We start from the raw sequence: 60,948 nt of genomic DNA, 5'->3' as shown, positions 1-60,948 counted from the left end.
ATGAATAAATAAAATCTTTAAAAAAAATTTAAATCACCTACATGTATTCTTTTTGTTTCTATTTTTTTCTTAAACATTAAGAATTAGTACTGAGGGATGGGTCATAACTAATTTATTCTATGAGGCAAAAGAAAATTCAGGCATAAATTATGCACATTTGTTAATCAAAGTTGTTTTGTATGCAATTCATATGTAATTCTTTAAACACAACATTCTAATTGTGAAGAACTAGAAACAATAAAAATTCTCAATGAAAACAAGACTAGTAAAGGAAATCATTGCATAAAGGTGATAGCATATTCATGATAGCAGTCATGATAATGATACTTGCACCTTTAATAGCATGGAGTTTATGATGCACAGGTGAAAAGAATACCAAATTGTGTATTCTGTATGCTGCCAGTATGTTAACAATATTTATGAGATGAAAATATATCAAAATTAACAAGGGATAGGTGGTGGGCAAATGAGTTTGTAAAATTTGTGTTTTTTGAGTTTGCTCACTTTTATTATTAAAAATGGCGCTGGGCAGCACCAGGTATGTGATCTGGGAAATTGCAAATTACCTTCCTGCTTGGGAAGGGCCATTGTTACGCTAATGTTTTTTGGAAGAGGGGTTTTCATGCCAAAAAATTTTAAAAAGAAGAAGAAAAAAAGCAAGAGAAGCCAAGATGGCAGGGAAAGAAAGAAGCCAGTTTTGCAGAGTAAGAAGCCATGGTGGCAGATGGGGAGGAGAGCTACTTTTGTGAACTTCGCTGGAACTAGCGAGGCCTTTGATTCCAGGAGGAACTGGAGAAGATTCTCCTGGTTGTGGAACCGAAGAATGTGTCAAGGCTTTGTGAGCTCTGAATGAATGAAAGGGAAGTGTTTTCCCTGTGTGTTTGCTCATCGGCTGGTACAAGACTTGAATAAAAGAATGGCTCACCATTTTTTGGTTCTACTGTTTCTTTACCATCTGCCTGAATCTAATGAGAACCTGCATGTGAATGGCCACCACCGAGGCGACTACTGGCCATACAATAGCTTATCAACAGGTAGGCATTAGTGAAGCTTCCTATTATCTCTAGGGGGATTTCTATGCTCTTGAAGGGGATTGTAGAGAGAAGGGTAAATTTAAGACATCTTACTCGCAACAGGAGGGAATAACTGAGTTTAAAACAGCTGAATGGACAAGCAGCAGAACTAAAGGCAAGGGGCAAGTGATGAGGTCAAAAGAGGCCTCTGCAAAGCTTCCCAGAGTCACACAGAGCAGCTTCCAGCTCCAACCCAGAAAGCAGAGCAGGGCTTCTGCAGCCAGAAGAGACAGACTACGGGCAGCACCAGGACCAGGCGGAACCTCTGGGGCAGAGGCGGCCACTTCGAGACACGGTTCCTCCCCAGTCTCAATCTCAGCACTCAACCCCAGGGTCCTCCCCAGACATCACTGCCGACAGCGAGCAGCACTGCAGCGCAATGAGGCATCCAGGCTCTTATCCACCAGTCATTCAAAACAAACTTTTGTTCATTCTGGTTACTAGAATGTTAATTCAAAATAATTTTAAAGATAATTGGTTTTGGTAGGGAGGGGTGCAAGTTGATAACTCACTGAAGATGGTAGAAAAGAAAATTAAATTTAAGTGAACTATATCATCCCTCTCCTTTTGGTCTGAATTCCATTTATTTTTCCATCAGTTAGCTGTGGGAGAAATTTCAATACACTAGAAGATGACCCTTCTTTTAGTCATTCTATGGGATGGTTAGTGGCAGAGTGAATAAACAGCTCGTGTTCTGTAACTCAGGTTAGGCTTCAAGAAGCCTAACTGGAAATGGGAGTCCAGCAGAGAGGACCCGGGGAGAGGCGGCATCGCTCCAAAGCCACACCCTCTCTGCTGAACTGAGTCACTTTGGGGAACACTGTGTCCTCACATCCTCGCTTTCACAACAACAGCTCCTGTTCCGAAGAGGAAACAGGAGTTGTAGGACACTCCAGACATTGTCTGGGGCTCTTGAAACCTTCTTGAAGCTTCCACGTGCTCTCCCCACCACCTCACTTCTGGAAAGTGGGAGAGCTGAAGCACACGAGAGGAAGTGGCACATGCCCTAGCTAAACAGTGGCTGCAGAGGCGTTGCCAACTTTCATACACTTACTGTTAAAAAATAATGAATAGCACCTTTGGAAATTTTAGAAAAAACAAGTGAGTTTCTGTTAGTAAAAGTGGTTGACATCCAGAAGTCTATAATTCTCTTTTTTCTGAACTAAAAATCCAAATTCTCTGATTTAAACAGAGAGTGTACTAGAAAACCATGAATAACATTCGGAGCCTTATTTTAATAGAGCTCTTCCTCCACATAGCAATCACTCCCAATTGGGGATTTTCTGGTTTATAGTAGTGTTTTTTGGTAAATGTTTCCTTAAAAAAAGGGAAGTGGGTAGTAATCTGGGCCGATCTACCTCTTCCACCACCAGTTATGATTGTTTTGAGGCTTAGCGTTCTGCCTTCCCACTGTGGCCCAAATTAACAAATTTACAAGGATAGACTAGAATCAGAAAAATAGAGACAAAGCAGGAGAAACGTGTTGAGAAGGCAGACAGGCCTGTGGGGGTGCAGTGGGTGGAGCATAGACCTGGAGTGCTGCTCGGTCACCAGTTTGGGACCCTGTCTTCCCGGTCAAGGCACATATGGGAGTTGATGCTTCCTGCTCCTCCTCGCCTCTCTCTCTCTCTCTCTCTCTCTCTCTCCCCTCTCGAAAATGAATAAATAAAATCTAAAAAAAAAAAAAAGAAGGCAGACAACAAATGGAGGTGAAGAACTGGAAAGCTAACATTTATTCAGCTTCCTTGTTTGTCAAGATCTTTGGCACATGCCTTACATAAAAAAAATGAAATGTTGCGAAGTTTTCTAGTTTTCATTAATAGTACATTACAGTAGTGCAAGCTATGTCTTTTTAAAAATAATAGTCTATTAAGACTATCTGTAATTTAAGTAAATCAAAATTTGGGCATAATCTAGGAGTTTAAAATCACTTTAGAATGTATTTCGAAAGATTGGGTTTTGTTTTTTGAAGTTATATGTATAAAAAATATTGGATATTGAGATTCTTAACAATGTATAAGAAAAATCAGTTCAGTCTGAAAATGTCTTTCCCACGAGTCTGCCGTTGGGTGTTTGCTTTGGGGGCTTCCTCACAGGCGCCCTCCTGTTGTCCCCGTCTCTTGTTCTAACGCTCACAGCCAGCCCCGTACGATGGGCTGTGGAGGACAGAATTCAAGCTCACATGGCAGGCCTCCTCACACTAACAGGAGAAAGTGGGAGGGCTACCTTTCAGCCAGCCTTTGGATGGCCTTGGGGTGAAAAGCTGGGTTTCCTAATCAGATTGGGAGGCAGGACAGGAAACTAGAAAAGTTGATCCCTTCACTTCAGGCTGAATTATGAAGACAGAATTCCCAAGGCCTTAACCTTGCACATTCTGCAGAAGCTGGGGCTTTACATCCGTTCATATCCTCTACTGGGCCTCTTTCTGGCCACCAGGCATGCTGTTAGCAAAATGACAAGCAGTCCTGCGATACTCAGGCACACAGCCACAGGGATTTCTCTCCTGTTTTTGTCACTGAAGCATTCATCCGCTGTAATTGAAGTCAGAGTAACAGGTGTTACAGGCTGGCCACAATGTTGGGAATTGCCCCTGCCCGCCTGCCTCCACCTTGCAGAAGGAAACCGAGGGAGAAACGGAGCTGCTGCGCCTCCCAACTGCAGCCTCAGACATGCCTGATGGGCGCAGACCAGGAGGGAGAGGGTCAGCGCAATGACGTGGAACACGTGGTGCTGTGACAGCTTAAGGGGTGTATGGAATTATAGATACCCAGGCCTCTCACTCAAGAAATTATGGTTCAGTGGGTCGGCGATGGAGCCAGGTCATTCTGATGTAATTGAGAGGCAGATCCAACTTCGAGGAAACATTAGTTTGGTCTAAAGGTCAGGAGCAGAATTGTGTTTTGACATCAAGCTAGGGTAAGCCATTGAGCCATGGTTCCCAACTCTGAAAACAGAGACCTGCACCAAACCACATGGCCAGAGTTTCTATTCAAACTCTGTGCTTCTAAAAGGGACTGTGGGACAGCCTGGGGCTCCTGACACCAAGAAACCTTTTGCCAGAGTTTTAGGGAGGAGGAGTTGAGAAGGTGGGAGTCAGGAGCCTACTGTTTGGGATGACCATTATCTTTGACAAGACTGAGCATTTACAGTTGAGTTATTATGAGAGGGATGTTTTAGAAAGAAAAGTTCAATTTCTGGACATATGTAGAAATTCTTGTGACACTATTTTCCTTGCAGGGAAAAAGGGGTTTTCTCGGAAAGTTTCCCGGGTCGCCTCTGGCCTTCCTTCTAGGACCTTTTTCCCTCTGTGATGGTTAAAACCCAAAGCAGAACTAAGACTAACTTTCAGGAAACAGTTTGTAATCTGGGGAGAGGGACTCTAACAGAATGCGTTTCTATCTTGAATTATGGCATTCTTTTCTCTTTTCCCTCTGTAAGTGGGAAAGAATCTATCGAATTTTAGACATCACTAATACTTAGGATCTTTAAAGTGTTCTCCAAATCTACCTGAGTTTACTAGAACTCAACAGCTATAAGAGGAAAGGTTGCAGATGGTGTTTTCTGACTTTTTGATTGTGTGTATGTGTGTTTGTGTGTGTGTTTAAATGATTCCGAATATATATTTTTGTCAGACAAGGAGAGTGTTTTCTGCTGTGGGAGTGCAGCAGACGTGAGTGGGTTAAGGTGTCTGGTTTTGAGGTTGGTGTTGACTCAGAGAGAAATGATAGGAGGGTTGGCCAGGGAAATTTGGCCTTAAGAGTTTTGTGGAATTATATTGTTCTAGGAAGCTCATGTGATTCTCGTTCCTTTGACAGGTTCAGACAAAAAACAAACCTTGAAACTGGCCCTGGCTGGTTGGCTCAGTGGTAGAGCATTGGCCTGGCATGTGGAAGTCCCAGGTTTGATTCCCAGTCAGGAAACACAGGAGAAGCAACATCTGCTTCTCCACCTCTGTCCCTCTCACTTCTCTCTCTCTCTTCTCCTCCTGCACCCATTGCTCGAATGGTTTGTGCAAGTTGGCCCCAGGCACTGAGAATGGCACTATGGCCTTGCCTCAGGCACTAAAATAGCTTGGTTGCCAAGCAACGGAGTAACGGGCCCAGAGGGAAAGAGCATCAACCCCTAGTACGCTTGCCAGGTGGGTCCCCATAGGGACACATGTGGGAGTCTGTCTCTCTGCCTCCCTGCCTCTCACATAATTAAAAAACAAAACAAAAAAATTCTTGAAACTACCCATGGATCTCTAAAGTTTATGTTTGTGACATGATGAACCCTTAACTTACCATTTCCAAAGTGGTCATCTTCGAAATCAAAGGCTTGAAGTTGGACATTCATTGTTTTCAGTTGAAGGTGGGCTGACAGCTGGATGCTCTGTTCACTCACACACTTGAAGGAATGCCCAATCACAGTCTCAAACATCATCACAGCACTTTTCTTTCCTTGGTAAATTTTTTCTGAAAACACAAAGGTAAGTGTAGACATATAAGAATCTTGGCAATAGAATCAACCAATGATTGCATAAGTAAGTGGAACAACAAATCGATGTTTCTCTCTTTCTCACTCTACTTGCTCTCTAAAATCAACACATAAAAAATTACAAAAAAAAAAAAAGAATCTTGGCATATCTCTATTGAGTTTCAGCTGCTGCTTGGTGGTCCTCGTGCAGTTAAATAGCCTTTCCTGGTTTGACCTGTGGTGGCACAGTGGATAAAGCGTCAACCTAGAATGCTGAGGTCGCCAGTTCGAAACCTGCACTTGTCTGGTCAAGGCACATATGGGAGTTGATGCTTCCTGCTCCTCCTCCCTTTCTCTCTCTCTCTCTCTCCTCTCTAAAATGAATAAAAAAAATATATATAAATAGCCTTCCCTTACATGTGACTTTCTGGAGTCCTGCCTTCTCTTCATGAAATATCACCTCTTGCTTTTGGGGGACTTTTTTCTGGTGCTCTGTTTGGAGTTACTGTAGACTCTTGCTTTTTTAAATGCAAATATCTTACATGATGTACTAAATTATCTGTGTACACCACTGAATCATGTTATATCCCAGGGTAATCTACTATTATCACCCTTACTAACATTACAATGGTCATTATCGTTGTAATTACAACTAATTATTCTTACTACTACCTGCACCACCACCTGCATGAGAATTGTCATTACTGTGATGTCATACTGTGTACAGCTCCTGCTGCTGCTGCTGAGCCTTGGTTATTGGAACCTGGAGTTGTTGTATCTTCTCCATTAGCCTCTAAATTAGTTTCTGGCCTTACTTTCCATTCTTCTGCCTCTTGAGACATTATTACCTTATTCCTGGCTAAAATTTGGTCCCATGCCTAGTGATAACATTAGCTAATTTATGTTAGCATTCACAACATTCATCCCCAGCCTATATGTGTATATTTGTCTGAGTTAATGACTATGGAATTCGTTGACTATAACATCTACTTACATTTTACCAACAATCATTGACAGTGTCCTTTTGAACAGTATCAATACAATATAGCTAAATTTAACATAGAGATATCTCTACATTTTCATTTCTTGGCATGGTTTTAGATATAAGTTCCTTAATAAGTCTAAGCCAATCAAAAGATAGAATTTTGAAAAAGAAAAAACAGACATGAAAAATCTCAGTGCAGCCCTGGCCGGTTGGCTCAGTGGTAGAGCGTCGGCCTGGCGTGCGGGGGACCCGGGTTCGATTCCCGGACAGGGCACATAGGAGAAGCGCCCATTTGCTTCTCCACCCCCCCTCCTTCCTCTCTGTCTCTCTCTTCCCCTCCCGCAGCCAAGGCTCCATTGGAGCAAAGATGGCCCGGGCGCTGGGGATGGCTCCTTGGCCTCTGCCCCAGGCGCTAGAGTGGCTCTGGTCGCAAAAGAGCGACGCCCCGGAGCGGCTTAGCATCGCCCCCTGGTGGGCAGAGCGTCATCCCTGGTGGGCATGCCGGGTGGATCTGGGTCCGGCGCATGCGGGAGTCTGTCTTACTGTCTCTCCCCATTTCCAGCTTCAGAAAAATACAAAAAAAAAGAAAAAAGAAAAAAGAAAAATCTCAGTGCAGTGCCTGGCACAGAGGAAATGATTAATAATAAGTTGTTATCTAAATCTGAGCTTTTCAGTCTGACCAGGTGGTGGTGCAGTGGATAGAACATTGGCTTGGGATGCTGAGGACCCAGATTCAAAACCCCAAGGTCTCCAGCTTGAGTGAGTGTTCATCTGGCTTGAGCACGGGCTCACCAGGTTTAACATGGGTCGCCAACTTGAGCATGAGATCATAGACATGACCTCATTCATGGTCGCTGGCTTGAGCCTAAGGTCACTGGCTTGAACAAGGGGTCACTGGCTTGGGTGGATCCCCTGGTCAAGGCACAACTAAAGTGCCACAGTAAAGAACTGATGCTTCTCATCTCTCTCCCTTCCTGTCTGTCTGTCCCTATCTGTCTGTCTGTCTCTCTCTTGCTAAAAAAAAAAAAGCTGAGCTTTCCAGAGAGACATTTGAGACCTCTGGGAACCCCCCCCCCCAATTTGATTGGGAACTTTACTTTTCTAGAAGCAAACATTCTAGAAGTTCTCCAAACTTGCCCCAATATGGGCAACTGTCTATACAGCAACCAAACTGAAACTTTAGAAATAAATCTGGCCTGTTGGTGGCACAGTGGTTAGAGAGTGTCAACCAGGAATGCTGAAGTCCCAGGTTTGAAACTCCAAGGTTACTGCTTGAGCACAGGCTCACCAGCTTGAGCGTTGGATCATTGACATAATCCCATGGTTGCTATCTTGAGTCCGAGGTCGCTGGCTTGAACAAGAGGTCACTGGCTTGGCTGGAGCCTCGTTCCCCCCCACTCAAGACATGTATGAGAAGCAATTAAGGAACAACTAAAAATTGCAGGCACTGGCTAGTTGGCTCAGTGGATCGAATGTTGGCCTGGATATGGATGTCCCAGGTTCAATTCCTGGTCAGGGCACAGGAGAAAAGACTACCTGTTTCTCTCCCCCTCACTTTCCACCTCCTTTCCCCGTTCCCCTCTCACAGCCAGTAGCTTGATTGGAGCATCAGCTTCAGGCACTGAGGATAGCTCGGTTGATTTGAGCATTAGCCCCAGACAGTGGTTGCCATGTGCATCCTGGTTGGGGCACATGTGGGAGTCTGTCTCTCTATCTTCCCTCCTCTCACTTAAAAAAGAAAAGTGCTGCAACTATGAATTGATGCTTCTCATCTCTCTTTCCTTGTCTCTTTTTTAAAAAAATGCAAATCTGATTTATCAGTTTTCTACACCAAACCTTCCAATGGCATCCTTTTACACTTTAGAATAAATTCCAAAGTCTTCACCTTGCCTTGCCCAGAGGCCCTAGATGCTCTGGCCTAGCTGTCCCTCAGAACTCTTCTGCTGCTTTGCTCACTGGCCCCTGCTGGTCCCTGAACACACCAGCAAGTTCACTTATAGGGCCTGTGCATCTGTTCCTCCACCTGTCAACCCCCAGGCTCAGAAGTCCCCATATCTCTCTGCTCAAACCTCACCTCTTCAGAGAGGCCTTCCTTCCCTGCGTGCTTCCCTAAGGCCTTACCTAAAATAACTATCCAACATGCTCATGTGTTGCTCAAAGAATTTACCACGGCTTAACCGTGTGTTATAATTTAATGTGTCTGTTTATGGTCCTCTCCTTTTTCTAGACTGTAAGTTCCTAGAGAGCAGAGACTCTCTGTTTAGATAATAATGGATTTCCCAGTGTATTCCAGGGTTTGATACCTAGCAGGCACTAACTACATTTTTACAGAACGAGTGCATGACTCCAAGAATATAGAATAAACTGTACCATCAACAAGTCTGTCCAAAGTCACTACGCTCTTTACTGTTGCTGATAATGACTTCTGACGTGATGTGTCCAATCTCCTTCCTTCACGAGCAGATAAGAAACTGATATTCACAAAGATGTACTAAGTTCTGCCTCCAAATTCTATATGCTGTGGGCTACTCTCTCAGCCTGTTTTTCAAAAGCAGCATCAAAGATTCGAGAATTCAATGGAACGAGAAATGAGCTAACCAGGCACAGTGTCCTTGCTGGTAGAGCAGCCTTCTCTAGCTTCTTACCTGGATTTGAGACAGTCAAATAGGCTCCCACTTCATTGATATAATATGAATTTTCATCCTGTAAAACATCAGCGTATCAGTCTTTGGGTAATCTCTGCTTTTGTGTTTATGTTCTGGCCTACAAACTATGCTTAGTCAGGATTCCAGCTATTAAATCCTTGATATGGTATGGAGCCACAATTGTGTTTATTTTTTGTTTATTTTTTTTAATAATCAACTCCAATATATGCCTTGACCAGGCAAGCCCAGGGTTTCGAACCAGCGAAACTCAGTGTTCCAGATCGACGCTTTATCCCACTGTGCCACCACAGGTCAGGCCATAATTGTGTTTAAAAAAAAAAAAAAGTAGCCTGACCTGTGGTGGCACAGTGGATAAAGCGTCGACCTGGAAATGCTGGGGTTGCCGGTTCGAAACCCTGGGCTTGCCTGGTCAAGGCACATATGGGAGTTGATGCTTTCAGCTCCTCCCCCCTGTCTCTCTCTCTTCTCTCTCTCTCTCCCTCCCTCTCTTCTCTCTAAAATGAATAAATAAATAAAATAAATAAATACATAATAAATAAATAAAAAAAAGTAAATATACTACATGATATGTAAATAATAAGTAATAGCTTTCCCTCGGCCCCAAATTTCTCTACTACATACTTGCTGTTAGAGCCTAAAGTTAAAATTCTACCAATACAATTCAAGTGCTTTTAGTTGGGCCAAGTTTCCCCCTATAAAATGTAAATACATCCTGAAGGTGGAGGGTTGGAGGAATATACACTAAGCTTTTGTAACTAACATCTCATGGTAGGGATTCAAACGGAGACTCCTCATCTGTGAGGCTACCATGAGTGGGCTTTATGGGGTCTATAACCCCCCTGGAAAAATAGTGCATGCAAAATTTTGCCTGCATTTTCCTGGGTAGAGTATCAAATACTTTAAACAGATTAATGAGTTCATGTTTTCCAAATGTTTACATGGGACGACAGTGAGTGATTCTGGGAAGAAATGGTTTACCCTGAGATCACTGGGTGTTCTCTGCAAGAGGACCCCCATGGCTGTGCTCAGAAATATCAAGCAGTGCTCCACATTTCACCCAGAGATCGTTCTTTTGGAAAGCAAACAAACTTCAAAACAGCCCTATAACCTCTGGGGAGACTGAGGGTATAAAACATTAAAGGGAACTGAACTGAGATATGAAAAGGTAAGTTAGGTGTTAGGTGAAATAGTTTTTATTTTTTAAAGTAGTTTTTATTTTTTATGTTTATGATTCTGGTCTACAAACTATGGTTAGCCAGGATTCCAGCTATTAAATCCTTGATATGGGGGTTTGGGGTATGTTGGTAAGGCCATAATTGTGTTTATTTTTTGTTTATTTTTTTAATAATTTTTTTAAAGACTTTATTCAAGTTTTCAGAGAGGAGAGAGAGAGAGAGAGAGGGGAGAGAGAGAGAGAGAGAGAGAGAGAGGAGGAGCAGGAAGTGTTATTATTCTGAAACACTCATTAGGAAACTATCCACAAACAAGAGGTACAGAAAGTGGCAGAGCCACCAGAATCTCAAATTGAATTACTTTTAGAAGTTTCAGATCTAGGAATTAAGCAAATTTAACAATAATAATCTTGACCATATTTAGCCCATATATTATTTGTGGATAAAATAATTCCTTTTGTAGTATAAGAATTTCAGAAATACAACTGTTTTAGGAGGGTCACTGCTATTGATCTCAACATCTGTTAATTCATTGAATTCACCTACCACATGCTGACTTCTTACCTTGGGCCAGGGACTGCAGCAGGCATTTACTATGCCATGCCTTAGTTAATCCTCACAACATCTATGAGAGGAAATGAAGGTTCAGTGGCTTGCCTAAGATCATAGCCCTTATAGGTGGTAGAAAGATATGACTACAAGCTGCCTGCCTCCAACATCTCTTACATTCACTCTAGACCAGGCATTGCTCTAAATCTGGGGAGAAGAATAAGACCTGGCTCCTTCCTTCAAGGTGACAATGTCAGGTCTCAAAGGCTAGTTGGGCCTTGGCCTGTTGGCTCGGTGGATAAAGTGTCAAAGCCTGGCACGTGGACATCCCTGGTCCACATCGCCTGGTCAGGGCACACAAGAGAAGCAACTATCTGCTTTTCTTCCCTCCCACTCTCCCTTCTCTCTCTCTTCCCCTCTTGCAGCCAGTGGCTCAATTGGTTCAAGCATCAACCCCGGGCACTGAGGATAGCTCAGTTGATTTGAGTATTGGCCCCAGATGGGGAGTGCCAGGTGGATCCCGATTGGGGCGCATGTGGGAGTCTGTCTATCTCCCCTCCTCTCACTTAAAAAAAAAAGGCTAGTTGAACAATGTGCTTAGACCATCCAGTTCCTTCTTGGGTTGCACTCACATACTGTTTATTCAGATTTTTACTGGGTTCCCTTTCAGCACAAGAGACACCAGTACATACTTCAGTGCCCAAAGTCACTCTTACAAGACCCCTGATCCATCCTGACAGCAGAGGAGCCACTGAAAGGTTCCACCAGGACAGTGATGTGAGCAGGAGTTTGTTTCTGGAGATTTCTTGGGCTGCAGGATGAGAGTGGTGAGGCCAGCTCTGAGCCCCGGGAGAACCCTCCTGGGCTCTCCCCTTTCCCGGGGCACCTCCCTGATCTATCCTCACACACTGAAGGGAGGCTTTGTATTTCTAGAAAGGTTCCACAGTTTACTAAGTGTAATCTTTCACTTACATTGCCTCCTTTGATCCTTGGAACAACCCCCAAGACAAAATAAACACTGCTAGCCTGTATTACAGCTGAGAACAAAGAGGCTCAGAGATATTAAGCATCTACCTCTGGTTCCCATTGCTTATAGGTCAAAGCAAGATCTTGTCTGCAGGTTCCTGCCCTGCGTTTTCCTCCATTGGAATGTGGGTCTAGACAAAAGTTCATTGTGCGAGAACTTTCACATGCCCTGAAATGCAGCTGCCTATATACACACTACTCACAAAAATTAGGGGATATTTTTATTGCTTTCTATTCATTTAGAAATATCCCCTAATTTCTGTGAGAAGTAAACAGTACATATATACACCCTTGTATTGGAAGCAAGACCAGCTACATAATTTGTGGGGCCTACCACAGAATGAAAATGTGGACTCTCCTGTTCACAAATCATTTGAGAATGTCAAAAGGTGACAGCAGAGCACTAAAGCAAGCACAGGTCCTTCTGACCGCACAGGTCCCGTGCGCATGACGCCAGACCTGATAGGAAGGGCTGCCCCTTCGGCACTCTCGGGGCTCGGCCACAGTGAGGCCTCCTGGAGCACGTGACAGAATCTCCCACTCACTGTGCGCTCATCTTCAGGAGGCAACGGAACCGGATCTGGAGCTCGGAGCCAGGTTTCCTTTTATATTCACTGAGTCACAAGTAGCCAGACATCGACTGGGACTGAGCTGATGTCTGTTTGTATGGATGTCTGTTTGTATGGTAAAGAACAAGCATTTGTGCCTGACCTGTGGTGGCGCAGTGGATAAAGCGTCGACCTGGAAATGCTGAGGTCACTGGTTTGAAACCCTGGGCTTGCCTGGTCAAGGCACATATGGGAGTTGATGCTTCCAGCTCCTCCCCCCTGTCTCTCTCTCCTCTCTGTCTCTCTCTCCTCTCCTCTCTAAAAATGAATAAATAAATAAATAAATAAAAATTAAAAAAAATAAAATAAACTTTCCTTTAAAAAAAAAAGAACAAGCATTTGCTAGGTGAACTCGTGAACAAAAGGGGAAGAGGATGTTTAGTTTTCTTGAGATTTCATATTTTATATAAGGGTGGGGCAAAAGTCAGTTTATAGCTGTTTGTATGGAAAATAATACAATACATAATAATAAAAGGATAAACTGTGTTTCACATACTCGCAACTGTAAACCGACTTTTGCTCCACCCAGAAGTTTATGCTGAAGGTATCAAATGAGTCTTATCTAGACAGTTGTACCCGCTTTTTCTGTAGAGTTATAGTAATATTATAGGGGGCTCTTTTTTTGTGTGTGAAAGAGATAGAGAGAGGTAGAGGGACAGAGAGACAGACAAGAAGGGAGAGAGTTGAGAAGCATCAATTTTTCATTGCGGCACCTTAGCTGTTCATTGATTGCTTTCTCATATGTGCCTTGACGGGGGGGGGGGGGGGGAGGGCTACAGCAGACTGAGTGACCCCTTGCTCAAGCCAGCAACCTTGGGCTCAAGCTGCTGAGCCTTGCTCAAACCAGAGGAGCCTGCACTCAAGCTGGCGACCTTGAGGTTTCAAACCTGGGTCCTCTGCATCCCAGTCCGATGCTCTATCCACTGCACCACCGCCTGGTCAGGTTTCCAGGAGGTTCTTAAAGGATATAAAATTTTCTCTTAAGCTAGAGCAAAGCATTTTTTATACTTGGAAATTAAGAATTTGGTATAGGCCCTGGCCGGTTGGCTCAGCGGTAGAGCATCAGCCTGGTGTGCGGGGGACCCGGGTTTGATTCCCGGCCAGGGCACATAGGAGAAGCGCCCATTTGCTTTTCCACCCCCCCTCCTTCCTCTCTGTCTCTCTCTTCCCCTCCCGCAGCCAAGGCTCCATTGGAGCAAAGATGGCCCGGGCGCTGGGGATGGCTCCTTGGCCTCTGCCCCAGGCGCTAGAGTGGCTCTGGTCGTGGCAGAGCGATGCCCCGGAGGGGCAGAGCATCGCCCCCTGGTGGGCAGAGCATTGCCCCTGGTGGGCGTGCTGGGTGGATCCCGGTCAGGCGCATGCGGGAATCTGTCTGACTCTCTCTCCCCGTTTCCAGCTTCAGAAAAATACAAAAAAAAAAAAAAAGAAAAAAAAAAAAGAATTTGGTATAATCTAAGTGGTAATAGGACTGAAATTTCTTCTATAGGAGGAGCTGGCAAACTTTTTTTTCCTGTAAAGAGCCAGATAGTGAATATTTTAGGCTCTGTGGTTCTCGTAGCAACCTCTCCCCTGCCGTATAGCACTGAAGCAGCCATAGACGACACCTACACAAGCAAGGGTGGTCATGCTCCAGAAAACTCTATTTATGGACCCTTGAATTTGAATTGCATATGATTTTCATGTGTCACATAATATTCTTCTTATTTTTCCTCCAATCATTTAAAAATGTAAAAGTCATTCTTAGTTGGTAGATCATACAACTTTTAGTGGTGGGCTGGATTTGATCAGGGGGCCATAGTCTGTGGACTCCTGGTCCTCACCATCAATGAAGAACAAGGTTGCTAAACAAGTTTGTTGGTTATGACATGTAATAGAGAGAACGGCTTACCTCCTATTTGGGAGAATAAAGTATTGTAAAGAATTTTTTTAATACTGTTTCAAAAATATCTCTTTGTTCCCTTGCAGCCTAGTTTAAGTTGTCAAATCTTTGTGAACATCCTCCAAATTTAATTTCTTTACTTCTAAGTAGAAGAACAGGGATCATAATAACAGGACTTACCTCTTAGGTTGGTGTGAGGGTTAAATGAAGGGCTCCATGTAAAAAATTGCAGAGTCTGTACTCAAATTTACCCGGCATTGTTAACAGTGGTAATAATAAATTAGGTTGCCCCTTTCCAGTAAACCTCTCTCACTGAGGTCAAATGGCATTTTAAAAATCAATTTCTGCCTGACCTGTGGTGGCGCAGTGGATAAAGCGTCGACCTGGAAATGCTGAGGTCACCAGTTCGAAACCCTGGGCTTGCCTGGTCAAGGCACATATGGGAGTTGATGCTTCCTGCTCCTCCCTCCCCCTCCTCTCTCTCTGTCTCTCTCTCCTCTCTCTCCCTCTCTGTCTCTTTCTTCTCTCTAAAAATAAATAAATAAAATTTAAAAAAAATAATAAACTAAAAAAAAAAAATCAATTTCCTAGAGCTCAGATCTACCATAAGTAGAAAGAGAACAAGCAAGTGAGCACAGCTTAAATAGCTCTATTGCTTAGAGAAGTCGAAGCCTCAGCTCGGAGGATAGCAGTCAGGTAGAGTCAGAGGAAGGGTGGGGAGTTTCACGCAGGTTTAAGACTTAACCCAAAGCCAAGGGAAATTACATGCCACCTATTATTCAGTTTATACTGTCTGCTTTTTCTTTGATTCCTACAACCACAGGGTCCTTCTCTGCCAGTCGATTTTCTTTTATTTGGAGTTTGGTTTAAAATATGACAAACATCTACTGTGCCAGATTCTTGAAGACAAAATGAAAAATGCCTTGTGTACCCATCAACATTGATAAAAGGGGATCAAGAACCCCTAATAGTCAAATACATCACTTACAGCATCCCCACCTGAATAGACCATTAGCACAAGTCCCACCTCACTGTTCAACCAATGGGATGCTGACACAGTGGCTCCTCCCCACCAGTATGGAAAGGGAGCTCTGAAATATCTTAGCGAAGAGATGCAAACTCCTCAAGGAACCTAAATCTCCTCCCTAGCAAAGGACAGGGACCAGAGCAAACAGGGTCTAGAGAAGCCAGCCAATCAAGCCTGCTCAGGAAGGCAGCATGCCAACGACCACAGACCCAGGGTCTTCCCCTCTACTTCCACAAAATGTGTTGTAGGAGTTTCATAGTCACAGATGTTCAGGATGTGAATTTTGTCTTCAACATCAGCCATTTCTTTGTTGCTCAGCATTGCTGGGATTATATCGGGAAACCTTTGCTCTGGGTATAATGAAAGGAAGCCAGTGAGGCTGTTTCTCTACAGCTGCTGATCCACTTTTTGACACCTTGGCCTAGTTCTCTGTGAAATTTAGATTCTCTCCTTCAGTGATTTACTTCTTCATCAAACATTTGCTATACACTATGTACCCAGCCAGGGCTGGGCACTAGAGAGAGAAATGTGAATAAGTCATAGACCTGCCTTCAAGATGGCAGAACGTGTGACGAGGGCACCACTGGGGGTGAGGGAACAACGGATATGGCTCAGGGAACCAAGAGAAGAAAGTCTCCCAGTTTTACCTGGGATGGAGGTGGGGCAGGGAGACTTCATAGGGTGAAGCTAATTGAGCTATCTTGAAGGCTGAATGCAAAAGTGCACTGAGGGAAAGCAAAGGGAAAACAGGCCATAAAATGGCACCATATACTTGGGAATTTCTAAATAGTGCCCTCTGCAGGTGTTAACACTGAACACTGACAGCAGTTCCCAGGAGTCTGCAAGCTGAGAGGACGCCACAGGCCCTGGAAGGGCTCTAGGAAACAGGAGGTGGGTGCGCAGCAGGTTTCCAGACCTCAGCAGCCAGGTCCCTGCGCAGCCCCGTGCCCTTCCCACTGGGTGGCTGATTTCTGCACATCCTGGAGCTGCCCTGCCAACCACGTGGATGAGAACGGGACAGTGCTGAGCACAGAGAGGTGAACTTTACACAAAGTTATTGAAAGGTATTTTTAAAACAATGTGGGCAGGAAGGAAGATGGCGGGAGAAGGGTGGCGCATTTACCTTGCACCTGAAGGATCTGGACAACTCGCAGCATGTCATTTTAATCAAATGAGACACTGTCATGGGGAGGTTTTCAGCTCTTTAAAATATGAAACTGAGGGAGATGAGAAAGGAAACCCACCTCTCCTAACCCCATGATGGGGCAGAAACCACGCAGAGTACTTTCACATATGCTAGCCCCGTTTACCCTCACAGCAGCCAACAAAAGGTATTGCTTGGCCCCATTACATAAGAGAGGACACAGGCTCAGAGAGAGATCTAGCAACTTGTCCGTGGTCACATGAAAATGATATGGACAATTTAAGTTGAACAACAATATCAAGTGAGTTTAAGAAGCAGATTTTTGCCCTGGCCAGTTGGCTCAGTGGTAGAGTGTCGGCCTGGCATGCAGGAGTCCCGGGTTTGATTCCCGGCCAGGGCACACAGGAGAAGCGCCCACCTGCTTCTCCACCCCTCCCCCTCTCCTTTCTCTCTGTCTCTCTCTTCCCCTCCCGCAGCCAAGGTTCCATTGGAGCAAAGTTGGCCCAGGCGCTGAGGATGGCTCCATGGCCTCTGCCTCAGGCGCTAGAATGGCTCTGGTCACAACAGAGCAACGCTCCAGATGGGCAGAGCATCACCCCCTGGTGGGCATGCTGGGTGGATCCCGGTCGGGCGCATGTGGGAGTCTGTCTGACTGCCTCCCCGTTTCCAACTTCAGAAAAAAGAAAAAAAAAGCAGAGTTTTCTCTGTTTCTGTCACTATATTTCAATTTTAAAAATTTACAAATTATTGTCCATGACTTGGAACCTGGAACTATAGCCTATATTTCTTTTCTCTTCCCCCATAATGTCTAGCTCAATACTGAGGACTAACTAGACGCTCAGTAAATTCTTATTGTTAAATTGGTTGATACATCAGTCTTGCTAATCAGTATCCATTTATCATTCTACAATTTGATTTCCATTTATAACATCTATTACACTATAACTATTAGGTACTCCTGTTTTCCAAGGCTTTCTTTCCCTCTAGAGTGCTGGTTATCAACCAGGGGTGATTTTGCCTTTGTGAGGACACGTGCTGATGTTTGGAGACATGTCAGGTCACCTCAACTGGGGTTGGCATCTAGTAGGTGGAGGCGGGCATGCGGTTCAACATCCCACTAGGCACGGGACAGCCCCCACCACAAACACTTCTCTGACCCGAAATGGCACTACTGCATCTATTGAGAAACACTGGCATGGAACGTAGCAATATTGGAAAAGTGGCTGACTAAATTGTGGAGCCCATTTCTCTTGTGAAAGAATCGAGACCGCTTTCCTACCTATATGCACTCCACACAGCCCACCTGTTAGGGCAGAAGCCACCATGCCGGGGTCCACAGGCCAAATCTAGCCCACAGCTATGTATTCTTTGGCCAGAAGAATGTTCAAATTTTTTTTAAAAATGTGTTGTCAACACTTAAAAATCAAGTGCGTTTATTAAAAAAAAAAAGATCTGAAATTTTGCTTTGCCTTGAACAGTCAGGGCAACACTGGTCTGCCATTATCACCTGACAGAGGTGACGTGTAAAATATTTAACAACCAGCACAGTAGGGCAGTGCCCTCCATACAAGATGGTGACAAGTTTGTGGGCTAGATGCCAGCCCTACCGCTGGCACCAGCAGCCTCAGCTGTGGCTGGCTGCCCCTTGGGTCAGGATGGGCACTCTCTGGCCTTCCTGTCTCTTCACTACAGCGGCCTTATAAGTTGCCATTTAACATCTCATACTTACTCTAATCTTTTGCTTATGCAGATTTAATGGAAAAATGAAATCTTCCTTCATATTAGTCTTCATCAGAAGTGGAAGAATATTTTTACTACAAGATGTGGAAGAAGACAGAAGACCTAGGGTTCTAGGTACAAATGACGACTCCTGCAGGAAAGCTGAGAGTACTTGGCTGTGTATGTCCTTGCCACTGGTACGTATTATTCTATTTAAAAACCTTGGTTAACTGAACTAATTAAAAATATATTGTTATTTTAAAAAGTGAGACAATAAAAAAATTACCACGTGCTTCCAGGAAAAAGAAATGTTTACCATACTAACACAGTAATTAAATTCTATGCTGGCCCTGGCCGGTTGGCTCAGTGGTAGAGCGTCGGCCTTGCGTACAGGAGTCCCAGGTTCGATTCCCGGCCAGGGCACACAGGAGAAGCACCCATCTGCTTCTCCACCCCTCCCCCTCTCCTTCCTCTCTGTCTCTCTCTTCCCCTCCTGCAGCCAAGGCTCCATTGGAGCAAAAGATGGCCCGGGCACTGGGGATGGCTCCTTGGCCTCTGCCCCAGGCCCTAGAGTGGCTCTGGTCACGACAGAGCGACGCCCCGGATGGGCAGAGCATCACCCCCTGGTGGGTGTGCTGGGTGGATCCCGGTCGGGCGCATGTGGGAGTCTGTCTGACTGCTTCCCCGTTTCCAGCTTCAGAAAAAAAAAAAAAATTCTATGCTGAGCCTCTGTAATCTTTGAGTCTGTGGTCACCTTTGGGGCTTAAACAAGTTCCCTTGTTAAGTGCAGATTCTTCAGAAGGACCAGGCTGGTGTGTGGCAGAGCTGAGGCCACTGCTGCCCAGGGGGCTGGTGCTGAGAAGGAGATGAGTTTAGTCGGTAGGTCAAAGCCACTACCACAGCACTTGGCATTATGGATTGAGTGGCTAATGCTGTTCCTTTCCGAAGGCAGGTCCTTCCAGCTTCACCTGGGCTCTCGCTTCGGGCCCACACCCCTGGAGGCACAGAGGACCCCAGAAAGTCAGGAGTTCAGCATTCGTGTGGAGTCTGATCAAATAGAGACCTGCCTGAAGGGGTCGGAAATGCAGAGGGGGGCCTCAGGAGACAGGAAAGTAGCACAAAGAGAGGTGGAGGGTGCCAAGAAGACTCTTGCTGGCAGTTCTGCCTAAGCCTGGCATCAGTGGCCTTGGTGTGCCACAGACAAATGTTGGAGTGTTCGATGTCCTCCCTCCGCAGCCGCTCGTGTGAGCGGCGGTCCGGGTGGGATCTAGCCCTGAACTACAGCATTCACGCTCATGCTTGATCTTCTGCCGTCTTGCTGAAGTGACTTTTTAATAATTCCTGACACCTCTATAGTTTCAGTTGTCCAGGAATAGAGCACTTATTCTGTCCTGAATGTTCTTCTGGTAAGAGGGAGTATCTTTCCCATTTGGTGCTAAAAGGAAACCACTGACTTCTTAAGTGCATCTGAGGAGAAAGTTATGCACCAGGAGGATAAAGATTTTGAGACCAAGCTAAAAACAACAACAGCCCCACGTTATGGAACATTGTACTAGATGGTTTACACAGACTGTTTCTTTTTCTCCTTCTTTAAGTGAGAGGAGGGGAGATAGAGAGACAGACTCCCACATGTGCCCCGACCAGATCACCCAACAACCCCCATCTGGAGCTGAAGCTTGAATCAAGTGAGCTATCCTCAGCACCCGGGCCCAATGCTCAGACCAATCGAGCTACTGGCTACAAGAGCAGAGAGAGAGAGAGAGAGAGAGAGAAGAGGGAGAGAGGGGAAGACAAGCAGATGATAGCTTCTCCTGTGTGCCCTGACTGGGAATCGAACCTGGGACATCCGCATGCCGGGCCAATACTCTATCCACTGAGCAAACTGGCTAGGGCTGCATATACCATCTCTAATCCTCCCAGGGGTCCTATTAGGGAGGTGTAATTATTTCCATTTTATAGATGAGAACACAGGCCCCAGCAGCCTGAGGTCACACAGCTGGTAAGTATTATGGCTGAGAGTTAATCTTGGTTTTTCTGACCCAAAGTCTATGCTCATTCCTATACAAGCTCTGCTCATCAAGACCCCTATAACTTTGGGGCTCACGTCAGGTAAGAAGGAGGCTCACACAGAGTTCCGCTCCAAGGCCCTCTCGCACCTCCTCCCTAGCTCTTACTCGGTTTCTTTTCAAGGTACTTTGGAGCACAAGTGAGATGACCAGCACTGTCCCCCAAGACATTGCCCATTTAAGTCACTGCAATCAGAGTTCCTGGTTACTGCACATCTACTTCTCCCATATCAAGCAATGGTCTTTGTAGAGGTGATCTCTAATTCCCATCCCCCATTTTTCAAATGACAAAATAAAGCTCAGACAGGTTAAGTTGCCTGCCTGATGTCACAGGAGAACAAGGGACAGAATCAAACTTGTAGCTGAGACTCAGATCTCACGCCTAGGCCCTTTCCATTGACTCTGTTGTTTACGCCTTCCCGGGATGTGGTCTGGAAAACCCAGGGCCTGGTTAGTCCCTGACTTTTGCCTTCTGTGTTTGGAAAGACCCATTCTGTCATTTGGTTTTGGTCTTAGAATAATCTCATTTCTCTGGTGCCCACTGGAATTCCTCTGGGTCTATTCATCTCTACAACTTCCTCCTTTGGGTGGTTCGCAAAGGGCACCTATGGTCGGGTTCTACAAGGCCAAATCTCCCTTAAGAGGCATCAAAGGCCTCTGAGCTGCACAGAGGAGGCTGAAGGGGGTGAAGGCAAACATAAGGTGTCGACACTTTCCTCCACTCCATCTCTATGCCCCTCGCCCTTATCAGAGAACATGTCAAAAGGCTCTGAGACCCATTTCCCCTGAACTTGAAGTGTGGGATTGCACCACTGGGCCCCAGGGTGACGGGAAGGGAAAGCGACATTGAAGCCAGTCAGAGTGAGGGGGCTCAGTGCTCACCTTGGTGAATGTGAGATTCACAAGTCCGCCCTGGAAATTCAGGAGCAGGTTGGAAGTTCGGGGGCCACAATCCCCAGAGGCTTGGGTGGCATTGGGGTCGATGTTGAAGTATCTCTGAGGTGAAAAAACCTAAACCAAATAAAAGAGAGCAGCTTAGTGAGACACAGAAGAAAACTCTCGCTAGGGAACCAGAAGCACAGACAAGTAAGTGAGCCTGAAACTCAAGGCTAATGGGTCTTCACTTAAGAATTTCAAAGTGCCTGGATGACACCTCACATTTCCAAACCATTATGTTCAAGAGATTTTTTTTTTTTAAGACAGAGTTTTCCCACAGAGAGAAGATCCTTGATTGCTCACTCATGGCAGGGATATTCCTGATAACCTGTGTGGAACTGAATTTTTGTTGTTACACACATTGAAACGTCCTGCAGGAAAGGTTTGCTGTGTAACGTACTTCTGTTTCAAATGTGGATGTTTTATTTGAAATAGTAAGAACTGTGCAAAAAAAAGAAAATACAGTTTTTATGGTGATTCCTTTAGTAAATCAAATAGTCTCAGCCTCACCCCAGCTCCTCCAATCTCCTTGTTAATATGGATTTTCCATACTAGGGTCGCAGCTGGCTGGAACCATGGAGACCACCTAATCCAAACTTCTCATCTCACAGGAAAGTTGTGGAGGCTTGGGAGTCATCAGGTAGGGCAGGGCCAAGCTGTGATCAACACACCCCAATGCTCTGCCCGGTTTGACTAAAAGTGAGGGGCGAGTGTGTTTAAATTTGTGGTGTGTGCCTTCCTCTCTTCAAGTAGTGAATGTCGTTTCAATTTTTATACATATTCTAAAACAAATTCCACCTTTTAATAGAGCATCGTGGAGAAAGAGGTGCTCACAGCTATTTATTTCATTAAAAGACAAAGATGCAGAGGAACGCTCATCCTTGGCAAGGCAAATGCCACTCAAACTGTTTGAGGGTAAGGTGACAGTCCCACGCCCCGACTTACTGACTCCGTGTCTTGAAGTGCCAGCTCTATCCCCATCTCCGCTTTGATACAGAGCCTGCTTCCATTGAGAACTTGATAAACTCCAGTCTTGGCTGACGATGGCTGCGGTGCAAGGGTGGGCCCCGCAGCTGAGGTGGCAGGGGAGGCTGTCTGGGTGGCGTTGTGTGCAGCTGCGGTTGTTCCTGGGGCGTGGGTGGATTGAGGGGGCTCCTGACTGGTTGTGCTGATGATGTCTGATGAGATGGACAAAGTTGCTGAAAGGGTCGTCTGGGAACTGGGTTGGGTGGTCTTTCCTGTTGTGTGGCTGTCAGTCAAGGGGCTGGTTCCAGTTGTGTGGGCTGGAGGGGTGACGGTGGGTGGCAGTGAACTGGGAGCTACACTGGAGCTAATTGTAGCCTCAGTGAGTGGAGCAGCTGTGTGTGAGTTGTTGGGTGTGGCCAGGGTTGTGAGCAGAGTGTGAGTTACAAGGCTAGTAGACGGAGTGCTGTTTGTGGTTATCAGGGAGGCTGTTGTTAGAGTTTTCATGGTTGTGTGTGTGCTTGGGGTCTCAGAATTGGAGGTTGTGGCAGCTATTTGAGATGTGATGTGACCACCTGTTGATCTTGCTGCTGTAGTTTGGGGAGGTACTTGGTTAGTTGGTTGCAGGAGAGAAGGTTTTGCTATGGCCTGCGTTGTTGCTACTCTCATGGGCTGAGAAGAGTCTGTGATTTCTGGACACTCTGTTGCTCTTACTTGACTGCCGTAATGTAAAATCACTGCAAATCAGGAAACAAAAGTGTTAACACACCAGCCAACAGCTCCCAAAGCCCCTCCTCTACTCATTATAAATTAACGTGCATATTCCCAGATTTGGGAGAAATTTATAATGATACAACAACCAACTGAAGATCAGCCAAGATTTACCACAAGGCCACACTGGAATGTTTTGGTTGTGCCCATGCATTTAAAGGATTGGGATCAGACTGCATCCAGCCCCTTTGTCTAGATGGGATGTTATACGAACACGCCAAGTGATCAAGCTCCACGGGATATCTAAGTGTTCACTGCCTCTCCATTCCCCATCTTCAGATGTGAGTCCAGGCCGTTCAGGAGAAGAGGCTATTCCTAGGTTGAGTGCAGCTCTGATGGCCTGATGGAGCCGGGGCAGCATGAGTAATGGCAATAGAGAGGTACAGAGCTGTCCAGTTTGCACAAAATCATATAACCCTGGGTTCAAAGGGGTCTTACAGACCACCTAGTCCAAACCCTAATTTGATGTGTGAATTGGACCTATGAGTATTTGCCATGTGTTCATCTACTCTACACTTAATTACCTCTATTGACAGGAGACTCTCATTTTTTAAATCTCACCACTAGTTTTTCTATATATAGACCACTTCCTGTCATTTCCTTATTTAACCTCTTAAGTGGCCCATCCTTTGTCAAGTAAGAAAGAAAATAAAGCCATAATTGCTCTGATATACCTGGTGGGCTATCCTTCATGTTTTAGTTTATACACAGCTGGGCAAAATAGGTCAAATTACCAGCTACCATTACCTAAAAGATAATCATAAGTAAGGATATGAAATAACAATAAGACAAATAATACAATAATTTATAAGTAATGGCACAAGAATTGTGTCATGTACTCATAACTGTAAACCCACCTTTGCCAACCCCTGTATGTCAGCTCCGCAGAACCCTCGCTGCCTCCTTATGTAAACTAGCTCCCGTCCCATAGTTCTCCGCCACAGACATAGTTATTGTCTTCACTGCACTAATCACAACTTGTGATTATATAAGGGGACGGAATACAAATATTTAATGATAATCCTAGCCACACAGTGTGTCCCAGCAGAATATCAGCTCTGATTCAATGTTTATGAATTGATTTATTTGGTGATTGCAAATCTCTCTCACTAGACTAAAAGCAATCTTGAGGTGGAAACTGCATATATTTTTTTTTACCACCAGTGCCTGTGCATAGAAAGTTTTCACTGGCTATGGATTGGATGAACAAATAACTGAATGGGTAAATGAGGATGGTAGGATTGTAGGCCTCTAGGATTACTGTAAGGCTCAAAAGAGTTTGGTTTAAGTGAAAGGCTTCATGACCATTAAGCAGTGAGTATTATAGTTACAGGTTCTTTCTTGGGCTGCCCCTTAGGGGCAGAAGACCTCTGGCTCTTTTTCAACCAACACTTGTCTTCTTCTAGGCACTTAGTAAGCCAGAAAAGGAGACAAAGTGCAGATGATGTTCTTTGGGAGTTTATGATCAGAGAGAGAGCTCAGGAACAGTGAGAGAGAGCTCTGTCTCTTCGGGGCCGTGATTTCATTGTATTACCCACGGGATTAACACTGATCGGAGCTGTAGTTGCCCGGTGCTGGGCAGTGGCTGGGAGAGGGCAAAGGAAACCTTCCTATGATGATGTTTATAGAATCTTCAAATTCATATCTAATCAAAATTACCCCTAAATTCCCTTACTCTCTCTCTCTCTTTTATTCAGTAAGTTTCAAGTGCTTACTTTTCTCATATAATAAAAAATTCCAAGTTACGGGACACTTACTATATGGCAGGCTTCAGGTCAAGGGTCCCCTTTCAACAACTCCTCTCAAAAACCCTCCGTTTTGTACTATCTTTATCCCAATATTCCAGATGAGGAAACAAAGGTTTAGAAACTTCTGTCAACTTAATCATAATCACACAACTAGTAAATTTTGGAGCTGAGACTCAAATCCCTGTCAAAACAAAGCCTGCCTTTGGGTTTGGGGGTGGTGGAGGTGTTTGTTCCTGGGAAGAATGCTGAGAGAAGAGGCAAAGGCAGAGGAGAGCAGAACAGGAGGTTGTCCCTCCAGTGAACCCAGCACCAGACCCTCATCATGGAGGTCCTTGGTGAGGCTTTCAAAGGCTCGTGTGCTGAAATAGTGATTATTTTCCAGAAAAGTTCTAACTTTAGTCCAGTAATAACACTTGTGAATAATTTCTGCACAGCTGGCTTGCAAAATGGGAAAGACAAAAACAGTTCAAATGCCTTGAATAACCTTTCAAAAAGAGTTACTTGAGACTACTATTAAAGAGCTTTTATTGCATCTAAATGTTCATTTGGACAACTGAAATGTCTGATACTCAAAAGTTGTGGATTTTATAGGCTGTAGGAAAATTTATGCCCACATTGTGGAGTGGAGCAAGATTTTTCCTTTCAAGATTGTTATGAAGATTGACAGTTATTGAAGATTTATTTTCACAATTCATTTGGGCAAAACCTGAGTTGCTGTTTCCCCAGTCAAGAACCCAACAGGGCCCTGGCCGGTTGGCTCAGTGGGAGAGCGTCGGCCTGGCGTGCAGGAGTCCCGGTTCCATTCTGGACCAGGGCACTCAGGTAAGCGCCCATCTGCTTCTCCACTCTTCCCCCTCTCCTTCCTCTCTGTCTTTCTCTTCCCCTCCTGCAGCCAGGGCTCCATTGGAGCGGGGTTTGCCCGGGCGCTGGGGATGGCTCTGTGGCCTCTGCCTCAGGCGCTAGAATGGCTCTGATTGTGGCAGAGGGACGCCCCAAGATGGGCGGAGCGTCGCCCCTGGTGGGCATGCCGGGTGGATCCCCGTTGGGCGCATGCGGGAGTCTGTCTGCCTCCCCGTTTCCAGCTTCGGAGAAATGCAAAAAAAAAAAAAAAAAAAAGACCCCAACAGGAACCCCGTTAAGTTCATACTAGTACTATGGAGAAAGAGAATTCACTCCCAAATGTGGTTTTCAGGACTATCTTGTAGTAAAAAGCAAAGATTGCTACAGAGAACTCTGGGAGACTGAAAACCTTTCCTTGTCTTGGGGAGATCATTAGATTCTTGATAAAATCCCACGGTGTACGGCTTATGCTTATGAGCTGACATAAATCTTCTCACCTGAGTGACGTGCCCTTGACAAGGGGACCTTCCTCACCAGGCTGTTGGAACTCCTCTCTGAGTAATGATGAATGAACTCAAATGAAGGGAAATAAGCACACTGGTCACTCATGAATACACAGTATCCCCAACTAGACAAGAAGACTCTTGGTACCAGCCAAGGTGTGCTTGGTGTGTAGGCTGGCGGGAGGTGGTGGCAGTCATGATGTTGTGATGCAGTGTGTGACTTTGTGGTGAACAGAAGGCTGGGCTGGCAGATGGCTGGACTAAAGGTGCCAATAGTGTCAGAGTGTGTTACAGATTGAGCCAGTCTGGGAAATATTATTCTAATATTCTTCTCTCTGGCCACTCCCTTCCTGTCCCCATCTGTCTGGAGGAGAGTGGGGTATAAAAGTTTGGTGGATGAGTAGAAGAAAAACAGAGAGGTCAATGTGCTGTGCATGGTAATATGTATATCCCAGAAAGTTTATATGTTTGTTAGGTACTCAATGGAAATAATAGTCTCAGAAATACTCTGGTTTTTTGTTTTTTTTTGTTTTTTGTTTTTTTTTTGTATTTTTCCGAAGCTGGAAACGGGGAGGCAGTCAGACAGATTCCCACATGTGACCGACCGGTATCCACCAGGCATGCCCACCAGGGGGCGATGCTCTGCCCATCTGGGGCGTTGCTCTGTTGCAACCAGAGCCATTCTAGCACCTGAGGCAGAGGCCACGGAGCCATCTTCAGCGCCTGGGCCAACTTTGCTCCAATGGAGCCTTGGCTGTGGGAGGGGAAGAGAGAGACAGAGAGGAAGGAGAGGAGGAGGGGTGGAGAAGCAGATGGGTGCTTCTCCTGTGTGCCCTGGCTGGGAATCGAACCTGGGACTTCCACACGCCAGGCTGACGCTCTACCACTGAGCCAACTGGCCAGGGCATGAAATACTCTGTTTTATAGAAACTATATATACTGCTCACAACAATTAGGGGATATTTTATCGCTTCATATTTATTTTGAAATGTCCCCTAATTTTTGTGAGCAGTATATATGACCACATATATATGGTTAATCTTTGTCAAAACTGGGTCAGTTTTTAAATGAAACCTATGCCCCATCGAGGTCAAGTTCACTGGTCTGAGACCCACAAAGAGGTCAGTGGGCAGAATCTATCTCAACCCCAGCTCTATTCAATAAAACAAAAACAAAAAACCACAGCCCTGGAGTCCACACACTGATTTACCCAGCCCTCACCCCCAACATCTCTCCGGAACTCAGGACACCCGGCCAGCAAGCACCCCCGGCCGGGCCCACTGCTGGGAACCCACTAGTGGAGGAGCTGCAGGAAGACGCACGAGCAGGTTTTGGTTCCCCTACAACTTGTAGAAGGAACTGAGAGATGACTATGGGCCAAGCCCTGGGAAAGTCAGTGACCACACAAGGACCTCTTCTGTAGGTGTTTCCCGGGTAGTCGGGCCGTCCCACATAGCCTCTGTTTGGTTCCCCTGCCGCACCCAAGGCCACAGAAATGGAGAAGCCTTCTGTGAGCCCAGCTTCAGGCTGGGCACTGGGCAGAGGTCTTTGTTCTCAGGGGCTCAAAGTCTCATGAGACAGACACACAAAGGGACCACACTCCTCAGTGTGACAAGGTTGTTACTGAAGTAGGCCCTGGGTGCTACAGGGTGGGGTGGGGAATCCCACACAAGGGGAAAGTTTTCAGACAGACAATTAAGTAAATGGTATCCCAGGTAGGAGGAAGTGCATGTGCAAAGACAGAGAGGCTTCAGAGCCTGGTTTGTCTGGAGAACAACAGGAGGTCAGCATGATGGGACACAAGGAGGGTGTGGGGGAGAGGGTGGAGAGGTGGGAGGCAGCAGGGAGCAGGCCAGGTGGGAGGCAGCAGGGGGCAGGCCCGGTGGGAGGCAGCAGGGGGCAGGCCTGGTGGGAGGCAGCAGGGGGCAGGCCCGGTGGGAGGCAGCAGGGAGCAGGCCTGGCAGGTCGTAGAGGCGACACTGTGTCTGCAGGGCTCTAATGAACACAGTTGGGAGTATAAGAGCACTGTGGCCACAGGGAGGGACAGGAGCCAGTACTTAGCCCCAGAGCACTTTCTGCTCCCCAAGCAGAAGCTGCCCCAGCTCGGGGCAGCCGGAAGACCACTTCTGAAAGCGTGGAAGGCAGGAGTGGGCCCTTCGCACAATTGTGCTCACAATTTCAGTTTAACCATAGACCTTTCAGCAAACTATGTCAGTTTCCTGTGGGACTTTTATTTTTTTTGAGAGAGAGAATCTAGAGAGAGACAGGGAGGGAGAGAGAGTGAGAAGCGTCAACTCATAGTTCCTTTCACTTTAGGTGTGCATAGATTGCTTCTACTATGTGCCTTGACCAGGAATGAGACCTTGAGCTCAAGTGACCTTGAACGTTTCACGAAGATCTTTGGGCTCAAGCTGATGACCTCTGGGATCATGGTGATGACTGCTTGCTCAAGCCAGCAACCCCGCACTCTAGCTGATGACCTTAGGGTTTCGAACTTACAACCTCAGCATTCTGGGTTGATGCTATATGCACTACATCACCACTGGTCAGACAGTTTCCTGCGGGACTTGAGATTCAAAGAGAACCCTCAAACAGAAGGGCTCTAGTCCTGTGGCCGACACTGCTGGCTGACTACCCCAAAATCTGATCTCCCCTTTTCCTTTAGTAATAGAACCGCAAGTTTAAGCCAAGCACCTGCTGCCTGCAATAAAGAACCTTATGCCTTCCTGGCCTTGGGTGGCGCAGTGGATAGAGCATTGAACTGGACCACTGAGGTCACCAGATTAAAACCCTAGGCTTGCCTGGTCAAGGCATATATGACAAGCAATCAATGAACAACTAAAAAGTGAAGCAACTATGAGTTGATACTTCTTGTGTCCCCCCCATCTCTATAAAATCAATAAATAAAATCTTTTTTTTAAAAAAGAACTTTATGTCCAGTCTCCTTCCCAACTGGGTGGTAATGGGAGAATAAGTGAATGAATTTGAGCCAAAGCAAGAGAAGTGGTAGAATTATGTGGCTCTTCTGGGAAGGCTGCTTGAAGGGACCTCAACACCTGTGTGGCTTCTCTACTGCTGTTCTATATTCCTCTTTAAACCAACCTGTAACTTATTTGTGACGGCTGGAGCTTCAGCAGACATCTAGCACCATGAGGAGGTCTTTTGAGCAGAAGTCACACATAGGATGGTGGGTCCACAATCTTGAGCCCCTACACCAGACCTAGTCTGAATTCCTCTGGACTTGTTCTCACACAAGAGAGAAAAAAAAACATTTATCTTATTTAATTTACTATTATTTGGGGTTTGTCCCGTATGTGCAGCTGAACCTAAACTTCAACTGACACAAACGGAAATATCTGCATTTATTAGGGAGAAATTTGAGACCAGGGAAGTGGATACAATGACTGGATACAATGACACAGCTAGTTTACCTAGAAGCTATGTCCTTCCTAGCAAAATGTCTAGCAGTTTTGTGGTCTCCAATTCAACAGTATTTCTTGAACCTAAGCATGCAGGTGCAGTAATGCAGAGCATGGACTGTGATGCCAGACTTTCAGGATGCAAGGGGCAGGGCTGCTTTTGCTTGCTGAGTGACTGTGAGCCCATCCTTAACCAACCTCAGCACCGTCAGGGGGGAAATCCACTCTGTTCACCACTGAGAATTTTCAGCATTTCCTCTCAACCTGCATTTGCATTCATTGAGCACTCATTGCCTTCCTGACTCTGTCAGTCATGTCAGTCATTGAATTGGCTCTCACACACGGGTCACTGAAGGTTACTGCTAAACTGATATCTTTTGCTTTTTTATTAGCTTGCCCTGCTAAATGAAGTGATGACTTCCCCTTTTGCCTCTAAAAGAATATGAAACTAATTCTGAAAATGTGGCACAACATAAACAGCCTGGAATAGGGCAGCTGGCCTGATCCTTCACCCAACTTTCATAACAATTCATATTGCAGTCAGGTGCCACTGTGCCTCCCTCCCCCCATTTGAGCATGTCAGCCAGGCCCGTGTGGACAGAGCTCGTTCCCTCACATGCTCCATCGATTCAGTGTTACTAGAAGGAATCAACCAGCAAACCTGATAGCAGCATGCAAGAGGACTTCATGTTTTAGAGAGAAAATGCTCTTGGTGAAAGCAGGGGGTGGGGGACATAAAATAGTCATTAAAACTCAGTTTTCCCAACAGCCTCTCTGATCTGAAGTATAATGGTACCATTTAAAAACGTTTTACGCCCTGGATTACAACTTCTTGAAATGGCACAATTTGTCAGACCACGTCTCATCCATCTTCACAACTCACTGGACATATAATATAAACCTGTAGCATTTCCATTTGAGAAAACCAGGAATAGCAAGACATGAGGTGTTCTTATGAGAAATGTAGCAAGAGCTCTATTAAAAAAAATTATTGAATTTATTGGGTGACATTGGTTACTTGGTAAAATTATGCAGTATTTCAGATGCACAATTCTATAATACATCATCTGTATATTGCATTGTGTGTTTGCCACCCCAAGAGAAGTCTCGTCCATTACCATCTATCCCCCCTCCAACCTCCTCCACCTCCCCATCCACCTTTCCCTCCTGCAATCCCCACACTGTTGCCTGTGTCTGTAAGTTTATTTTCTTTGCAAAAGCCCCATTTCTAAGTTTGGGCTCAGTTCTCCCTCTCTTAAATATGTGAGCTCTACAAACCTTCCTTGAGAAGGTGTCCAGAACCCATTTGGGAACCAAGGACAATGTCACCGTCTTCTGGGGTTGACACCTACTCTGTCTGTCTAACTCACAGAAAACGAGTCCACACTGTGAGCCCTCGGAGAAGACGAAGTGCGCCCACGTGTGTATGGAAGGTAACAAGGGGAGACGGTTCCCAGCCAAATACCCTGAGTAACGGAAGCTAGGACAGCTATCTACAGTCTGTCCTGTCTTACCTTGGGCAGTGGCATCAAAATGTAACCAAGTAAGAGTAATAGGACCAGACATCGCAGGATCGCTGTGCGAAGTCATGTATGTCACTCACCGACCAGGGTCACGAAGAGCACCATCTCTGAACAGAGCTGCCAGGGCCTGACTGGGGAGCCCGGGAGGCGCGGGAGGCGCGGGAGGCGCGGACGCTTAGCGCTGGCGCTGCTGCTCTGCAGGGCCGCGCGGAGCACAGCCGGTTCTCCGACAGTCTGGAGGCAGTACCCGCGCAGGCTCCCTCCTTCCCCTGTGGCAAAGAAGGCGAAGTCATTTACATAATGAGAAGTAGCTGAAAGGTCCTCCCAGGTGGTGCGCTGCCTGGGGAGGGAAACCACAAGGGCCCTTGGAGAAAGCACTTTCATCTCTGCCTCTAGTGTTTGCGATGGCGGGTGAGAGTGGGGGATGGGAGACAGGGGAAGAGGATGCCCCTCCCACAATTCTAAGGGCATCTGAGATCATTTCTCCAGGAGAGGTGGTAGATCTGTGGCAGCGCCAGCTTTTCTCTCATAGTTCGGGTCTCCGTTTCCCTTTGAGGTCTTGAAGAGAGATCTGGGTTTCAATCTGACCCTTCCAGTTGACCAGCTCTACCCCTTGGGTAACCTCTCTGAGCCTCGGTTTCTTTGCTGTATAATTGGGAAAATAATGCTTACCCCAGGTGGTTTACAAACCAAAAGTTCCTGGAACATAAAAAATAATACCTTTGAAAGGCAACCTTTTCATGTCTTATATCCTTCCTCTATTAATTAGACAAAAACAGTGCTGGCCTATCTCTCAGGCCTGTGAGTCTGAGTGAAGAACATACATTTGCAGCCTATAGTATGAGCATTAATTGAATGAGACCAACACAGTGCAGGGGGGTAAGATTCATCCCATAACAATGGTCTGTCTTGTTAAATGTTATATGAGCACTTAAGAAAAATATATGTATTCCTTTGTAGAATTTAATGCTCTATAAATGTTAATTAGGTGTAAAGCCAGTATCCACGGCCAGGGCCACTATCACAGCAGCCCAGCCCATGCAGGTTCGCATTGGATTCGGACAGTTGGCAAAGAAACAATGGAGCCACAAACTGGTGGGCCATAGTCTTTAATCCTAGCTTGCACCCGGCGGGCAAGTAAAAATACACACTGGGCTCCAAAACCCAATCACATTCAGTGCTCACAAAGCCACTGACTTATCTGAGTTTCCTAGAATCAAAGGTTTCTAGCTCACCAGACTTATTCACCTCTGTTCCCCATCTCCTTCCTTATCCCAGATACAAACTCTACACAAACTGGCATCTCACTCAGCACTCCGCCATCTTGGCTGCTTCTCCTGGCCTCCTCCACGTGGCCTTTCTCTGCTCTCCTCTGATCTCTCTTCTAATGATAATCTCAGGAACCAAGCGCCAAGTCCCTTTCTGCCACCATTTTATAGTGTAGAAATCCAAACCCTTAATCCAATATACATAATAGGGAAGTCTCTAATACAAAGTCACTTCTCTGAGGCATGATAGGATTGTACCACCCTACATCAAAAAGGGTGGGAAAGGCTTAATCCCAAAACCAAGCCCCAGGCTACAAGGATCCCCAACACACATTAATATCACCTGGGCAACGGCCTCCTTGTGTCATCTTTAACAAAGTGAGCATAATATTTTATCTGCCCAACATTAGGTTAAGTTGTTTGATAGTTGTTATATATTCTATACTCTTACTGATTTTCTTTTGTTTTATCTGTTTGTTGGTGTAAAGCCAGTGGCCAGGGCTGCCACTATCAAAGCAGCCCGGCTCACGCAGGTTCGCATTGGATTCGGACAGTCGGTAAAGAAACAATGGAGCCAAGAACTGGTGGGCCACCATCTTTAATTCTAGCTTGCACCCGGCGGGCAAGTAAAAAACACACACTGGGCTCCAAAACCCACTCACATTCAGTGCTCACAAAGCTACTGACTTATCCGAGTTTCCTAGAATCAAAGGTTTCTAGTTCACCAGACTTATTCACCTCTGTTCCCCATTTCCTTCCTTCTCCCTGCACAAACTGCACTAACTGGCTTCTCTCTCAGCACTCTGCCATCTTGGCTGCTTCTCCTGACCACATGGCCTCTTTCTGCTCTCTCCTCTAATGATAATCTCAGGAACCAAGAGCGCAAACTCTTGTTCTGCCCCATTTTATATTGTAGCTTCACAACCTCTAATCCAATATACAAAATAGGGAAGTCTCTAATACAAAGTCACTTCTCTGAGGCATGATTGGATTGTACCGCCCCACATCAAAAAGGGTGGGGAAGGCTTAATCCCAAAACCAAGCCCCAGGCTACGACGATCCTGCCTGCCCCCCAACACACATTAATATCACCTGGGCAATGGCCTCCACGTGGGCAACGTTATCTTTTACAAAATGAGCATAATATATTTTATCTGCCCAACAGTTGGTCAAATAAGTTTTTAAATATGGTATATATGTTTGCTCACTTATAGTTTGCATTGGGTGTGGGGGACAAGCTGTAAACCAGCAGGGTGGTTATAGCCTTAGGCTTAGTTTTAAGACTAAGCTTTTCCCCACACCCTTCACTGATTGCATGATGTGGGGTGGTGCACTCTCATGAGGAATCCCATTATGCCTCAGATAAGTGACTTTGTATCAGAGACTTCCTTATTTGTATATCGGATTAAAAGTTTTGATTTCTACACTATAAAATGGGAGCAGACCGGGAGCTTACTCTCTGGGTTCCTGAAATTAGCATTAGAGAGGAGAGCAGAGAAAGGAGAGCAGAGAAAGGCCACGTGGAGGAGGCCAGGAGAAGCAGCCAAGATGGTGGAGTGCTGAGTGAGAAGCCAGTTTGTGCAGAATTTTGGAGCCCAGTGTGTGTTTCTACTTGCCTGCCGGGTGCAAGCTAGGATTAAAGATGATGGCCCACCAGTTCTTGGCTCCATTGTTTCTTTTTTTTTTTTTAATTATTCTTATATTCTTATTTAGTATTGTATTTCCATATGAACAACATTGTTTCTTTATCGACTGTCTGAATCCAATGCGAACCTGCATGGGCCGGGCGGCTGTGATGGTGGCCGTGGCTACTGGCTTTACATTTGGCGTAGTCTGTGGCAGGATTTGATGCAGATGAGTATGGAGCCGCCACCACCTTTGAGCGGTGGAGTAGAGGACTGGCTGCTGTTATGCTTCCCCATGGCTGTCCTTCTGGGTGCCGTAGGCTGGCTGACTTTTACAGCCATGCGTGAGGAAACCAAGAGCTCTGTGGAAGAGGCTGCCCGGGACCTGCAAACCGAGCAGTGTAAGGAGCTGGAGCAAACATGGGAGAAAGAGATGCCGACCCTGGAGCTGGAGCAGGCACCGGAGGAGGCCGACCAGGTTCACGAGATTCACCTGGAAATGGAGCAGCCACTGGAGGAGGAATCACAGGTTCATGAGTTGCAGATTGCCCTGGACATTGTGGAGAGCCAGCAGCAGCAGGAGGCCGGGGCCGGAGCTGCAAGGCCTGCGGAGCAGAAGGTGGTGGCAGCCTGGGGCTCGAGCCCAGCAGCTGGAGCTGGTGTTTCAGTTCCTCTTTGGAGGATGAGGAGGATCAGGCTGGAGTTGCGATCTGCAGTATCCAGAAGATGAGAACCCAGCAGCAAGGAGTTCTTACTATGGCCCTAGTAAGTCTGAGATTTGGGGCAGAGGGGTGAATGCCATCATGCTCTCCGGAGCAGAGATGGAAATGCTGACTGCCATTACCACGTGCTCCTCCTTGGGACAGCGTAAGACCTGCCAGGATGGCAGGGATGAGGGGGGTGGCTGATGCCCCATGTGCGTGGACTGATTTCCTGGACTATGACTGGAGTGGGCACTGGCTCCTTTGTTGGATGGACTTACGGATTTTGGACAATGTGAAATACCCTGATGGGGGTGAAGGGCGGCTTTGCAAGAGGCCCTTCCCCTGCCCTGGGAAGTTTTTCCCATGGCTAGAAAGAAGTCCGAGGACATTTTGCGCTTTTGGCAAAGTGCTCAGAGACTGGTGAAATGTATTGTTGGGCAGATAAAATATTATATAAATATATCATGCTCACTTTGTTAAAGATGGTGCTGCCCACATGGAAGCCTGTCGCCCAGGTGATATGAATGTGGGTTGGGGGCGGGCTGTGGGCAGTCAGGATCCTTGTAGCCTGGGGCTTGGGACTAAGCCTTTTCCACCCTTTTTGATGTGGGCTGGTGCAATCCCATCATGCCCCAGATAAGTGACTTTGTATTAGAGACTTCCCTATTTTGTATATTGGATTACAGGTTTTGATTTCTACACTATAAAATGGGGGCAGAACGGGACCTTGCTCTCTTGGTTCCTGAGATTATCATTAGAGGAGAGAGCAGAGAGGAGAGCAGAGAAAGGCCATGTAGAGGAGGCCTGGAGAAGCAGCCAAGATGGCAGAGTGCCGAAGGAAAAGCCAGTTTGTGCAGAGTTTGTGCAGGGAGAAGGAAGGAGATGGGGAACAGAGGTAAATAAGTCTGGTGACCTTTGATTCTAGGAAACTCGGATAAGTCAGTAGCTTTGTGAGCACTGAATGAGTGGGTTTTGGAGCCCAGTGTGTGTTTTTACTTGCCTGCCGGGTGCAAGCTAGGATTAAAGATTATGGTCTACCAGTTCTTGGCTCCATTGTTTCTTTACCGACTGTCCGAATCCAATGTGAACCTGCATGGGCCAGGCTGCTGTGATGGTAGCCCTGGCTACTGGCTTCACATGTACCTTTGTAATTGTTGAAATTGTATGATTTGTCATGTATTTGTAATTTGTATATTGTGCCTAATTTCCTTGCACAGGGATGCCGGTGGTGTAGATTGTGGGTAGTAAAGGGGGCATAGGGGTGGATTGTTGGGCAGATAAAATATATTATGCTCACTTTGTTAAAGATGGCACTGCCCACGTGGAAGCCTGTCACCCAGGTCAGTGGTCCCCAACCTTTTTGGGCCACGGACCGGTTTAATGTCAGAACATATTTTCACGGACTGGCCTTTAGGGTGGGACAGATAAATGTATCACATGACTAAGACAAGCGTCAAGAGTGAATCTTAGATGGATGTAACAGGGAATCTGATCATTTAAAAAAAAATAAAACATCGTTCAGACTTAAATATAAATAAAATGGAAATAATGTAAGTTATTTATTCTTTCTCTGCAGACTGGTACCAAATGGCCCATGGACCGGTACCGGTCTGCGGCCCAGGGCTTGGGGACCACTGACCCAGGTGATATTAGTAGCCCTTCTTGCTTGGAATGGGCGTGATTATATATATTAATGTGTGTTGGGCGTGCTGTGGGCAGGCAGGATCCTTGTAGCCTGTGGCTTGGTTTTAGTACTAAGACTTTTCCACCCTTTTTGATGTAGGGTGGTGCACTCTCATGAGGAATCCCATTATGCCTCAGATAAGTGACTTTGTATTAGAGACTTCCTTATTTGTGTATTGAATTAAAGCAGGGGTCCCCAAACTACAGCCCACAGGCCACATGCGGCCCCCTGAGGCCATTTATACGGCCCCCGCTGCACTTCCAGAAAGGGCACCTCTTTCATTGGTGGTCAGTGAGAGGAGCACATTGACCATCTCATTAGCCAAAAGCAGGCCCATAGTTCCCATTGAAATACTGGTCAGTTTGTTGATTTAAATTTACTTGTTCTTTATTTTAAACATTGTATTTGTTCCCGTTTTGTTTTTTTTACTTTAAAATAAGATATGTGCAGTGTGCATAGGGATTTGTTCATAGTTTTTTTTATAGTCCAGCCCTCCAACGGTCTGAGTGACAGTGAACTGGCCTCCTGTGTAAAAAGTTTGGGGACCCCTGGATTAAAGGTTTTGATTTCTACACTATAAAATGGGGGCAGACCAGGAACTTGCTCTCTTGGTTCCTGAGATTAGCATTAGAGGAGAGAGCAGAGAAAAGAGAGCAGAGAGAGGCCACGTGGAGGAGGCCAGGAGAAGCAGCCAAGATGGTGGAGTGCTGAGTGAGAAGCCACTTTGTGCAGTTTGTGCAGGGAGAAGGAAGGAGATGGGGAACTGAGGTGAATAAGTCTGGTGAGCCAGAAACCTTTGATTCTAGGAAACTCGGATAAGTCAGTAGCTTTGTGAGCACTGAATGAGTGGGTTTTGGAGCCCAGTGTGTGTTTTTACTTGCTCACCGGGTGCAAGCTAGGATTAAAGTTGATGGCCCACCAGTTTTTGGCTCAATTGTTTCTTTATTGACTCTCTGAATCCAATGCGAACCTGCGTGGGCTGGGCAGCTCTGATGGTGGCCCTGGCTACTGGCTTTACAGTCTATTTCTCTTCACAGTTCTGTTTTGCTTTGTGTATTCTGAAGCTCTGTTACCAGTGTATGCACATTTAGGATTAGTACATCCTCTTGACAGATAAACCATTTTATCATTTTAAAATCTTTTTATTTGGTCATACTCTTTGTTCTGAGACCCACTTTGTTTGGTATCAACATAGTCATTCTGGCTTTCTTTTTTTTTTTTTTTTTTTTTGCATTTTTTCTGAAGCTGGAAACAGGGAGAGACAGTCAGACAGACTCCCGCATGCGCCCGACCGGGATCCACCCAGCACGCCCACCATGGGGCGACGCTCTGCCCACCAGGGGGCGATGCTCTGCCCATCCTGGGTGTCGCCATGTCGCGACCAGAGTCTGGCTTTCTTCTTGCTAGTGTTAGCTTAGTATATCTTCTTCCATTCTTTCAATCTATTTGTGTCTGTACTCTTAGAGTGGTTTCTTGTAGGCCACAGGGTAATCTTTTATTTTAATATCCAACTTAACAACCATTCCCTTTTAATTGGAATGTTTAGACCATGTAATTATTGATATGGTTGTATTAGATCTACCATCTTAGCACGTTTTCTATTTTTTATGTTCTTGTTTTCATTTCTCGTCTTAGATTACTCATGTTTTAAAATTCTATTTTATCTATTCTGTTGGCTTGTAACCCTGTCATGTTATTTTAGTGTTTGCTTTAGAGTTTATAGTACATATCTTTAAGGTATCACAGTATACTTTCAAATGGTATTATACTATTTCACATATCACATAAGAACCTACAACAGTGTACTTCAGTTTCTCCCCTCCTGGCCTCTGTTCTGTTGTTGTCAGACATTTTAATTTTGCCTATGTTATAAACTCCACAACATATTGTTGTTGTTGTTTTAATTTAAACAGTCAATTATCTGGTTTTTTGTGTGGTTTATAATTTTTTTTTTATGTGAGGGTTAGATCTGTATTTGTTTTGAACAATTATTTGGAAGAATTGTCACAATTATTTTGAAGTAACAAATGCTTATTGTAAAGCCAGTAGCCACAGCCACCATCACAGCCGCCTGGCCCATGCAGGTTCGCATTAGATTTGGACAGACGGTAATGAAACAACGGAGCCTAGAACTGGTGGGCCATCATCTTGAATCCTAGCTTGCACCTGGCAAGGAAGTAAAAACACACACTGGGCTACAAAACCCACTCATTCAGTGCTCACAAAGCTACTGACTTATCCGAGTTTTCCTAGAATCAAAGGTTTCTAGCTCACCAGACTTATTCACCTCAGTTTCCCATCTCCTTCCTTCTTCCTGCACAAACTGGCTTTTCCTTCAGCACTCCACCATCTTGGCTGCTTCTCCTGGCCTCCTCCATGTGGCCTTTCTCTGCCCTCTGCTCTCTACTGCTAATCTCAGGAATCGAGAGAGCAAGCTCCTGGTCTGCCCCACCTTATAGTGTTGAAATCAAAACCTTTAATCCAATATACAAACAAGAAAATCTCTGATACAAAGTCACTTATGAGACATAATGGGATTCCTCATGAGAGTGCACCACCCTACATCAAAAAGGGTGGGAAAGGCCTGACCAGGCGGTGGCACAGTGGATAGAGCTTCGGACTGGGATGCAGAGGACCCAGGTTCGAGACCCCGAGGTCGCCAGCTTGAGTGCAGGCTCATCTGGTTTGAGCAAAAGCTCACCAGCTTGGACCCAAGGTCACTGGCTCGAGCAAGGGGTTACTCAGCCTGCTGAGGGCCTGCAGTCAAGGCACATATGAGAAAGCAATCAATGAACAACTAAAGTGTTGCAACAAAAAACTGATGATTGATGCTTCTAATCTCTCTCTGTTCCTGTTTATCTGTCCCTATCTGTCCCTCTCTCTGACTGTCTCTCTGTCCCTGTAAAAAAAAAGGGGTGGGGTGGGGTGGGAAAGGCTTAGTCTTAAAACTAAGCCTTAGGTTATAAGAATCCTGCCTGCTTACAGCATGTCCCTCCATATCCAATGCAAACTATATGCAAGCAAACATATATGTATCATTATTTACAAACTTATTTGACCAACACTTATAAAATATATAAGGTGTCCAATTGCCCTCATTTAGAAAGGACAGTCCTTTTGTAAGTTTTGTCCCTCGAAAAGTATCCTCCTATATGTCCTCTTTTTTGATATTGGAAGACTAATCTGTAAATGTCCGTATTTGATCGATGCAGAGTCGATCCATTGCGTGTGATGTGATGTATTTGTGTTTGACATGACAATTTGTCAAGGATCAGTACACTGCGGTGAGAGGCGATTATGAGATGCATGCGCTTTGCATGGGAGACCCTGAGAGAGCACGCGATATACCAAGCGTGCAAATGGCTTTGTGTACTTCTTACTGATTACAACACAGTACATATGACATTGTAGACTCACGATTATTTCTTTCTCAGTGAATATTCAATCATAGACAGGTAAGCACAACTTATGTTTTATTCATTATCTACTTAATAATTTCCAAATATGTAGATATAATTTTATTTACAAGTATTTTGCCGAAATTCAAGTTTTAAAGTGGAAATCTAACCTCAAACCATATCTATTAATAATGTATTTTGATTAAATAGTTGTATAAAACAGACATTTTTTAATTAGAAAATGATAAGTACACCCAAATATCACTCCAAATTAGTGGTTTTGTTTGATATTTAGTTTTGTTAATTTAGGTTCTGGAAAATTCACCTACCATGATATAATGTTTTCAGTTCCTAATGTGCTTGCATCGTTCATGTAGCTCTATATTTTATTTTTAATTTTAAATTTAAGAGATGGAAAAATCAAAAAAGAGAAAATGTCATTTCAATGATAAATTGAAAAAGGAATTTCCATTCCTCATCAATCATTAGATGCATCAGCTTTCAGTTGTAAAGTAACAAGTTTTTTTAAAACTTCAAATTATTCTGAAGGTAAAAAACAGTTGGCTGCAATGGAGGGAACATTTGCATTTCATACCATAATTCACAATCAAAGTTGTCATAGTATGGATTATACAGTGTGTCCGTAAAGTCATGGTGCACTTTTGACCGGTCACAGGAAAGTAACAAAAGACTATAGAAATGTGAAATCTGCGATGAACATGGGGCTACATGTGTCTTTACGTATCAATGTTTCTGAGTTTTTGGGGTATATACCCAGTAGAGGGATTGCTGAGTTTTTGGGGTATATACCCAGTAGTTCTATTTTCAGTTTTTTGAGGAACCACCATACTTTCTTCCATAATGGTTGTACGACTTTACATTCCCACCAACAGTGTATGAGGCTTCCTTTTTCTCCACAGCCTCTCCAACATTTGCTATTACCTGTCTTGTTGATAATAGCTAATCTAACAGGTGTGAGGTGGTATCTCATTGCAGTTTTGATTTGCATTTCTCTAATAACTAAAGAAGATGACTGGATAGAGAAGATGTGGCACATATACACTATGGAATACTACTCAGCCATAAGAAATGATGACATCGGATCATTTACAGCAAAATGGTGGGATCTTGATAACATTATACGAAGTGAAATAAGTAAATCAGAAAAAACCAGGAACTGCATTATTCCATACGTAGGTGGGACATAAAAGTGAGACTAAGAGACATTGATAAGAGTGCGGTGGTTACAATATTGTTTTCTTCAATTTATTTTTGTCCTTTTCATTGTAAAAAAGTTGGTCACCTTAAAATATGGGATTCTGGCCTGACCAGGTGGTGGCACAGTGGATAGAGCGTCAGACTGGGATGCAGAGGATCCAGGTTCAAGACCCCGAGGTAGCCAGCTTGAGTGCAGGCTCATCTGGTTTGAGCAAAAGCCCACCAGCTTGAACCCAAGGTCACTGGCTCCAGCAAGGGGCTACTTGGTCTGCTGAAGGCCCGCAGTCAAGGCACATATGAGAAAGCAATCAATGAACAACTAAGGTGTAGCAACGTGCAATGAAAAACTAATAATTGATGCTTCTCATCTCTCTCCGTTCCTGTCTATCTGTCCCTATCTATCCCTCTCTCTGACTCACTCTCTGTCTCTGTAAAAAATTTAATTAATTAATTAATTAAAAAATATGGGATTCTGTGAACACAATTGACATCAAAACGAGCCAACAAAAACCAAGAAAACATACCTTATGTTCTACAGCTTAGAAATGAAAGAAATCCCTAAATTTCAACTTCCACAAACTAACTGATGATATCTGACAAATAAAAGCAGCTTTTCCTCTACTGAAGATAGGTGTATACATATACATATACACATACACATACATATACACATACCTATACATACACACATACATATACACATACATATACACATACATATACACATACCTATACATACACACACATATACACATACACACACATATACACATACATATACACATACATATACACATACCTATACACATACACATACATATATATACATATACACATACACAAACATATACATATACATATACACATACCTATACACATACACATACATATATATATACATATACACATACACATACACATACATATACATATACAGGTTTTTTATTTTTTTACAAAATTGAAGTATATCAAATTGTTTTCTCTAAAACTCTAGCTCCAAAAGGAATACTATAGGAAATAAACAGAAATCCTGAAACATGTTAATCATGAAATTATAACCCTGGGCCTTCTGGATCTCAGCAAGGCAGGTGAACTAAAGAAAGAAGATTTGTCTTTTAAGGAGATGTAAATACAGTAGAGGAAAAACCTTTTATACAGCACTATGTGATTACCATTTCTGACAGTCTTCATTCCTTTGTGTAGATCCTTAAGTTTGCTGTTGCCATAGTTACCTAAAGTACAATGCATTCCTCAAGGGTTACCTGGTTTTAGGGTATGGACTTATTTGTCCAAATGTGTTTCTTCCATGTCCACACCACCCTCAGCTTGAGCTCTTCCCGGCTGTGCTGCAGTCTCTCTGTGTGCTGGTAGCTCTCCCAGCAGCATTCAAACGTCCCTCGTTAGTCAGTGCCGTTAGCGGGGCAGTGGGGATAGGGCTGAGGGAGGAAGTATTCCGAGCATCTCTCAGGTATGCAGGTACACTGTCCTGGGTCTTTCCAGGTGCCACCTCAGGGTTTCCGTCCCTCCCTCAGAAGTGGTTCTGGACCCAGCACAATTCCTGTCCCTCCCCAGGATTAGAGGTTTGGTTTTAATTCTGTTTTCTTCTCCCAGCTGGATTAGATTTACTCTAAGGGTGTGAAGGAGTGTTTATTGCCTTCCTGCAACAGTTGGTTAGTTTCAGAATTTTCCTGCATCAGCTAATATTCCCCTCTTCCAGATCTGTGCTCAAAGGATGCTTTCTCACAATTTATTCTTTGTGAGTGGCCAAGAGATCACTGCAGAAAAGTCTGCACAAGTAAATGCACTTATATCTGTGGTCCCAGGGATTTTAGTTTCTCCTAGAAGCCCACCCAAACTGGGCCAGTAAGAATTTTGGCTGGACTCTCCCTGCCAACATATAGCCTGCCTGCCCCTGGCTGGACTCTCCCTGCCAACGTATAGCCTGCCTGCCTGCCCCTGGCTGGACTCTCCCTGCCAACGTATAGCCTGCCTGTCCCTGGCTGGACTCTCCCTGCCAACGTATAGCCGTGCCTGCCCCTGGCTGGACTCTCCCTGCCAACGTATAGCCTGCCTGCCCCTGGCTGGACTCTCCCTGCCAACGTATAGCCTGCCTGCCCCTGGCTGGACTCTCCCTGCCAACGTATAGCCTGCCTGCCCCTGGCTGGACTCTCCCTGCCAATGTATAGCCTGCCTGCCCCTGGCTGGACTCTCCCTGCCAATGTATAGCCTGCCTGCCCCAGGAAAGCAAGTGTTGTAGTCTCTTCTCACTTTGTAGGTACCTGTTTGTTTTTACTTAAATTTCAGGTTAGATATTGCCTTATGAACTCCAGCTCTCTCAGTGCGTTCAAGAAAAGTTATGAATTTGTGTATTTTTCAGATTCTGTTTTTTGTTTTGTTTTGTTTTGGGTTTTTTTGTATTTTTCTGAAGCTGGAAACGGGGAGAGACAGTCAGACAGACTCCCGCATGCGCCTGACCGGGATCCACCCGGCACGCCCACCAGGGGCGATGCTCTGCCCACCAGGAGGCGATGCTCTGCCCCTCCAGGGGGGTCGTTCTGCCATGACCAGAGCCACTCTAGCGCCTGGGGCAGAGGCCAAGGAGCCATCCCCAGCGCCCGGGCCATCTTTGCTCCAATGGAGCCTTGGCTGCGGGAGGGGAAGAGAGAGACAGAGAGGAAGGAGGGGGTGGAGAAGCAAATGGGCGCTTCTCTTATGTGCCCTGGCTGGGAATTGAACCCGGGTCCCCCGCACACCAGGCCGACGCTCTACTGCTGAGACAACCGGCCAGGGCCAGATTCTGTTATTTTTAATCTTGTAAATATGGAGATAGTATTTGTGAAGCCAGTATCCAAGGCCACCATTATAGCCACCCGGCCCATGCAGGTATGCATTGGATTCGGACAGACAGTAATGAAACAATGGAGCCACGAACTGGTGGGCCATTATCTTTAACCCTAGCTTGCACCCAGCAGGCAAGTAAAAACACACACTGGGCTCCAAAACCCACTCATCCAGTGCTCACAAAGCTACTGACTTATCCAAGTTTCCTAGAATCAAAAGTTTCTAGCTCACTAGCCTCATTCTCCTTTGTTCCCCATCTCCTCTCTATACAAACTCTGCACTAACTGGCTTCTCTTTCAGCACTCCGCCATCTTGGCTGCCTCTCCTCTCCATGTGGCCTCTCTCTGCTCTCCAACCTGCTCTCTGCTCTAATGCTAATCTCAGGAAGCGAGAGAGCAAGCTCCCAGTCTGCCTCACTTTATAGTGCAGAAATCAAAAAACTTTAATCCAATATACAAAATAGGGAAGTCTCTAATACAAAGTCACTTATCTGAGGCATGATGGGATTGTACCACCCCACATGAAAAAGGGTGGGAAAGGCTTAGTCCTAAAACCAAACCCCAGGCTACAAGGATCCTGCCTGCCCACAGCCCACCCCCAACACACATTAATATCACCTGGGTGACGGGCTTCCATGTGGGCAGCGCCATCATGGAAGTGAGCATAATATATTTTATCTGCCCAACAGTATTCTTTCTAGATTTCTACATCTCAAGCAGAAGGTGAAATGAAGCAGCAAAATTTACTTTCTCTAAAACAAAGAGACTTTCAGTAGAACTTAAATTTTTTTCTAAAAGACTCCCTATCTCTGGCCTTGAGGCTGGTTTCCCAGGCTGTGGCTTTGGGCTAGTTCCGCAAGGTTGCAGATGTTCCCAGAATGCTCCTCCCTGAATTAATCTTATAGATAAACATTGTAAAAGAGCTTGTTTATTGCTATGCTTCCCCTTCTCCCCATTCCCCAATAAGTGTGTAATTTTGTCTTTAAAAGCTGACTTCAAACTGTGTTTGGGTCCGCAATTTGATTGACTTAGGTCTCTGTGTGGTTGCCAGCTTTCAATAAAAGACTCCTCAGAATTTGAACTTTAGTGTAGTGAATGTCTGTATATTCTCGCTGATTTCACTACAACAAAGGTACTATTTTTAATAGCTGCATAGTTTCACTGTATGTCAGGACAATACTTTATTAACCAGCTTTTTTTGTTTAATATTATATTTATTATTTAACAAATGACCCCAAAACTTCACAGCTTAAAACAGAAAATATTATCTCCTAGTTCTCTGGTAATGAATTCATAAGCAGCTTAGCTGGATTCTTCTGGTTCTGGGTTGTCCATGAGGTTTCAACCAAGAATTCAGCTGGGGCTGATGCCATCTGACGTCTGGACTGAGGCTGCAGATTCTACATCCAAGGGGGCCCGTTCACCTGGCTGTTGGCAAGAAGCTCCAGTTCCTGCATGTGGGTCTGTAGGGTCGCTTCAGTGTCTTCTCAACACGGTAGCTGGCTTCTTCCGTGGTCAGCAATCCAAGAGGTAGAATGAGGAGAGAAACAAAATGCCTTTTATAACCCAGTCTTGAAAGTCTGTCACCATCATTTCTACCACATTCTGTTCACAGAGTTGCTCACTACTGCAGCCCGCACTCAAAGGGAGGAGTATATAAATTTGGGGAGGATTTTTAACACTACCACAGACATTTAGGTTGTTCTCCATCTTGTTACTTGTTTTCCTATTAAAAGTAATGTCAAAGCGAACACTTGTATATATTTATATACCTTTGTTCATTTGTATATCATTAAACTAAATTCCTACAAGTGGAATTGCTGGGTCAAATCATATACATATTTTAAATTTTGAACCTGACCAGGCAGTGGCGCAGTAAATAAAGAGTCGGCCTGAGATGCTGAGGACCCAGGTTCAAAACCCCAATGTTTGAGTGCAGGCTCATCCAGCTTGAGTGTGGGATCATAGACATGACCTCATGGTTGCTGGCTTGAGCCCAAAGGTTGCTGGCTGGAGCCCCCCGGGTAAGGCACATATGAGAAAGCAATCAATGAACAACCAAGGTGCCACAATGAGGAACTGATGCTTCTGTTTCTCTAAAAAAAAAAAATTTGATAGTCATTGCAAATTATTTTCTAAAAATTTAGTACTAATTTACACTCTCACTAATGGTGTATGAGAGCACTGGTTTTCTTATAGTCTTGAAATGAAAAAAGGAGACTTTTTGCAGAACCTACTTTTTCTAAAAGACTCCCTACCCCTGGCCTTGGGGCTAGTTTTGCAGGCCGTGACCTTGGGCTAGTTTTGTAAGGTTGCAGATATACTCAGAATGTTTCCCCCTGAATTAATCCTATATCAAGACTGACTGTAAGAATGTATAAAAAGTGTGAAAATATGCCACCATAGATCATACTGTCTTTTGATTTGGTAGACATGTCAGTACTGTTCATACAGCAAAGGGTTCTGTGTGCTTTTAAAAAAATCCCAATCTGTCGGGTTGTATCTAAAGTAGGTTCCCACTTTTGAGAGAGACACCCCCACAACCTTGCAACGGTTGCCGGATGCAGTAGAGGGGTCATGGTTGGGTATGCTAACAGCCTCAAGAACTGTTCTGCAGCACTTCCCTGAGACCCTGCAGCCGCCCTCCTCTGTCTCCTCCACAGCTGATGTCACCTGCTGTCACAGCTGGCTGGTCTCAACACTCTCCCTTCCCTACAGATGTTTAAGGAACAGGAATAAAAAAGTGGAAGAAGATGGGGCTCACCTCCAAGGATGAGTGGGAAGGAGTGGCTGGACCAACGAGAAAGCCAGGAATGAGCTGGAGAATTCCAGAAAGAGCAAGGCAGAGGGCCTTGTGAACAGTGGTCAGCGCAGTGCGATCAGGGCGCACCAGGAGCGCACTGGCTCTGACCTTGCTTCCTGTTCTCCTGCAGTCGGCTGTGAGGACTGAATGGGGCTGTATCTGTCAAGCATCAGGCCCAGCCCCCAATGGCAGCCGCAGTGCCTTTCTGAAGCTGGTCGGCATGTGCCCCCTGCTGGGCATGGCGTGCTCTGCTGTGCTCCACCACGAGCCCCTTCTCCTCCATCTGGAAAAAAATGCTCGCTCCCCAAGACACAGCTCAGCTGTCACCCCTGCCCAGACCACAGAATCAGGGGCAGGGTTGTGCACCCCAACAGCATCTGTCACACTGTATTGTGATGATCTGTTTCCACATCTGTCTCCCCCAGCTGGACTGAGAGCTTCTCCCTCACCTTCACCCCTCCCTGGCCGTCCCTGGTGCCAGCACCTTCCTTAGAACAGAGCTGCTCAGGAAATACGTGTGGAATAAAATGAGTGACTCTGTGTATACATACATATTTGAATGGTGAAAATGGAACATGTGTTGGAAAATAATGTAGGTAAAAGGAAATAAGATTTCCTATAGATTTGGGAAGAACTTTATTTTGATGTGCAAGTAATAAATATTGTTTTCAAATCTGAAACACACTCTGTCAAGAAAGATACTTTGTTGCCTGACCTGTGGTGGCGCAGTAGATAAAGTGTTGACCTGGAAATGCTGAGGTTGCCGGTTCAAAACCCTGGGCTTGCCTGGTCAAGGCACATATGGGAGTTGATGCTTCCAGCTCCTCCCCACCTTCTCTCTCTGTCTCTCTCTCTCCCTTTCTCTCTCCTCTCTAAAATGAATAAATAAAATTAAAAAAAAAAAAACCCAAGAAAGATACTTTGTTGTTAGGAAAGGGGGCATAAGAGATGGCCCCACAGCATAGCTTACTTTTTGACAAATTTCTGAGAATACTCTGCTGAACAGTTGTGCCCAGAAGCCCCTCCCTGACAGTCTGTCCCTTACCTCTGTCCTTGGTTGGCCACACAAAGTGCTTCTTATGAACAAAGTGAGTTGCTTATTTTTGTTTTTCCTGAGACTCACGGGAAACACTCTTCTCTGTATTTGCTACCCGCTCTTTTAAAACAACTGGCCAGTACACAAATCAAGGGACTGAAGACTCAGTGAAATCCTATGTGCGGTGAAAAGTTAAAATCAAATCACCCTAACAATTCCGAAACTAGCTAAGTCCAAAACCAACTCTAAGACTAATTCCAGAGCCCAGTGTGCTGGGTATGAACTGCGATTTCTTTCTTTCTTTCTTTTTTTCTATACACTTAAAAAATATTTTTTAAGAGTTTATTTTATTCATTTTAGAGAGGGGAGAGAGAGAAGGGAGACAGAAGGAGGGGAGGAACAGGAAGCATCAACTCCCACATGTGCCTTGACCAGGCAAGCCCAGGGTTTCAAACCAGCGACCTCAGCATTCCAGGTTGACACTCTATCCACTGCACCACCCCAGGCCAGGCTAGCTGTGATTTCTCAGCTTCCAACCTACCCTTCAGTTCTCTGCTTTGTAGTCCACCCACCTCCTTTGCCAGCTGCTTCCTGTCAGGTTCAGTCAATAGGGCAGACTGATCAGAGGCTGGAGGAGGAGAGAGGGACACACACTCCTTCCTGTGTACCTGGGTTCCCATTGGCATTCCCATAACAACTGATCTTTACCCTGAGAGCCACGGTTGGTTCCAGGAACTGCAGTCTGCCATTTGCCCAACATTTCCATAACCAGCCTCATCACAGCCCTTCTGAGACACCAGCACCAGAGGCAGCACCTCCCTCTCAGTCCTGCATCCAGCTCCCAGGACTCCTGTCCACCAGGCAGTGCCTTCTCCTCAGAGGGCGCCCCAGCCTTCTGAGACACCAGCACCAGTGGCAGCACCTCCCTCTCAGTCCTGCATCCAGCTCCTAGGACTCCTGTCCACCAGGCAGTGCCTTCTCCTCAGAGGGTGCCCAGCCTTCTGAGACACCAGCACCAGGGGCAGCACCTCCCTCTCAGTTCGGCATCCAGCCCCCGGACTCCTGTCCACCAGGCAGTGCCTTCTCCTCAGAGGGTGCCCAGCCTTCTGAGACACCAGCACCAGTGGCGGCACCTCCCTCTCAGCTTGGCATCCAGCTCCCAGGACTCCTGTCCACCAGGCTGTGCCTTCTCCTCAGAGGGCGCCCCAGCTTTGCGGGTTTACCCCAACCTCTTCCCTTTGCTCCTTCAGCCCTTAGATGGATAGTTACTTCTTGCAGTTAAAATCTCCATAATATCTCATTATCACTTTTGTTTTTTCCTATAAAAATCTCTCATAGTAGAATAACAATTCTTCATATTAAATTTTCTCTTTTAAAACAACTGGTCTGGTGTCTCTGTTGATTGGATCCTGACTGACAGACTAATTCTAAACTAAATAATTCTGAAAATAAATAAATCTGAAAATAAAACAAAATACAGAACAGAAAAAATTTTAATGGCAAAGACAACTGAAAAGAAAGAATAATAAATAACTGAAAAATAACTCAAACACTAATTCTTTCAAAAAGTATAAAAATTAAAAAATTCAGAAAATATAGGTTCAAATATGAAATGTCTTAAAATGAAATATATATATATATATTTTTTTTGTATTTTCTGAAGTTGGAAACGGGGAGGTAGTCAGACAGACTCCCGCATGCGCCCGACCGGGATCCACCCAGCATGCCCACCAGGGGGTGATGCTCTGCCCATCTGGGGCGTTGCTCTGTTGCAACCAGAGCCATTCTAGCGCCTTAGGCAGAGGCCACAGAGCCATCCTCAGCGCCCCAGCCAACTTTGCTCCAATGGAGCCTTGCTGTGGGAGGGGAAGAGAGAGACAGAGAGGAAGGAGGGGGGGAGGGGTGGAGAAGCAGATGGGCGCTTCTCCTGTGTGCCCTGGCTGGGAATCGAACCCGGGACTCCTGTACGCCAGGCCGACGCTCTACCACTGAGCCAACCGGCCAGGGCCTTAAAATGAAATAATTTAAAACTAGATAACTAAAAAACCTAAATGACAAAAATGTAAAAGTAAACAATCCAGAACCCAAAATAACTAAAGTAAAAAACGGAAGTCATTTTAAAATTAAATAACTCGGAGGAAAGCCTAAAATAACTAAAAGCATTTTACTTTAGAAAAAAAATAACTAATTTGTAAATATAATGCTTAAAACAAAGTAACTAGGCCCTGGCCGGTTGGCTCAGCGGTAGAGCGTCGGCCTAGCGTGCGGAGGACCCGGGGTTCGATTCCCGGCCAGGGCACACAGGAGAAGCGCCCATTTGCTTCTCCACCCCCTCCACCGCGCTTTCCTCTCTGTCTCTCTCTTCCCCTCCCGCAGCCGGGGCTCCATTGGAGCAAAGATGGCCCGGGCGCTGGGGATGGCTCTGTGGCCTCTGCCTCAGGCGCTAGAGTGGCTCTGGTCGCAACATGGTGACGCCCAGGATGGGCAGAGCATCACCCACTGGCGGGCAGAGCCTTGCCCCTGGTGGGCGTGCCGGGTGGATCCCAGTCGGGCGCATGCGGGAGTCTGTCTGACTGTCTCTCCCTGTTTCCAGCTTCAGAAAAATGAAAAAAAAAAAAAAGAGAGAAAAACAAACAAACAAACAAACAAACAAAAAAACCCAAAGTAACTAACTAAAAATGAGTATCTCAAAAACTAATCTTTATAAGAAAATAATTATATATAAACAGGTAACTTTAAAGCCACGAAATTAAATAATTATAAAGCTAAAACTAAAATATAAACTAATTCAAAACGAATTAAGGTAAATGTCAGAAGTCGTAACCAACCAACCCTGTGTGAAAGGAAACAATCCTGGAATAAAGTAACCACAGGGCCACGCTGACACTCTCACAAGGACCAGAGGAGAGGAGCCTGCGGGGAGGAGGGAGACGTCATCCGCCCCGCGGGGTTGGAGCGCTCCGCATCCTCCAGCTCTGATGGCAGGTTCTCAACCGATCTCTCCTCAACCCCCACCTCCGGAGAAATTTGGCAACGTTTAAGGGCATTTTTTTTGTTTGTCACAAGGTAGGTGAGTGGGTGTGTTATGGCATCTGCGGGTAGAGCCCAGGGATACTGCTAAGCATCCTACAATGCACAGGACAGCCCTCACTGGGAACTACCCGGTCCCAAATGTCACACGTGCCAAGACTGAGAAACCGTGGACTAAGCCCGGGCGCGAACCCCGGCTCCCGGGTAGGCGCGTGTGGAGTCGCTCGCGGTCCTCCACGGACGTGTCCGCCGCTCCCAAGCATCCTGCAAGGGGGTCCCGGCGCCCCCGCCCCGCCCCAACCCCACCGCGCGGGGGAGCCAGGGCCGCAAGCTCCGAGGCCGCTCCGCTGCCCTCCGCGTGGGGCTGGGCACGGCCTCCGTGCCCACAGCAACGCCTCCGCGGAATGAGGACGGCCTGGCGGCTCTGCTGTCTGCACCGAGCGTCAGTTCTCTGGGCAGGTCCCCGCGCTGATTCTGCCCGGACACGAGTGTCCCCAGCGCCCTCCTCAGTTTTGTCTATTGCCCTGACTCTGGAAGAAGAAAGGCAGAGAAGCAATGGCTAACAAATTCGCTTACTTTTCCTTCCTCTTCACACTCACGTGTCCTTCTCCTCATCACCTTCATTTTCTCCCTGGATGCTTTCTCCCTGGTCCAGCAAGGACTTGGCGGGACAGGCTTTGTAACTGTCGTCCAACGGGAAAAATCCCGGGAGCTGGAATGGAGGGGCAGTGCCCTCAGAGTAAGCCGGGGTGCCAGGCCAGGCCAGGCCGACACGGCCATTCCCGCTGGCAGGGCGGGGCCCAACCCAGCTCTCCCACAGGGGCACTCAGAGTCCCAGCAGGGGTCCCCTCACTACCGCCAGGACCTAGCCTGTTGCTAGGAGACGGTGATGTGGGGCATGCTGGGCAGGGAGAGGGTCTGAGCCACTCTGCAGAGGCAGTGACCTCAGCTTCCTGAATTAGGCTAGGTCCTTAGGGGTAAGAAGCAGGGACAGGAGGGCGAGGAGGGTGGGAGAGCAAGTGGAGGCCGGGAGGCTGATGAACAGGGATGAGGGAGAATTGAAAGAAGAAGGAAATAAATTACACCCAGAGCGCTGCTCTCCTTTTCCGTATCTTCTGCTCCCTCACGAAAGGTTTCCATGGAGATACACGCCCTGCTGGAGCAGCCTTGGGGAAAGAAGGGAAGAATATGGCGGCTGTGGGGGAGAGGGGTTGGAGGGGCTCTGCTGCCAATGACCCACCCTGCCTGTCTCCAGGGACCCGTGCTCCCCATCTCTAACTCCCACCTTCCCAGGGCCTACTGCGTCCTCCGGGTGGCGAGGGGGTGGGTCTGTGCTTTCTGGGTTCCCTTTTCCAGCTCTGAAATTCTGTAACTGTGACTGAGAAGTCGTGTCCACATGCTGTTCATATCCCTACCTCCTGTCCTCCCAGAAAAAAACTCTCCATGCTTGATGGCCTTCCTGCCCTCCTCCCTTTCTTCCCCCTCTCTCCCCTGATGACTGTCCATCTCCCATTTCCTTGGCAGCCTCTGCCAAATGTCACTGCACCCCCAACCCCCAACCCCATGGGAAAATCAGAGGGACCAGCAGTACCTCCTGCCTCTCTCTCCAATGAATGGATTAAGGAACCAAACAGTCACCACTGTGCACCTGTTCTGTGCCCAGGGCTGTTAGACCCTGTAGGGAACAGCAACTCCCACAACACTGAGGCTGCTCTGTGCCTGGGGGATGTCAGGACAACTGTGAGGGCCTTAGCCCCATTTTATAGATGAGGAAACTGAGATAAGAGAGGAAAAATCACTTGGCCAAATTCCCTTTGGCCTGTAAGCACTGCAGCTAGACTCTCCAACATCCTGCTCTTGACTCCACATTCTAAATATGACCTGTTCTCTGCCCCACACTGCTCACAAGGCAGGTTAAGGAGGCAGCAGAAAGATCCTGTGTGGCGGCCCAAGGCAGTGTCAGCCTAGTAAGCCATCACTCGGGAATCTGAGGGCTGGAGTTTCTGTTCAGTGAGAATTCAGAGGAAGGGGGCCAGGCATTGGGAGGGAGGGCATTCTGGGCAGATTAAAATTAAAACACAAGTTCATGGAACCATATTACTCTCACAGTGAGTGATGTATATTCTTCTATTCTATTCTATTTTATCCCATCCTATTCTGTTCCAATTCTATTCTATCATGTTCTATTCTATTATTTTTCTGTTCTATTATGTTCTATTTTATTATTATTTTTTCTGTTTTGTTGTATTCTAGCCTATGGGAAGAATGGCCTTGGGGGGAAGGGCAGAAGGAGCCTGCAGTTGGGGGTAGAGTGAGGGCTCATTTATTTCAAGGAGCAGCCAGTGATCAAGTGGGAGGACCCCAACCTGCTGTCCAGGGTCCCCCCAAGCTGTGTTCTGGTCCCAGGGCCCTCCCCAGAGCAGGTCAGTGGGGGCTGTATGAGCAGCATGAGAACAGCTGGTCAGCCGCCTCCTAGAGGCCTCTAGATTTCATTCCTGGTCCCAGGATGCAATAGGGATGAGGCAGTTGAAGGTAAAAGAGAAACTGGCTCAAGGAGGTGCCTCCCACCACCCTTTTCCATATGTGACTCAGGGACATCTGCTGTGACTCCCAGAGACTCCTATTTAGGGCAATCATCAAACCCAGGACCCCTATGTCAGGAGCAGACAGTGAGGACGAGGAATGGTGGTCCTGCTGAAAAGCCATAGGGGAGGATGGGAGCAGCCAGACCTTCACTAACCCCTAGGTGAACAGAAAGACTGAGTCCCCAGGGTCCATGACCTCAATACCCCACAAATACTAGCTCCAGAAATCCAAGTCACCCACTGGGAGGATGGGGGTAGGAGTTCTGGCCTCCATCAGCCATAGAGCACTCACAACCTGGGTGGGCAGGGCTGGAGGACACTTGGGAACTGAAAGACCTGACAAGTTCCAGCCACTCAGCAGTGCAGCCATGGGGAGATGTAAATTTTACATCCTAACACAATGTATACACGTAAGTGCATTTATAAAATTAAAACACAAGTTCATGGAACCATATTACTCTCACAGTGAGTGATATATATTCTTCTATTCTATTCTATTCTATCCCATCCTATTCTGTTCCAATTCTATTCTATCATGTTCTATTCTATTATTTTTCTGTTCTATTATGTTCTATTTTATTATTATTTTTTCTGTTTTGTTGTATTCTAGCCTATCATTTTTTTCTGTTCCATTCTATCCTGCCCTACTCTAAGAGATACAGGAGGAAAGGGACTTTGGGAGGCAGTGGGTCACCCACAATCACCTCACAAGACCCTGTGAGGGAGAGTTTCTCCTGAGACAAACTGTAGCTGCTCTGCATGTGCCCTCAGATGTCTCCTCCATGAGCCCCTGGCTCTTGGCAGCAGAGCTGATGCCCTATTCACCCAGGATCTCCCATGGCCCCTGGGGGAAATCAGAATCCTTAGAACAGGTAAACCTTGGAGAAGGTCCCTCAGTCAAAGCCCCTGGTCTTACAGGGGAGGGAAGTGCAGCTCCCAGGCTGCCTTCTGCTCCACCTTCGTCGTGTCCCTCACCCCGGCCTCCTGGACTCACTGGCCGTGGATCTGTGGTACTAAGTCTTTGGTACTAGGGGGGTGGCAGCACAGAGGGGACCCCAGAATCTCGGGCCCAGGGTCTGGTAGGTCACAGGCACGGGAGTGCACAGACGAGAGGCCCCTGGCCCGGGGCGGGAGCAGGGCTTTGGAGTCAGTCAGACCTGAGTGCCCCTCGGACTTTGCCAAGCACTCACTGGCTGTGTGATCTTGGGTGAGCCACTTCGCTCCTCTGAGCATCAGTTTCCTGGTCTCTAAAGTGAGGATAATATTTTCTATTTTGCAGTGTTCATGTTAGTAAAAATGTTTATAATTGTCCAGTATATTATAGGAAATTAATAACACTATTACAGTTGTTGTTAATAGTGATTGCAGTGATACTGAAGAGAAGGTCTCAGAATGGCTCTGGGCCCTCCAAGACTGCTATTATTACTCACACTTGGGGGAGGTTTGTATGCCATTGTCTTCACCCTCATGAACATCTGGGGAAGGAAACAAATTGTAAAAGTAATAAATAACTTGGAAAGGAAACGCAGAACCCGCACTCGCACACACACACACATCACAAAAACCAAGCCATAGACCCTTGACAAATATCCAATCTGATGATAGCAATATTTTAAGGGATGGTTGCGTTCTTAGAAGATGAGCAGAACTCCGGCACTAGCCACGGGCTGGCAGTGTGTGGGGAAGACACGTCCTGAATCTCGGGGGCCTCCCAGTCCATGCCCCAGAATAAGCATAAAGAGAATTGACAGAGAAGGACAAGAAGAATGGAAAAGGTGGCCCTGGGAATTCATGCTGGTGAGGACTGGGGTGGATGCTCTTCCCAGCCTGGATGATCTTTGTAACACACAGCACCTAAATCCTAAATTGTTTGAAGAATTTCATTTCAGCACTTACTGTTTAGAATTCTAATCTTTTATTTTGCTTAAACTACTGAATGCAATTTATTAATAAGTGAATGCATTAGTGAGTTTAAATTATCCTTATCAGAATACATGTTTTTGTTGTGACCAGTTAGCTGGGTTAGAGGCCCTGCAACCCCCCTCAGGTTCCATCCCCAGTAAGGGCACACGTGGGAAATGACCAATGAATATACAGCTAAGTGGAACAAATGAATGCTTCTCCTTCCCTCCCTCCCCCCTTCCTCTCTCTGTCTCTCTAAAAATCAATCAATAAAATAAAACTTTAAAAGAACTACTTTTTTGGCAAATTAGACTTTGAAGATAAAATCTTGGCTTTGCCCTTTCTGTACACTAGATGGCGCAAAGGGACCACTACAGATCTGCTACTTACTACTTAATAGAGTTCAAAAGCGCCAATTACTTCTATTTTCTTTCAAACTAGATTTTTCTTTATTCCTTACTATCATGCAAAAACTTTTTAAGGACCATCTCTATCACAGGAATTAAAATACCTCATTTTCACTTGGGGGCTGAGAGGTGGAGCGATGCCATAGCAACGCCTAGGGCCCTGGAGGGACAAATGTGGAGACTAGTTGCCAAAGTAATATGCTAACAATATGCCTGGATTATCTCATTTAATTCTCATGGGAAGACTATACAGTATACCCTCCACTTGGTAAAATAAATGATGACAAGAACTTTAAGCACAGAAAAATTAAGTAATTCATCCAGAGATGGCGCTGGATCTAAGTCTGTAAGCCTTCAGTGCCGGAACCCCTAACTGCTGTGCTGTGCTCCCCCGCCCTGGAGCTAACCCAAAGGGTCACTTTCTGCCTAACCACCCCAGAAGCTGTCCAGAGCTCACAAAGGAGCTATCTCTAGGATGTTTTCTTAGGTACTGTTAGGTTCAAGGAAGTGTGCTGTGGCTGCCAGAGTCTAACTCTTAGGGAAAAAAAGGAACAGGGAAGTGCTGACAAGGTCCCTGTGAGGCCGAGAACAAAGAGTTCAGCACACAGGCGACTATGAGTCAGAGACCCTTATCAGAAGTTTATGTTTGAAATTCTCCACTGAGCTATGTCCCCCCCTGTTGCTATGCTGAGTGCGACCTCCCTAGCGAATAGCTAACTGCCACATCTGCTTCTTTATAATGCTTGCTCAGCCTAGATAGCCACCCTATAAAAAGGAGCCATTTTAGAAGCTCGGGGCTGCAGTGCTCCCTTGCGTGGGTTACCTGCAGTCCCTGCGCAGGTTTGCAATAAAACATAAAATTCACTTTGGGTCTGCTGTGGTCTATCTCCTGGGATGTAACAGGTACTAAGCTGGATAAAGATCTTGCTTGGTGGCCCAGAGTGTAAACTTGGAATCGAGGCCGGTCTGTGTGTGTTTATTTCCTTTGCAAACTTGTCTTTGTACCAGAGGAAGGGAATAGCTCCTAAACATTCAATTAAGGATTCTCAGATTCCATATATTCTTGTGGTCTCTCTTGCTTTCTTGATTGCTTGCATATTTCTGTTTTTAGTGTCGCTGTCAGCTCCTAAAGAGGTCTGAACCGGCTGTCTTAGACTTTGAAAGCTGCTAGGAAATGGGGTCAAAGAAATTTCACAACTGAGCAACGACCTTCTAGCTCAGCTCAGCAACCAGAGGCTCTCAGACATTCTGGGTTCGAATAAACTCACAGCAGGGTGGTAGGTGGAGAGGACCAGGTAGGTGGGGAGGATGAGCTGATGTTTCTAGTTGGGTTCAGCCAAAGCCTTGTTCATTTCCTCAGAGTTAATGGGAATTTTTCAATAAGACTACAATACAAAGCACTCCCCCCCCCTAAAATTTGTATAGCTCTAATTTTTAAAAAAATATGCATTTCTATAGACAAAAATTCTGGGATAGAATACTTACAGTGGTATCTTGGTTATGTCTGATTTACATTCTTATTTCTGCATATTCTAAATTTTTGATAATTTACATATATATACTTTTTATATGTAGAAAAGAAAACATAAAATAGTTAAAACCAATTGATCAGCTATGTATAACCCCCAATCTCACCAGAATTACTGTTTGCTAGAAGTAATTTTCTTTATTATAAGAATGCATGAAATAATTTTTAATTACAATAAGGCAATAATAAATATAATGGAACTAACTACATTATCTAGGCCTAAAAGGAAATCCCACAAAAATCGACAAACAACCCGTAAGTACTACACTAGATGGTTTTCAGATATTAAAGCAGTCCCCTTCACCCCAAGACACTGAGGACCAGACATGGGACCACAAATAGGTCTGTGGCTCTCAACAGTTAGCAGACAGCTCTTTCTCTAATACATCTCTTGCAGAATGGTTATTTGAATTTTATGTCTCTTTCAGTGGACAAGACTTTGCTGATTGGGGACAAAAACTGAATTCAGAATTTAAAATTTTTAGCACGATTCAAACTAGTAAAACACTATTAGCTTAACTCCTTTATGCTAAGCAACAGCACCAGAAATAGCATGCTCGCTCATCTGCTCTGTGACCATCTGTAAAGCCAGCAGCCACGGCCACCATCACAGCCGCCTGGCCCATGCAGGTTCACATCTGATTCAGACAGAAGGTAATGAGACAATGGAGCCAAGAACGGGTGGGCTATTAGCTTTAATCCTAGCTTGCACCTGACGGGCAAGAAATACACACAGTGGGAAAACACTTCCCTTTCCATTCAGGGCTCCCAAAGCCACTGACTTATCCGAGTTTCCTAGAATCAAAGGTTTCTAAACTCACCAGTCTCATTCACTTCTGTTGCCCATCTCCTCCCCTCTGCACAAACTCTGCACAAACTGGCTTCTCCCTCAGCACTCCACCATCTTGGCTGCTTCTCCTCTCCTCCACGTGGTCTTTCTCTGCTCTCCTCTCTAATGCTAATCTCAGGAACAGAGAGAGCAAGCTCTGGTCTGCCCCACTTTATAGTGTAAAAATCCAAACCTTTAATCCAATATACAAATAAGGAAGTCTCTGGTACAAAGTGATTCTTCATGAGAGTGCACCACCCCAGGGTGGGAAAGGCTTAGTCTTAAAACTAAGCCTTAAGGTATAACGCCCCTGCCTGCTTACAGCCTGATCCCCACACCCAATGCAAACTATAAGCGAGCAAACCTATATATCATATTTACAAACTTATTTGAACAACACTATCCATCATGAAATTGCTTAGGTTCTTAGGAGAATTCACACCTTACAACCTTCCTCCACCCCGGCATTATTGTTACTGGCACGAGGAATCCTACAATTGATACTTTGTCCTCATGCCAGTAGACCACCAGGCAAAGTAAGTAGTCGCTATGCTAGAGGAAGTAATTGGTACTGATCACCAGGAGAATGTCGGGCGCTTACTTCATAGTGTGGTAAGGTACCAAAGAATGGAAAAATTAATATTAATATTTTAGGAGAAAGAGTCAGGTTTCTTGCCCTCTCCTTTCTGTAGAGTGAGGGGAGAGGAATGTGGGAGTTTCCTGGCTTGCAGAGACATACTGTGTTAGGAAGCCCCTTTTTACTAGGAAGCTTAAAGGGCATTTTTTAATTTAGGCCAAGCATTCAGAGAGGTTTCGTAAATATGATTTTTATACTTGTGTGTGATCTGCACCAGCTCAGGATGGACGACAGCACTGCGTTGTAAATGGAGAGGTTTTGTGCTGGGTTTTGAATGGAAATGGGAAGGAGACTTGGATTCCCTCCCTCCCCCCACACCTGTGAGGAAGAAGGTAAACACCGAGCCAGGTGGAAGAAGGGAAGAGAGATCAGGCAAGCCCTTTCCTCTTCCCCTTTCTCTCTTTAATGGGCGATTTACAAACACTCATCCCCTGACATCATGTAAGCCCCTCTCCCATCCTGAAAATGTGTAATTAATGTATATACCTCTAGACCAGGGGTCTCAAACTCGCGGCCCGCCAAACAATTTTGTGCAGCCCGCAGACTAATCCATGGGCTTACTTAATTTTATCCAAAATATTTTGAACTTCGTGGATTAGTCTGCGGGCCACACAAAATTGTTTGGCGGGCGCATGAGGCCCACGAGTTTGAGACCCCTGCTAGACAAAGGAATGGCAGATGGACACTAAAAGATTTAAGACTGTCTTTTTTTTTTTTTAAGATTTTCTCAAACTGTCTTGGTAATAAGCACTCTTTTAATTTATTTTATTTTATTTATTCATTTTTAGAGAGGAGAGAGAGACAGAGAGGGAGAGAGAGGAGAAAGAGACAGAGAGAGAGAAGGGGGTAGGAGCTGGAAGCATCAACTCCCACATGTGCCTTGACCAGGCAAGCCCAGGGTTTCGAACCGGCGACCTCAGCATTTCCAGGTCGACGCTTTATCCACTGCACCACCACAGGTCAGGCTAAGACTGTCTTTTAATATATCAAACGACATCCTTTGTTATTGTGTTACCTTATAAGTTTTAATATATAGGAATGTTTTTTATAAATCCTATAGATAGATGTTATAAGCTTAATATCATGCTCCCCCCTTCCCTTTCCCCACCAACCTGTGTGTGATCAAGTGTATATAACCTGCCTCAGAGCTATATTGGACGGCACTATTTGGGTCAGCTATACCCCATGTTTGTCATATGCAGCCAGCTTATTAATAAATCTCCTATTAATAAAACTCCTCAAAAATTCATCTGGACTTGGCGTCTCTACGTAAATGCGGCGGAACGCTACTTGACAACAACAGAATCCGAGAGGAGGGTGTCTGGTGCTCTGGTGTCTCACTGACACATTCCCAATACTCCTTGCCCACTTGTAACTGTAAATGGGCACGTTAGAAGAACAATAGCCAGACAAGAGCCTGGGACGCCCACTATGCCTGCCACCAGCAGAACTGCCAGGTAAGAAAGGGGAGGACGTGGAATTAGTGGGAGATGGCCACTCAAGGGTAGAACCTGCAGACCAACTGCAGCAGCAGGTGGCAGATACAGACTTCAGTCGGACTCTGACGGTGTCTCCTGTTGCAAATGTTCTTCTTGGGAACCCACACCTCTAGATCCACTGAGACTAAAATTGCAGGGATGGGAGGACAAATTTCCCATTTGCAATTTTTTTTTTTTTTTTAGTGTATGGTGATATTTATTTATAACTTTTTTGGCAAAAAAAGAAGAGGAATAAGTTTAAAACAGTTTATCACAGGGCATTGCAGCTGATCCTGTCAGATTAAAGAAGTTTCACTTTAAATGTCCATTTAATTGTCCAAAGACATACAACACTGAATCTGCATATGCAGTTTCCTTTATGAAGTACAGCACTCACATTTTAGGCAGTCTTTTAAACATAAATACAGAAGAAATAAAATCACCCATTAAAAACTGCATTAAATAAAGGGTATTTTGAATTTAAATTTATGCTGTCCTTGTAGTAAATACATACCAAATGAAAATCAAAAGCTGGAAAAGCAGTAACACTTCCTATTTGAGTAGACAGTTACAACAATCAATCTTTTTCTTTTTCTGCAATGACCATATTGTCAATTTATCATGAACTACTCTGAACTTACTATGAGATGTAGCCAAAGTCAGAAGACAAGACGTAAGGAGAATATCCCTTTTTTGGAGGTGAGTAAGCCCTCCAAAATCAGCATGAAAAATAAACAACCTGCTGAAGAAGTCTAGGTGGAAAAAAACATTAATGTTGTCGATTTCAATTCATGCTGAGCTGGTTTAATTTTTTCGCTGATTTGTTTGGTGTCATTCTTCGAAATCAAGTGTGTATAATTATTCTTCTAGTTCACCCAAACCTTCCCCGGTAAAAAGATTTTCA

General features: G+C 45.5%; 2 protein-coding genes and 1 pseudogene across 13 annotated transcripts in view; all 3 read right to left on the bottom strand.

The window, feature by feature from the left end:
- Positions 1–3,371: 3,371 nt before the first annotated feature.
- Positions 3,372–31,319, bottom strand: LAMP3 (lysosomal associated membrane protein 3). Its single transcript, XM_066241236.1, has 6 exons — positions 31,153–31,319; positions 22,251–23,005; positions 21,252–21,380; positions 9,159–9,216; positions 5,357–5,527; positions 3,372–3,604 (listed from the first exon to the last, which is right to left on the bottom strand). The coding sequence occupies exons 1-6, from the start codon at positions 31,175–31,177 to the stop codon at positions 3,465–3,467; spliced, it is 1,278 nt and encodes a 425-aa protein (XP_066097333.1). The 5' UTR covers positions 31,178–31,319; the 3' UTR covers positions 3,372–3,464.
- Positions 31,320–44,965: 13,646 nt separating this feature from the next.
- The window catches only part of MCF2L2 (MCF.2 cell line derived transforming sequence-like 2), a 255,093-nt gene continuing 239,110 nt past the window's right edge, over positions 44,966–60,948 (bottom strand). For 4 of the 12 annotated variants that reach the window (XM_066241647.1, XM_066241644.1, XM_066241651.1 and 1 more), the window contains 4 exons: positions 54,694–54,738; positions 51,762–51,844; positions 51,255–51,390; positions 44,966–45,315 (listed from right to left, as the gene is read on the bottom strand). In XM_066241647.1, coding sequence (XP_066097744.1) covers positions 51,274–51,390; positions 51,762–51,844; positions 54,694–54,738 — 245 coding nt within the window. In that variant the 3' untranslated portion in view covers positions 44,966–45,315; positions 51,255–51,273. Of the gene's footprint in view, positions 45,316–50,468; positions 50,664–51,254; positions 51,391–51,761; positions 51,845–54,693; positions 54,739–60,948 lie in introns of those variants that run through there. The other 8 variants (XM_066241646.1, XM_066241654.1, XM_066241649.1 and 5 more) reach the window with 5 other exon arrangements.
- LOC136312179 (zinc finger CCCH domain-containing protein 15-like) overlaps positions 60,876–60,948 on the bottom strand; it is a 1,532-nt pseudogene continuing 1,459 nt past the window's right edge.

The sequence above is a fragment of the Saccopteryx bilineata genome, chromosome 8 (assembly GCF_036850765.1).
Source record: "Saccopteryx bilineata isolate mSacBil1 chromosome 8, mSacBil1_pri_phased_curated, whole genome shotgun sequence".
In the NCBI taxonomy this organism is placed as follows: Eukaryota; Metazoa; Chordata; class Mammalia; order Chiroptera; family Emballonuridae; genus Saccopteryx; species Saccopteryx bilineata.
The sequence above is the reverse complement of the archived record's forward strand: the minus strand, read 5'-3'. Positions and strand labels throughout refer to the sequence as shown.

Coding starts and splice junctions, on each gene's coding strand:
- LAMP3 (XM_066241236.1), bottom strand. CDS start 31,177: ATGGTGCTCTTCGTGACCCTGGTCG. Junction 23,006..31,152: donor GCTCTTCGTGACCCTGGTCG/GTGAGTGACATA, acceptor CCTGATTTGCAG/TGATTTTACATTACGGCAGT. Junction 5,528..9,158: donor TTTGACTGTCTCAAATCCAG/GTAAGAAGCTAG, acceptor TTGTGTTTTCAG/AAAAAATTTACCAAGGAAAG.